This window comes from Anomaloglossus baeobatrachus, unplaced genomic scaffold, assembly GCF_048569485.1.
Source record: "Anomaloglossus baeobatrachus isolate aAnoBae1 unplaced genomic scaffold, aAnoBae1.hap1 Scaffold_657, whole genome shotgun sequence".
Lineage (NCBI taxonomy): Eukaryota > Metazoa > Chordata > Amphibia > Anura > Aromobatidae > Anomaloglossus > Anomaloglossus baeobatrachus.
Genome location: NW_027445027.1, coordinates 63,498 through 135,586, shown reverse-complemented (window position 1 = coordinate 135,586; position 72,089 = coordinate 63,498). Strand labels below are relative to the sequence as shown.

Genomic DNA, 72,089 nt, shown 5'->3' with positions numbered 1-72,089 from the left:
TTAAAGGGCCAGCGTCCATTAACAGGAAATGAGGTTGCACAGGTACAGGGTATATAGGGGGTCATTGTCCAAGGGGGCGGGGCCTGATCTTCGTGTTCCCTGAGCTAGGAGTCAGGTCTCTTGGTGTTTATGTGCCTGTACTCACCTATCTGTCTTTGTAGAGCCGTACCTGCCTCGCCATCCAGTCTGCCGTGTCCTGATCCCCGCACGCTGTCCGTCTGCCATCTGACAGTCCGTACCATCCCGGATCCCTGCGGTGACCCGTCATCTTGCTCCAGAGGTTCCGGACCCCGCCTGATATCACCTCGGCCTCCGAACCTGAGCTACGTCACCAAGACCACCTTCTGTGACTCCGTGGTCCCTGGGACTCCTCCGCTGCCTTCACTTGCACGGACTGTTCTACTGCCCATCAGTGCTTCAGCTGCCGGACTCCCTACCACCATCTCAGAGAGTTCGGTCCAGTGGATCCACCTCCTGGGTCTGCCCGACCGCCCGGCCGTGACAGTAAGATCAGGCCATGGATCCCGCTGCAGCACTAATGGCCCTGCAAGAGGAACTCCAACGCCAGCGTGAAGTCCAGACCCGCATGCTGCAATTCATGACCTCCGTGGACACCCGCCTGTACACATTACAAGCATCAATGACGCCTGCGGCACCCCGGTCCCCCGCCAGGCAAGCCATGGCCCCCGCACCAGTGGCAACCTCGTCAGATGCTTCCCGACTCCGTTTGGCGTCACCTCCTCGTTATGCTGGAGATCCCAAGACCTGCAGGGGCTTCATAAATCAATGTTCCCTTCATTTCACGCAGCTGCCACATCTGTTCGCCTCCGACCAAGCCAAGGTCGCCTTTATAATGTCCCACCTAGAGGGCGAGGCGCTGGCGTGGATGAACCCCTTGTGGGAGAAGGAGGACCCCATGACCAAGGATCTTCAACAGTTCCTGCAGGCATTCCGCAGCACCTTTGACGAGCCGGGACGCGCTTCTGCCTCTGCTTCATCACTCCTCCGCCTACGTCAAGGAACACTGACGGTGGGCCAATACGCCATCCGTTTTCGCACGGTGGCTTCAGAACTCGGGTGGAATAATGAGGCCCTAACAGCCGCCTTCTGGGAAGGACTCTCGAGTCGCATCAAGGATGAGTTGGCGGGTCGGGACGTGCCCTCCACCCTAGATGCACTGATCGCCCTAGCAACTCGTGTGGACATACGTTTTCAGGAGCGCTCCAAAGAGCTATCTCGTGAGAGACGCCCGTTACGGCATTCATCTCCTCCTCAGAAGCCCTCCGTACCTCAGTCATCAACAGCTGGGAGTTCCGTCCACGAGCCCATGCAGATTGACCGAGTGCGTCAGTCTGCACAACGTAGAGCAGAGCGGCTTGCCAAGGGTCTCTGCTTTTACTGCGGTGAGGGCACACACCTCCTCCGTTCCTGTCCGGAAAGGCCGGGAAACTCCAAAGCCTAGGGTTGGTAGGAGAGGCCACCCTAGGTGCTGGGACTCTCTCTGATCCGGTCACATGGACCGTGCAAGTGACAACGGGAGAGACGCGGTTCACGGCTGAGGCCTATCTTGATTCCGGGGCAGCAGGCAATTTCATCCAGCAAGCCACCGTGGACAAATACCAGGTGCCTGTTATCCCACTCAACAAGCCCCTGGTGATTGCCTCTGTGGATGGGAGACCCCTTTCTGACACCATCTCCTGGACCACCAGGCCGGTTGAACTGCGCATCGGTGCTCTTCACACCGAGAACATCGCCTTCTACGTCCTTCCGCACATGTCCCATCAGATCCTGCTGGGCCTTCCATGGTTACGGACTCACGAACCATCAGTCAGCTGGGGCACTGGCGAAATCACCCGCTGGGGTGCTTCGTGTCATGAGAGATGCCTAAAATCCACACAACCCATCCGACGACCTCCGGTTCCTGAGAACCTACCGGGGCTGCCCTCGGCTTATTGGTCCTTTGCTGATGTCTTTGATAAAAAAGAATCCGAGGTACTGCCGCCACATCGCCCCTACGATTGTGCCATCGACCTGCTCCCTGGAACAACGCCACCACGAGGACGGATATATCCTTTATCTCCAGCCGAAACAAGGGCTATGTCGACTTACATCTCAGAGAGCCTGGCTAGGGGATTCATTCGGAGATCCTCCTCTCCTGCTGGAGCAGGTTTCTTCTTTGTCAAGAAAAAAGAGGGCGATTTACGTCCCTGCATCGACTACCGGGGTCTGAATCAGATCACTGTTAAGAACAAGTACCCTCTGCCGCTCATCCCCGAATTGTTTGACCGGCTTAGAGGAGCTCGTCTGTTCACCAAGCTGGATCTTCGGGGTGCTTACAATCTGGTGCGCATCCGCTCTGGTGACGAATGGAAGACCGCGTTTAATACGCGCGATGGACATTATGAGTACTGCGTGATGCCCTTCGGCCTGTGTAACGCTCCTGCCGTCTTCCAAGAACTGGTGAACGACGTGTTCCGAGACCTCCTCTACACCTGTGTGGTAGTATATCTAGATGACATCCTTGTCTTCTCTCCGGACCTCCCAACCCACAGAGAGCACGTACAGCTGGTTCTACGACGACTAAGAGAGAACCGTCTGTACGCAAAGTATGAGAAATGTGTCTTTGAGCAGTCTTCTCTCCCCTTTCTGGGGTACATCATCTCTGAGACTGGACTGCAGATGGATCCCAAGAAGGTCTCCGCCATTCTCAACTGGCCTCCCCCTTCTGGACTGAAGGCAATCCAACGCTTCCTGGGATTCGCCAACTACTACCGCCAATTCGTCCCTCACTTCTCTGCTCTGACTGCTCCACTTTCCGCTTTGACTAAGAAAGAGGCAAATCCAAAGGACTGGTCGCCTGCGGCCGACGCCGCGTTTGGCTCTTTGAAGCGGGCTTTTGCTTCCTCGCCTGTACTTCACCGTCCGGAGTTGAACCGCCAGTTCACCTTGGAGGTGGATGCCTCCTCCTCAGGAGCCGGAGCAGTGCTCATGCAGAAGTCCTCCTCCGGGAAGATGGTGACTTGCGGATTCTTCTCCAAGGGCTTCTCAGCGCCTGAACGCAACTATACCATCGGGGACCGAGAGCTCTTGGCAGTCAAACTGGCACTGGAGGAATGGCGCTACCTCCTGGAAGGTGCAGTGTATCCCGTGATCATCTACACGGACCACAAGAACCTAGAATACCTGCGGTCCGCTCAGCGACTGAACCCACGGCAAGCCAGGTGGTCCTTATTCTTTGCCAGGTTCGACTTTCAGCTTCACTTCCGACCCGCGGACAAGAATGTACGCGCTGATGCCTTGTCCAGGTCTTTCATGCCCATGGAGCAGGAGGAAGAGACTACCCAACCCATCATCTGTCCTAGCAACATCATTCCGGTGGCCCCTGTCACCCTAGCCCAGATACCGCCCGGGAAGACCTATGTCTCCGATACCGACAGGCAAAAAGTGTTACACTGGGGTCATGCCTCAAAAACAGCCGGGCATGCTGGTCAGAAGAGAACATGGGGTGCGATTGTACGCCATTACTGGTGGCCATCCCTTCGCACGGACGTCGCTGCTTTTGTCTCTGCCTGCTCCTCCTGTGCCAGGAACAAGACGCCCAAACACTTGCCCCATGGCCGTCTTCTGCCTTTACCGATACCCTCAGTCCCGTGGCAACACATAGCAATGGACTTTATTACGGACTTGCCATTATCCTCCGGGCACACAGTCATATGGGTCGTGGTTGATCGATTCTCCAAAATGGCCCACTTCGTTCCTATGGCCGGACTGCCCTCTGCTCAGGAACTCGCGGAAGCCTATATACATCACATCTTCCGCTTGCATGGCTTTCCATCCCACATAGTGTCCGACAGAGGAACTCAGTTCACCTCCCGCTTCTGGAGGGCTCTATGCAAACATCTGGGAGTGACTCTGGACTTTTCTTCTTCTTACCATCCTCAGTCTAACGGCCAAGTGGAGAGGGTCAATCAAATCGTGACCTCATACCTACGTCACTATGTCAACGCCCATCACGACGACTGGTCCTCGCTTCTGCCTTGGGCTGAATTCTCCCATAACCACCACGTCAGTGAGTCATCCTCCGAATCTCCCTTCCATGTTGTTTACGGACTCCAGCCCGCCGTCCCATTGCCTATATCCCCTTCATCGGATGTCCCGGCTGCTGATACTGCAGTTCGTGACTTTGCTACCATTTGGGACTCTGTCAAAGCGTCCCTTGGGCGCGCTTCCCAGCGGATGAAGAAACACGCTGACAAGAGACGTCTGGATCCTCCGTGTTTCTCTCCTGGTGACCTGGTCTGGCTTGCTTCCCAGTACATCCGATTGAAGATACCTTCCTACAAGCTGGGTCCTCGCTACATCGGGCCGTTTAAGGTCCTCAGCAAGATCAATGAGGTATCCTACAAGCTACAGCTCCCGGCCACGATGAGGATACCCAACTCCTTCCACGTCTCTCTGCTCAAGCCGGTTGTCCTTGGTCCCTTCTCCGCTGCTGCCAGTCCGGCCCCTCCTCCTATTGCCGATGATGACATCTATGCGGTAAGGGATATCGTGGCCATGAAGACCGTACGAGGTCGACAGTTCTTCCTGGTGGACTGGGAAGGGTATGGTCCTGAGGATAGGTCTTGGGAGCCCAGGGAGAACGTGGGCACTCCTCTTATCCGTGCCTTCATGTCCCGGTTGCGGGGAGGGGGGCGTGGGGGGGGGGGTACTGTCACGCTCCCCGGGTCCTCACCCCCGTTCCCCGGCTCACCTGCCACGCTCTCCGCTCCCCAGTCACCGGACTCCGTCCGTCCCAGGGCTCCGGGCCCCCGATCCCGGCGCCCGACAGCTTCCCTGGACCTGGCCGGCTCCCCTGCGTCCTCCTCGCAGCCTCCTTCCCTGGCTTCTGGCACCCGGGCGGCGCGCATGCGCATTAGGGCGCGCGCGCGGTCACTGACCCTTTCTTAAAGGGCCAGCGTCCATTAACAGGAAATGAGGTTGCACAGGTACAGGGTATATAGGGGGTCATTGTCCAAGGGGGCGGGGCCTGATCTTCGTGTTCCCTGAGCTAGGAGTCAGGTCTCTTGGTGTTTATGTGCCTGTACTCACCTATCTGTCTTTGTAGAGCCGTACCTGCCTCGCCATCCAGTCTGCCGTGTCCTGATCCCCGCACGCTGTCCGTCTGCCATCTGACAGTCCGTACCATCCCGGATCCCTGCGGTGACCCGTCATCTTGCTCCAGAGGTTCCGGACCCCGCCTGATATCACCTCGGCCTCCGAACCTGAGCTACGTCACCAAGACCACCTTCTGTGACTCCGTGGTCCCTGGGACTCCTCCGCTGCCTTCACTTGCACGGACTGTTCTACTGCCCATCAGTGCTTCAGCTGCCGGACTCCCTACCACCATCTCAGAGAGTTCGGTCCAGTGGATCCACCTCCTGGGTCTGCCCGACCGCCCGGCCGTGACAGGTACACTGAGTGTTTGCTAGTATAATGGCTTACTTATAATTAGTTGGAGTGTGCAACACAGGCAGATGCGCTCTGCAAATGTCTTGGCACTAGTGGGACTATAGCAAGGTCCAATAGCCACGTATAGGATGCCACTAGGTACACTGAGTGTTTGCTAGTATAATGGCTTACTTATAATTAGTTGGAGTGTGCAACGCAGGCAGATGCGCTCTGCAAATGTCTTGGCACTAGTGGGACTATAGCAAAGTCCAATAGCCACGTATAGGATGCCACTAGGTACACTGAGTGTTTGCTAGTATAATGGCTTACTTATAATTAGTTGGAGTGTGCAACGCAGGCAGATGCGCTCTGCAAATGTCTTGGCACTAGTGGGACTATAGCAAGGTCCAATAGCCACGTATAGGATGCCACTAGGTACACTGAGTGTTTGCTAGTATAATGGCTTACTTATAATTAGTTGGAGTGTGCAACGCAGGCAGATGCGCTCTGCAAATGTCTTGGCACTAGTGGGACTATAGCAAAGTCCAATAGCCACGTATAGGATGCCACTAGGTACACTGAGTGTTTTCTAGTATAATGGTTAAGTTAAAATTAGTTGGAGTGTGCAACGCAGGCAGATGCGCTCTGCAAATGTCTTGGCACTAGTGGGACTATAGCAAAGTCCAATAGCCACGTATAGGATGCCACTAGGTACACTGAGTGTTTGCTAGTAAAATTGCTTAGTTTAAAAAAGTTGGAGTGTGCAATGCAGGCAGACGTGCTCTGCAAATGTCTTTGCACTAGTGGGACTATAGCAAAGTCCAATAGCCACGTATAGGATGCCACTAGGTACACTGAGTGTTTGCTAGTATAATGGCTTACTTATAATTAGTTGGAGTGTGCAACGCAGGCAGATGCGCTCTGCAAATGTCTTGGCACTAGTGGGACTATAGCAAGGTCCAATAGCCACGTATAGGATGCCACTAGGTACACTGAGTGTTTGCTAGTATAATGGCTTACTTATAATTAGTTGGAGTGTGCAACGCAGGCAGATGCGCTCTGCAAATGTCTTGGCACTAGTGGGACTATAGCAAAGTCCAATAGCCACAGATAGGATGCCACTAGGTACACTGAGTGTTTGCTAGTATAATGGACCTGACATTACCTCTCTACTAACCAGAATCCCACAATGTCTGTCTGCTATTTCATCCTTCTTCTCTGTGCGATTCCTAAAACTTAACATGGACAAAACAGAATTCATTGTCTTTCCTCCTCCTCACTCATCTCCTCCAACAAGCCTTTCCATCAAACTCGATGGTTGCTTACTCTCCCCAGTCTCACAAGCTCGTTGCCTTGGAGTGACCCTCGACTCTGCTCTATCCTTCAAGCCACACATCCAAGCCCTCTTCACCTCATGCCGATTACAACTCAAAAACATCTCCCGGATCCGTGCTTTCCTTAACCAAGAATCAGCAAAAACATTAGTGCATGCCCTCATCATCTCCCGCCTCGACTACTGCAACCTCCTGCTCTCTGGCCTCCCTTCCAACACTCTTGCACCCCTCCAATCTATCCTAAACTCTGCGGCCCGCTTAATCCACCTCTCCCCTCGCTACTCCCCAGCCTCGCCACTCTGCCAATCCCTTCACTGGCTTCCCATCACCCAACGACTCCAGTTCAAAACACTAACCATGACATACAAAGCCATGCACAACCTGTCTCCTCCCTACATCTGTGACCTAGTCTCCCGGTACCTACCTGCACGCAACCTCAGATCCTCACAAGATCTCCTTCTCTGCTCCTCCCTTATCTCCTCTTCCCACAATCGCGTACAAGATTTCTCCCGTGCATCCCCCATACTTTGGAATGCTCTACCTCAGCACATCAGACTCTCCCCTACCGTGGAAAGCTTCAAGAGGAACCTCAAGACCCACCTCTTCCAACAAGCCTATAACCTACAACAGCCCTCAGTCCAGTAGACCACTGCGCAACCAGCTCTGTCCTCACCTATTGTACCATCACCCATTCCCTGTAGACTGTAAGCCCTCGCGGGCAGGGTCCTCTCTCCTCCTGTACCAGTCTGTTATGTACTGTTAATGATTGTTGTACGTATACCCTTTCACTTGTAAAGCGCCATGGAATAAATGGCGCTATAATAATAAATAATAATAATAATAATAATAATGGCTTACTTATAATTAGTTGGAGTGTGCAACGCAGGCAGATGCGCTCTGCAAATGTCTTGGCACTAGTGGGACTATAGCAAGGTCCAATAGCCACGTATAGGATGCCACTAGGTACACTGAGTGTTTGCTAGTATAATGGCTTACTTATAATTAGTTGGAGTGTGCAACGCAGGCAGATGCGCTCTGCAAATGTCTTGGCACTAGTGGGACTATAGCAAGGTCCAATAGCCACGTATAGGATGCCACTAGGTACACTGAGTGTTTGCTAGTATAATGGCTTACTTATAATTAGTTGGAGTGTGCAACGCAGGCAGATGCGCTCTGCAAATGTCTTGGCACTAGTGGGACTATAGCAAAGTCCAATAGCCACAGATAGGATGCCACTAGGTACACTGAGTGTTTGCTAGTATAATGGACCTGACATTACCTCTCTACTAACCAGAATCCCACAATGTCTGTCTGCTATTTCATCCTTCTTCTCTGTGCGATTCCTAAAACTTAACATGGACAAAACAGAATTCATTGTCTTTCCTCCTCCTCACTCATCTCCTCCAACAAGCCTTTCCATCAAACTCGATGGTTGCTTACTCTCCCCAGTCTCACAAGCTCGTTGCCTTGGAGTGACCCTCGACTCTGCTCTATCCTTCAAGCCACACATCCAAGCCCTCTTCACCTCATGCCGATTACAACTCAAAAACATCTCCCGGATCCGTGCTTTCCTTAACCAAGAATCAGCAAAAACATTAGTGCATGCCCTCATCATCTCCCGCCTCGACTACTGCAACCTCCTGCTCTCTGGCCTCCCTTCCAACACTCTTGCACCCCTCCAATCTATCCTAAACTCTGCGGCCCGCTTAATCCACCTCTCCCCTCGCTACTCCCCAGCCTCGCCACTCTGCCAATCCCTTCACTGGCTTCCCATCACCCAACGACTCCAGTTCAAAACACTAACCATGACATACAAAGCCATGCACAACCTGTCTCCTCCCTACATCTGTGACCTAGTCTCCCGGTACCTACCTGCACGCAACCTCAGATCCTCACAAGATCTCCTTCTCTGCTCCTCCCTTATCTTCTCTTCCCACAATCGCGTACAAGATTTCTCCCGTGCATCCCCCATACTTTGGAATGCTCTACCTCAGCACATCAGACTCTCCCCTACCGTGGAAAGCTTCAAGAGGAACCTCAAGACCCACCTCTTCCAACAAGCCTATAACCTACAACAGCCCTCAGTCCAGTAGACCACTGCGCAACCAGCTCTGTCCTCACCTATTGTACCATCACCCATTCCCTGTAGACTGTAAGCCCTCGCGGGCAGGGTCCTCTCTCCTCCTGTACCAGTCTGTTATGTACTGTTAATGATTGTTGTACGTATACCCTTTCACTTGTAAAGCGCCATGGAATAAATGGCGCTATAATAATAAATAATAATAATAATTATAATAATGGCTTACTTATAATTAGTTGGAGTGTGCAACGCAGGCAGATGCGCTCTGCAAATGTCTTGGCACTAGTGGGACTATAGCAAGGTCCAATAGCCACGTATAGGATGCCACTAGGTACACTGAGTGTTTGCTAGTATAATGGTTAAGTTAAAATTAGTTGGAGTGTGCAACGCAGGCAGATGCGCTCTGCAAATGTCTTGGCACTAGTGGGACTATAGCAAAGTCCAATAGCCACGTATAGGATGCCACTAGGTACACTGAGTGTTTGCTAGTAAAATTGCTTAGTTTAAAAAAGTTGGAGTGTGCAATGCAGGCAGACGTGCTCTGCAAATGTCTTTGCACTAGTGGGACTATAGCAAAGTCCAATAGCCACGTATAGGATGCCACTAGGTACACTGAGTGTTTGCTAGTATAATGGCTTACTTATAATTAGTTGGAGTGTGCAACGCAGGCAGATGCGCTCTGCAAATGTCTTGGCACTAGTGGGACTATAGCAAGGTCCAATAGCCACGTATAGGATGCCACTAGGTACACTGAGTGTTTGCTAGTATAATGGCTTACTTATAATTAGTTGGAGTGTGCAACGCAGGCAGATGCGCTCTGCAAATGTCTTGGCACTAGTGGGACTATAGCAAAGTCCAATAGCCACAGATAGGATGCCACTAGGTACACTGAGTGTTTGCTAGTATAATGGACCTGACATTACCTCTCTACTAACCAGAATCCCACAATGTCTGTCTGCTATTTCATCCTTCTTCTCTGTGCGATTCCTAAAACTTAACATGGACAAAACAGAATTCATTGTCTTTCCTCCTCCTCACTCATCTCCTCCAACAAGCCTTTCCATCAAACTCGATGGTTGCTTACTCTCCCCAGTCTCACAAGCTCGTTGCCTTGGAGTGACCCTCGACTCTGCTCTATCCTTCAAGCCACACATCCAAGCCCTCTTCACCTCATGCCGATTACAACTCAAAAACATCTCCCGGATCCGTGCTTTCCTTAACCAAGAATCAGCAAAAACATTAGTGCATGCCCTCATCATCTCCCGCCTCGACTACTGCAACCTCCTGCTCTCTGGCCTCCCTTCCAACACTCTTGCACCCCTCCAATCTATCCTAAACTCTGCGGCCCGCTTAATCCACCTCTCCCCTCGCTACTCCCCAGCCTCGCCACTCTGCCAATCCCTTCACTGGCTTCCCATCACCCAACGACTCCAGTTCAAAACACTAACCATGACATACAAAGCCATGCACAACCTGTCTCCTCCCTACATCTGTGACCTAGTCTCCCGGTACCTACCTGCACGCAACCTCAGATCCTCACAAGATCTCCTTCTCTGCTCCTCCCTTATCTCCTCTTCCCACAATCGCGTACAAGATTTCTCCCGTGCATCCCCCATACTTTGGAATGCTCTACCTCAGCACATCAGACTCTCCCCTACCGTGGAAAGCTTCAAGAGGAACCTCAAGACCCACCTCTTCCAACAAGCCTATAACCTACAACAGCCCTCAGTCCAGTAGACCACTGCGCAACCAGCTCTGTCCTCACCTATTGTACCATCACCCATTCCCTGTAGACTGTAAGCCCTCGCGGGCAGGGTCCTCTCTCCTCCTGTACCAGTCTGTTATGTACTGTTAATGATTGTTGTACGTATACCCTTTCACTTGTAAAGCGCCATGGAATAAATGGCGCTATAATAATAAATAATAATAATAATTATAATAATGGCTTACTTATAATTAGTTGGAGTGTGCAACGCAGGCAGATGCGCTCTGCAAATGTCTTGGCACTAGTGGGACTATAGCAAGGTCCAATAGCCACGTATAGGATGCCACTAGGTACACTGAGTGTTTGCTAGTATAATGGCTTACTTATAATTAGTTGGAGTGTGCAACGCAGGCAGATGCGCTCTGCAAATGTCTTGGCACTAGTGGGACTATAGCAAGGTCCAATAGCCACGTATAGGATGCCACTAGGTACACTGAGTGTTTGCTAGTATAATGGCTTACTTATAATTAGTTGGAGTGTGCAACGCAGGCAGATGCGCTCTGCAAATGTCTTGGCACTAGTGGGACTATAGCAAAGTCCAATAGCCACAGATAGGATGCCACTAGGTACACTGAGTGTTTGCTAGTATAATGGCTTACTTATAATTAGTTGGAGTGTGCAACGCAGGCAGATGCGCTCTGCAAATGTCTTGGCACTAGTGGGACTATAGCAAAGTCCAATAGCCACGTATAGGATGCCACTAGGTACACTGAGTGTTTGCTAGTAAAATTGCTTAGTTTAAAAAAGTTGGAGTGTGCAATGCAGGCAGACGTGCTCTGCAAATGTCTTTGCACTAGTGGGACTATAGCAAAGTCCAATAGCCACAGATAGGATGCCACTAGGTACACTGAGTGTTTGCTAGTATAATGGCTTACTTATAATTAGTTGGAGTGTGCAACGCAGGCAGATGCGCTCTGCAAATGTCTTGGCACTAGTGGGACTATAGCAAAGTCCAATAGCCACGTATAGGATGCCACTAGGTACACTGAGTGTTTGCTAGTATAATGGCTAAGTTAAAATTAGTTGGAGTGTGCAACGCAGGCAGATGCGCTCTGCAAATGTCTTGGCACTAGTGGGACTATAGCAAAGTCCAATAGCCACGTATAGGATGCCACTAGGTACACTGAGTGTTTGCTAGTAAAATTGCTTAGTTTAAAAAAGTTGGAGTGTGCAATGCAGGCAGACGTGCTCTGCAAATGTCTTTGCACTAGTGGGACTATAGCAAAGTCCAATAGCCACAGATAGGATGCCACTAGGTACACTGAGTGTTTGCTAGTATAATGGCTTAGTTATAATGAGTTGGAGTGTGCAGAGGATAGGAGGGTACAGTGGCAGGATTGTGGTGCTCTGGGTAGAGGAATGGAAGCCTGCCTTTCTATTCCCTCCTAATGGTGAAATGCAGGGAGGAAATCCCTGACCTTGGCTACACAGATGCTGTTGCTGTTTGCAGGACCTGTCACCTATGGCTCTCTGACCCTGCCGGTTTGAGTCCTTAAAAGGACTGCTATAAAGTGCTCTCCCTATGCTGTCTAACGCTGTGTATGCAGCGCATACAGCTGTATCGGCTATAGGACTCAGGAGGACGGAGCTGCGACAGTGATGTCTGACACCAAAGACGCAGAAGGCAGATAATGGCGTCCGTGAAGAAAATGTCCGGTTTTATAATGCAGGGACATGTGACATGCAGATCCTATCACACATGCCGTTGCTTCTCTGGCTCAAAGTCAACTTAGCTGTGTGTGTGTCTGTGATTGGCTGACATGCTGGCCCGCCCCACAAGACGCGCGCACTTAGGGAAGGAAGACAAGAAAAAAAAAAAAAAATGGCGATCGCCATTATAGAAACAGCAGTGATCTGAAGGCGCTGTTCACGCACACTATACACTGAAATGTGATAATAGTTTGATTCACAGAGTGACTTACACTATTACAGCAGAAACCAAGCTATGATTTAGCTGTTTTTTGGCTGCTAGAACCGTTCTCGAACGTTTCTAGAACTATCGAGCTTTTGCAAAAAACTCGAGTTCTAGTTCGATCTAGAACATGCCACAAAATCACTCGAGCCTAGAACTGGAGAACCACGAACCACGAACCGCGCTCAACTCTATCCAGGAGCTTTGGTTCCCTGAGTTTCCAATAGCAAATGTCTAGAAAAAACTCTGTCCATTGGCACAACTCAGCAAGAAAACGAGAAGACCGAGAAGATATATTTCATTTATCTTAATGCCACCTTCTTAACAGCACTAAACCCTTCTATTATGTCCCTTAGCCTTTTGAGCTTATCCTCTGGTAAGCGGAAGACCATGCCTCTGGTATCGATCTCAGTGCCTAAAAACTGTATTATAGTAGCCAATCAGAATACAAAAGGATGCATAGGAAGCGTGACTTTATTTCAATATTTTAAAACAATCCAATAAAATGAAGAAAAGTCACTCATACAAGATCCACAGAAGTTGTATAATACATACATAAATCAAAACACTATAAGGCCTGTTTCACACGTCAGTGATTCTGGTACGTTTGTGCTTTTTTTTAAACATAACAGAATCACTGAGATACGCAGATCCATTATAATGAATGGGTCTGCTCACACATCAGTGATTTTTCACTGCACGTGTCTCCGTGCGGCGTACCCGCGTGTCCGTGATTGCTGCACGGAGACATGTCCATTTTTTTCTGGCATCACTGATAGGATGTCCATAAGGTGGCAGCAGAGCATAACAGAAAAAGGTGCCTATTGTGCACTGAAAAGACCCAATGTGATGCACCAGACATATAGAGCCCTAATGGATTCACAAATATAAGATATATCATGAATGACTACTGCATAATGAACGCTAGCATGAAAAAAGAAAGGAATCCATAAAAATAAATAATAAATGGTGCACATATGTTAGAGCCCCACCGAAGGACAAAAAAAGTCTGATGGAAATAGAGAGCATATAGGAACAATAAGAATGTGCAACAGAGAGGAAGGTGAGAATGCAGGATCAATCACTGCCTGTCAGATATTAATAATCAGGGAAATAACTCTGGAGCAGACGCACAAATTAGGGTCTTACCTGGTAAGGTAACAAATAATTAATAGTAGTTGCACTCACCTATTAAGGTTGTGCCAGTCACAACCCCTAAATGCACGTTACAAATGGCGACAGCCGCAGCCCCTAGTAGAAGAGCAATAACGTATAGGAGGAAAATCGGGTGCGTGCCGCGCTGTCACCAAAGGAAACTGATGTTAATTATTTCATCTCTTTATTCTTTTTTCCGGTCAATGTGTTTCAGAGATCACTGTCTCCTTCATCAGGGCAAAAAAAGAACAGTATGCAATCAAAGGAGGAAGAACCTCTATATATACACATATGGAGCTACGTCAGAGGACTGACTGCTGTATTTCAAATACTGCCGGGATGGTCAACTGTTACAATACCGGCCATAAAAGTTCTCAAGTGATATATTGAGAAACATTTATAAAATCACTGGGGTATAGTGTTTCAAATTTCATCAGCTTTTTGAGACAAAAATCAGAAAAAGAAGAAGAAGAAGGACAAAATGAAAAAAAGAAAAAAAAGAAGAAAAAAAAAACAAAAAGGGAGCATTGAGCTCCAGACCCTGTATTGAGTCTTAGAAGTGTAGTGACAAGTGCATCTGTCCACAACCCTGTAAGGGTGAACGGGATGACGGACAAGAAAAATTATGTTCGTGGCAAAAAATGGTGGTGTTGCTATATAAAATTGCATTAAGAATAAAGAAAGGAAAAATTTCTTTATAAAAGTAGTGAAGAAAAAAGTGGAAAAAAGGGGAGTGTAAGCCATTTTACTAATAAATAGTGATGAGCGAGCATGCTTGTTACTACTCGGTACTCGCACGAGTATCACTGTACTCGGTCTACTCGACGGGGACCGAGTAATCTCGCGATACTCGTGCTGTACTCGTGGTCTTCATCCCTGCATGTTGGCGCTCTTTTGAGAGCCAGCCCTCATGCAGGGATTGGCTGGCAGACCACTGCAATGCCACAGCCCTGTTAGTTGTGGAATTGCAGTGATTGGCCGGCCTGCACAGCGTGACCGAGCCTTTATACCGGCGGGCGCGCTGTGCTCTGCTCACAGCTATCCAGACAGTCAGTGCAGGGAGAGGGTCGCTGCTTCAGGGAAAGGTTTGCGGCCCTTTATAGCTATTTCCGTAGCAGGGCTGCAAACAGTGTGACCAAAAGTCCTTCTCAGGACTATTCTAGTTGTATACAGGCAGGCAGGGTATAGCCAGGTCGGAGTACAGTAGCAGAGTCCTTCTCAGGACTATTGTTGCTGTATACAGGCAGGGTATAGCCAGGTTGGAATACAGGCTAGTGACCAAAAGAGTCCTTGTCAGGACTATTGTAGCAGTATACAGGCAGGCAGGCAGGCAGGCAGGCAGGGTATATAGCCATTCCTAGTGGTGACCGTATACCAGCCTTCATCATATCTGGGGCTGGTGTACACAGTCTAAAACAGTCCTGATAGTGTCAGACTTCTCAGCAATTGTCGCTCCTAAAACCTGTTAGGTTCTTAGTGCGTCCGTGCTTGCATTTAAAAACCGCACGTGTGTGCCTGTCGGTGGCAGCGTACAGGTGCACTTGTGTGCGTTTTTACCAAACTATTATATAACACACAAGTGTAGTGTATAATACACGTCAGTCAGCAGTGGCTGATAGTGTCAGAGTTCTCGTCATTAATTTTTGCTCCTAAAACCTGTGTTAGGTTCTTAGTGCGTCCGTGCTTGCATTTAAAAACCGCACGTGTGTGCCTGTCGGTGGCAGCGTACAGGTGCACTTGTGTGCGTTTTTACCAAACTATTATATAACGCACAAGTGTAGTGTATAATACACGTCAGTCAGCAGTGGCTGATAGTGTCAGAGTTCTCGTCATTAATTTTTGCTCCTAAAACCTGTGTTAGGTTCTTAGTGCGTCCGTGCTTGCATTTAAAAACCGCACGTGTGTGCCTGTCGGTGGCAGCGTACAGGTGCACTTGTGTGCGTTTTTACCAAACTATTATATAACGCACAAGTGTAGTGTATAATACACGTCAGTCAGCAGTGGCTGATAGTGTCAGAGTTCTCGTCATTAATTTTTGCTCCTAAAACCTGTGTTAGGTTCTTAGTGCGTCCGTGCTTGCATTTAAAAACCGCACGTGTGTGCCTGTCGGTGGCAGCGTACAGGTGCACTTGTGTGCGTTTTTACCAAACTATTATATAACGCACAAGTGTAGTGTATAATACACGTCAGTCAGCAGTGGCTGATAGTGTCAGAGTTCTCGTCATTAATTTTTGCTCCTAAAACCTGTTAGGTTCTTAGTGCGTCCGTGCTTGCATTTAAAAACCGCACGTGTGTGCCTGTCGGTGGCAGCGTACAGGTGCACAATTTGCACAAACTTTGATATAACGCCCAAGTCTAGTGAATACACGTCAGCACAGCATTGCAAAATGCGCAAGGGCGTTGGCAAGGAACAAGGAAGTGGACGTGATGGTGGTGCAGGCAGAGGCCGAGGTCGTGGGCAAGCTCTAATTTTGCCACAACAAAGGGCCACATCTAGTCGCTCGCACATCCTGTCCCAAATTCTTGGGGACCGCAGCAGTACACCGCTCTTGAACCAAGACCAGTGTCAACAGGTTGTTAGTTGGATAGCGGATAATGCTTCCAGTCAGATTGGCACCACCACAAACACTCTGTCTTCCACACGGTCAAGTGTCAGTAGCCGTGATACTGCACCGCACATTTCAGAACCTGATCCTCCTTCCTACCACAAGGCTGAGTACACGTCCTCGGACATTAATGATCCCACACTTGGACACTCGGAAGAGCTGTTCACATTTCCATTCGCACATTCTGGCCTCTCGCCAGCTCATGTTGAAGTGGGTCATGAGGAGATCGTATGTACAGATGGCCAAATATTTGAGCAGCCACGTTCTCACGAAGTTGGCAACGTGTCTCAACAAGGGGTGGACGATGATGAGACACAATTGTCAGGAAGTCAGGAGGAGGAGCAGGGTGCGGAAGAGGAAGACGACGTGGTGGATGATCCAGTAACTGACCCAACCTGGCAGGAGGATATGCAGAGCGAGGACAGCAGTGCACAGGGGGAGGGAGGCGTAGCATCCCAACAGGCAGTAAGAAGCAGGGTGGTGGCTCCAGGCAGAAGTCAGGCAACCGTTCCCCGGAACAACAACACGACACAAGGTGCCTGTACAAATGTTAGGTCTTCCCGAGTCTGGCAGTTTTTTAAGTTGGATCCAGATGATTCTAAAAAGGCCATTTGCAACACCTGCCGTGCCAGCATCAGCAGGGGTACCAAAACTAGCAGCCTGACCACCACCAGCATGATCAGGCACATGTCAGCCAAGCACCCGACTTTGTGGGAAGTACAACAGAGTCGAGGAGCAGTGCTTGCTAATGTCACTGCTACGTCTTCGCTGGTTGTGCATGCGAGCCAATCCCCTGTCCATGCTGCCTGCGAACAAGCCTCCTCCGGTCCTGCACCTGCAGTTGCCTACTCAGAAATAACACCATCATCAAGCACGTCCTTGTCCCAGCGCAGCGTTCAGTTATCCATTCAGCAAACCTTTGAACGCAGGCGCAAATACACTGCCAACACCCCACATGGGCGCCCTGGACAAGCCACGTCGTCACAGGTACTACACCAACACACTCTACACTCCGGCTAGGCACACCGAAGCTAAACACAAATCCTAGTTGCCTTCCTCCAGGGGCTGATGTCCACACCAGGGGGTGGGCCAGGCGGTTGATCCCACCCACCGAGGAGTTCACAGTCCTGGAGGCGGGAAAAGGAGTCAGATTAGAGATCAGTTTTGGAGTTAGAGAAGTGAAGAGGAGAGGAGACTGACCGTGTCCGGGTGTGTGGCCCGGGCACTCAGCAAGGTTGGCAGACGGTGGTGACCTTCTGCAGGAGAGGCTGATTGGAGTGAACCGGTCGGACCGGGGATGGGCGGTGGCCCGCCGGTACCAGATCGGGGAGTGAAGAGAAGCCAGCACCATCCGGCAGGGCCTACGGACCCCGACCAGGCTAGGAGTCGCCGTAAAACCGGTCAAATCCGTTAGCGACAGGAACCTCCAGGGTTTCCCAGCAGTCAAGACCCGATTGAAGGCAACAGCTCACACCGTAGAGGGAAGCACAGTCACCGCCAAGGCTACAGTTCCCAGGGCCAGAGCCTGCGGGCAAAAGGGGCTCCCTCAGCATCCATCCAAGCTGGGGAGCGGGTTACCGGTGGGAAGCCCGCTAGATTTTGGGGGAATAAAAGGGGTCCAACACCACATCCCCACAGGTGCACACCCACCCATCAAAGAGAGCTATAAGCCAATACCACCTTCACATTGCCAGTGTACCAAGTACATGTTGAGCAACATGAAGGCGGCTGGGGTTATCCGTGACAGTTGTAGCCTTTGGGCAGCTCTGTTGATCCTGTTAAAAAAGAAGGACGGCACCACTCCCCGTATTGAGGAATCGCTAGCTGCATTGAGAACTGCAAATTATTTTTCTACCCTTGATCTCACTAGTCACTATTGGCAAGTGTCCGTTGCTGAGGCAGACCGGGAGAAGACCGCCTTCGCCACCCCTATGGGTCTCTGCGAGTTCAAAAGCATGCCCTTCGAGCTGTGCAATGCGCCAGGAACCTTCCAGAGGCTGATGGAATGCTGCTTGGGACAAGATTTTAGGGTGTATAAAAAGGGAGATTAGATCCCGTGATCCCAACGTATTGTTACACCTCTATAAATCACTTGTAAGGCTACATCTGGAATATGGGAACCAGTTTTGGGCTCCACATTTTAATAAGGACATTCAGAAGTTAGAGTCAGTTCAAAGGTGGGCAACTAGACTACTACAAGGAATGGAAGGCCTCCCATATGATGACAAGTTGAAAAAGTTATTAAGTGATTATTGGCTGCAATGGGGCTTTCTGGCTGGTGCCAGCCTCTCTTCTTAGCACACAGGAACCACAATCCCTACACCATGCTTCAATGGATTCTCTCATCCCAGCCCAGTAAAACTACATATTTTACACAGTCATAAGCAGCCAAAAGGGATCTATTCTATTCAATTGCAAATGATCTAGATAAGACTGAGAATAAGATACTGCACGGGACATAGCAGAGTTGGTCAAGTTGAGTGGAGATGAGTTTGCTATTTGGCACAGCTTTTTGCATCAATAAAGCAAGTAAAAGGTGTGAAAGATAAAAAAAAGGGTGAAAGTGTGAAAAGTGAATTGGCCAAATTGAGGTGCATATAAAGTTTTTGCTTTCTTTCAATTAACTAATGGGGCTCATTTGAATCAGGTGAATTGAGTTCTGCTTTTGGAAACTGGGTTAAGAAGGGGTGCACCGGTCCTGGAGGTACTGCAATACCAGGTCAATGCGTGCAGTGGACAGAGCAAGATTTTTTCCATCTCCTTGTTCTAAAAATCCATTTAATATATGGTCCCCAGAGAGGGGACGTATCAGATATTAAACTGATAAGAACAGATTTAATTTTTTTTTTTTTCTGTTTATCAGTAGGACTTCAAAATAACAAAGGTGATCGCCTCCCGTTGCCTGGGAACCGTCCAGGCACAAGAGGGCTATGTGTCACCAGAAGGCGCACACACTTCCTCAAGGCCGGCAGACGTGCAATCCCAGGCACCTTCCAGTACCGACCAAGGTAGCGTCCTCCGAAACTACACTTGATCTTAGCCAAAAGGCCGAGAAGCTATAACCCGAATTGGTTACGGCCTTGAGTGGCACCCTGGCCTATACCGGACACATCTTAGGGAGAGGGAGACAAACCCACGCCTACAGAAGACATTTTGTCACCCAAGCCAACCCTTGAAAAGGCTGTTTTGCAGAGCAAAAACAAGAAGAATGGTGCTTTTTGCAGCCGCCGCCCACTGCAATGAATCTGAATAACTCCTCCTTTTGGACACAAGCACCTCCCCTCCCCCTTGCAGTCTTTCCAATTCATGATACAAAAAGACGGACGGACAGGACAGGACAGGACAGGCTGCCTGACTTTCCGTCACTGCCACCCTTTGCCATCCTTGCCCGTAGAAAGCCCTTTCATCATCCCCAAACCCTAATCTTTTCCCTTCCCTTCCCAGATGCGTCTCACTCCCTTTCATTAGGAAGTGAGCGCAGCCTTTTCTCCGTTCTGCACATGCGCGACGTTAAACACAAATGCGCAGGCGTGCGTTCCATTACCCTCACTGCATTCCACTCCCATACAGGAAGTGGGCGCAGCTATTACTACGGTCGCACATAAAAGAACCCACGGCCACCACTGCACATAGCTGACTCCACCACAGGACACCCACTTCTACACCAACGCAGGTAAGACAGGATCGGCACCTCTATGCTCCCGTTACAATCAGGCTCAGTCACCATGTGATAACGCTCTCAACTCTTTAGTTGCAGGCTCCCCTTGCTTCACCTCCACTGGCTGTGCTGCCATTTCCTCTCCCACCTGGAAGGTATACTTTATTCCACTATTTTCCTGTTTCTCTCTTCCCCCTTTTCCCATAACCTACTTTTATCTGCATTTGTGGGGTATCTATATGCTATTTACATCATAGTTTTATTCATTAATATGGAAGGGAAGAGTGCCCATGAGAGTGTTGAACTGCGGAGAGCAAGAGATTAAGCTGCTCCGATTTGCCACCATTGATAAGCTGTTCTCAGTAGATACACATGCTATCCAAACAGCAGCATCCACCATTGCTTCAGCCCACCCATTCAGTGACAGCTCACCAAGTCAGCCAGAGGAGTGGTGTAAGGAATTACACGTAGGCACTGACTCCACACCTTCACATCACAAGAAGGGGGTCTACAGGCTAGTGCAAGAATACGAGCAAGTCTTCAGCAAACATCCGCTAGACTTTTGAAGAATAAAAGGGGTCAAACACTACATCCCCACAAGTGCACACCCACCCATCAAAGAGAGATATAAGCCAAAACTACCTGCACATTACCAGTGTACCAAGGACATGTTGAGCAACATGAAGGAGGCTGGGGTTATCCGTGACAGTTGTAGCCTCTGGGCAGCTCCGTTGGTCCTGTTAAAGAAGAAGGACAGCACCACTCCCCTGTATTGAGGAATAGCTAGCTGCATTGAGAACTGCAAATTATTTTTCTACCCTTGATCTCACTAGTCGCTATTGGCAAGTGTCCGTTGCTGAGGCAGACCGGGAGAAGACCGCCTTTGCCACCCCGATGGGTCTCTGCGAGTTCAAAAGCATGCCCTTCGAGCTGTGCAATTTGCCAGGAACCTTCCAGAGGCTGATGGAATGCTGCTTGGGACACCGAAACTTTGAAACGGTACTGCTATACCTTTATGATGTTATTGTTTATTCTAAAGCAAACAAGATTTTAGGGTGTATAAAAAGGGAGATTAGATCCGGTGATCCCAACGTATTGTTACCCCTCTATAAATCACTTGTAAGGCCACATCTGGAATATGGGGTAAAGTCCTGAGCAGGTTGATAACCATTGGTTTGAGCATGGTAGGGTGTAGTGCGCATCTTCCTGCATCGGTAAAAGCTGCAGAAGTCCTTGAAGATTTCCGCTTCAAAGGCTGTGCCTTGATCTGTGAGGACTCTCTCTGAGTAGCCATGAGGTCTGCATAAGTGTGCTTGGAAGACCTTCGCTGCAGTATGGGCCATTAGATCTTTGACTTGTACCACAACCATAAATCTCGAGTAGTTGTCTACCATCGTAAGTGCATACGTGAGCTCGCCTCGATATTCTGCAACAAAACTCCCTTTTTCGATTTCAGTTTCAGCAAACACTCCTCTTCCTGTAGAAAATATTTATCATTACCTAAGACAGTCATTCTAATGCATGACAATATTAAGGCAATTTAGTTAAAACTTGTTTTAACTCACCTTTAAGGGGATTGATGTATTTCATGGTCAATCCAGGTTTGTCAGTGATGGCACTGACATAATGTATGGCGTCTTTTTCGGGCGTTATCCTTTGCCTTTTCATTGTGAAAATCCAGTTGCCTATATCAAAGCAAATTCTACTACTTGTAAAGTATGCAGAAAATGAAATGTAGAACATATAACATCAACTGCTTAGGAACGCATCATAGGTTAGTACTTAAAAGGATATTGTCATGTTCTAGTCATAATGCAAGCTGGACATTTTTCATGTTACCCTGTAATCGCCGGCCTGTTCTAATGCTCACAAGCCAAGATATAGGCTCAGCTGCTAAGGCTTCCCTCTGCCTTCTGAATGAAACTTGAATATGTCTGGGTCACTGTGTATATAGCAGGTGCTCAGAAAAAATAAGAGTCAATTCAATAGAAATAGCTCTGGCACACTATAGTGATCAATAACGTAAGAAAAGAACTCTTGGAATGCTGAAAATTCTTTATTTGTGCAAAAGGATAATTCATCCAACGTTTCGACCTTGTTTTTAGGTCTTTATCAAGGATAAAGTTATCTAAGATCATAAAGGGTTACAAAACCATATAAACACGTAATTAGTACATAGTACAACATAACAGTACAATATATTGCTACTTGAGAGTACAATGGGTCAAATGACCATGATGCACATACAAAAAATTTTTCCAAAGCCATAGTGAAAACATTTGTACTGAGGAAAGAAAATTTCCACATGACCTATCTGGAGAAACATTCTGGATCAAACAACCAAAAATAGTCAAGCAGGTAAATACACACCTATATGGATAACAGGATGATATGTGTTCAATTGTATAGCGTCATTGCCATTAAGGTACAAATGGAAAACTTGCAATCCTATATAGTGAAGGAAATGAACACATATCATATCAAAGAACACAGGAACATGGGTGTGAGAAAAACCTCAATGTTTATACTTTGTTCTTTATAATGGTGTGAACATGTATATGTCTCAGTACCTTATGCACTTGAGAATTCTAGTGAGTAGATCATGAAAGCCTATTTCAGAACTGGAATCGGTAAATAATTGTAGGTGGAATCTAAATGAAAAGATGGTACAAGTGTTATCATGACACGTGGGCTATAACACAATGAGGGGCACTGCAGCCAGAAACTTGAGATGCTGCCCCCTGACTGCTGGCCCCTATGCATGTTTAAATAGAGGTCTCCCCCTAGAAAGACACTGACCTGCCGCCCCCGCCTCCTGTGGTGTGACTGGCCTAAGCCCCGCCTCCTGGATACATATCACCGTGCTGCCCAGCTTCCAGCCTCTCGGCTGCAGGACCCGGACCTGTTTGGGCAGCCGGACACAGGGACCCGCTCCTGGAGGCGGTAAGAGAGCTATCAGCAGGGAGGTAAGCGTTTCAGCTCACAGCACTGTTAGCTGTGAGCGGCTCCCTCTATGCTGAGGCACAAGCGATGTGTGACCGGTGAGCGCGGCGTTCTAAGGGAACTACCCGCCCGCTGGTCCGCTTGTGCTCGCCATTATTTAACAACCTCACCCCCCCCCTCCCCCCACCCCCCCCCCATCCTCCCACCCCCACCCTCCTCCCCTAAAATCAGCATGGAGGAAAGCGTTCTGCTCACGGCGCTGTTTGCTATGAGCGGCTCCCTCCCTGCTGAGGCTCAAGCTACGTGCGCCGGCGAGCGGCGTTCTGAGGGAACTACCCGCCCGCCGGTCAGCTTGAGCCGCCATTAAGTTTGAAAAAGAGCGCTTCGCGCTCTTTGTCATTGGCCCCGCCCACCCGCCGCCCAGCAACCGCCGACCAGACACCGTCGCCAGTGCCGAGGAGGAGCTGGGTAGGGCTGTGTGCGCTCTGCACGGCACCTAAAAGGTGTGCCTCAGAGCGCAGCTGAAAAGCTCCGTTCTGAGGCGCATGGTGCCGGTAGAGAACGTGCGCTCAGCCTGCAGCTCCTGCCATAGACAGAGCAGGAGCTGCCGGCAAAGCGCACGGAAGTGACATGTCACTTCTTAGAACACAGCGATTCGGGCAACAGCTGAATCGCTGCGTTCTACTATGCAACGTGCGTACGGCCTCTACACAGTCTCCATAGACTGTGCAGGGGACGCAGGACGCATGAATTAGGCACACAGCCTAATTGAAGTGCAGACTCAGTGCAGTCCCTGTCACAGCGCAGGTTGGAGGCACGGTAGGGGAGAATCTAGTATGCAGGCACTAACCTGCAAGAGTCAAATCACCCCATCCCACACGCACTGAACTTCCCCTCCCCTCCGTTTGTATGCCCCGGGAATGCCAAGGGGGCTAGCCTGGGAATGAACCAGGGACCATGTGGGTCTCCCAGTGAGCGGGCGGGTTAAGGGATTCTGTTAGGACTTCAATGTTCAAATTGAGGGGGGCTGGTAGTGAACAGGGGCAAGAAGCAACAGTCAGCAGGTGGCGTGTTTTCCCTCCTGCTGATACCACACCTACACCAAGCCCCCTCCCAGGCCAAAACACACTCCATTTGACATTATGACAATGGTGACTGTTAACAGCCCCGCCCCGTTGTCACACAGGGGATTTCAGCATGTTATGGCGGCGGTGGGTGCGGTGCCGACTATCGCGTTGTACGGTCATGTGCAGGGGTCACGGTAGCAAGCTTTGGCATGGGTAGCCACCATGTCCGGAGTCTGTCATCTTAACCCTTGGATAGGTGTGAGCGTCGTCGTAGCAGGCGTTACGTGGGTAGATCTAGATCCAGTCGTCTTGTCATTTCCTGAATCACCAGGTGAGTACCCTGATGGGGAATGCGGGGTGGGATAAGTCCCCCTAGGGAGGATAACGTGACGTCACAGGTAACAGGCGTCCCGCCCAGCTCTACATGTTGTCACTAAGTTATTTATAACAATGTTATTGGTGCTGAGGGAATCGCCCTCCCCCGTTTCTGTTAAAAGCTGTGATGGTATCTAGCATTCCTACCCCTTGTAGACAGCATTCCACAATCTACCTGCTCTAACTGTAAAGAAGCCTTCCCTATTTCGGAGGATTAAGTTTGGTGGCAGTTTATTTATATTGACCACACGGGTATTTATACAAATTATTATTATTTATTATGCGCCATATAATTCATGGCGCTTTGCATGCGAAAGGGGTTTTTACATAATAGGTACCAGTATAATAATCATAAACCGTACAAGGCACAGACTGGTACAGGGGGAGAGAGGACCCTGCCCTCGAGGGCTCACAGTCTACAGGGGATGGGTGAGGAGACAGTAGATGAGGGCAGAGCTGATTGTGCGGCGCTGTATCGGACTGAGGGTTACGGCAGCTTGTAGGCCTGTCGGAAGAGGTACAAATGAGATATCCTCTGAGACGTCTTTCAAAAATTAAACATATCTTAATTTTTCAACCTTAGTTTAATACAGGCGGCCTCCATTCCTTGTAATAATCTTGTTGCCACCGGTTAACTGACCCTTCAAGTGATTTATTGATTAGTGACAATATTATGGGATCACGGGATCTAACCCCCCTGTTTTACCCCTAATGTCATGCTGTAATTGAAAGAAGGGATCTATATTGGTCACAGTTAGTTTTATCGAAATGTGAGAAGTATATCTCTGTACATTTGCATGGTTTGATTGTTTTTCTAAAACTGCTTCTTTTTTGTAGTGAAGTAATTTTCATCCTTTTTTACTAGATTTTCCCTCTTTGGTTAATTACGTATGTTTTAATTGGTTTTCCTTACCGTAAGAACTGAAAATAAACAAGTGAGATGGGAAAACCGGCAATGTTAGCTATTCGCAGAATAATTATGCCCGCTAATATTTTCTGGACAATTACTTCCACATACATATTCTAAAAGGTATAAATTCACTTTTAGTTTTTGTGTGCGTTGCATGGATTGGGGACGCTGCCCCATCGGGGCTTACGGTCTGGATTCCCTATCTGTATGTTTATGGGGGTGTGGGAGGAGGCTAGAGTGCCCGGAGTAGACCCACGCAGTCACGGGGAGAACGTACAGGCTCCTTGCGGATGGTGTCCTTGGCGGGATTTGGGCCCAGGACCCCAGGGCTGCAGCTAGCCATTGAGCCACCGTGCCATGCCATAATAGTTTCAAGAGCAGGAACAGACAGATTTGTAGATGGAGTATTACGGCGTTGCAGGGCCAGCTGTTTGGGATCATTTGCGATACAAAGTGTTTATATAGTTATATATAAAAAAAAAAAAAAAAAAAATGCTCCTTATGCTGGGCCCGGGGGGACATGGTCCATTAACCTAACTTTGATTGCGCCTTTCCCCCTATTTCGGTTCCAGCTACACAAAAGGGGGGGTGGACTGGGAAATAGGAGAATGACCAGTGGTCCGACGATGCCGGTGGGTAAAAGCCTTAACCAACTACAGCCCTTTCCTCGAATAAGTAATCAGGCTGATTAGGTTTTTGTGGCTTGGAATGATTATGGGTCAACGCAGGGTTGAAGGCAAAACAGGCATCTGGGTTCCGGGTTAGTATCGGGCACCTTATTGCAATCCCAATCTCAGGTATTTTGGTAACTCAACCCACCAGCAGGATCAAGGTTGGAGTTCTCAGCTAGATGGTGGGGTGCTCGGTGAAGTTAGGCCTATGATCCGGGCCTCCATTTTGCATTGACCTGACGGTTCGATGGTACGTTATTCAGCGGGTGTTGCTCTGGTGGTTGATGTGCGTGACGATTTTACAAGCCACCCTCTAGTAATACACACCCTGCAGTATTCAGCGAATGTGCACCAATTTCGGTTGCAAGCAAACTGTTACGAGGTCGGTCTTCCCATTTTTAAATTGCGGAACGGTACTGAAGCGATGAGGGTCTTGTGGGGTGAAAGGTATTGAAGGGTTGGATGATTATGGTAAGCGAGTGGAGCACAGTAGGCCTATTCTTTTTTAGCCGAAGATTGTTTGTTTTGTTTTAAAAAAAAAAAAAAAAAAAAAAAAGAAAAAAGTGGGGGTTTGGATTGTTCGCCCCATTGCAAATCTATACATTGATATTTTGGATCTTTTTCCCTCACTCGGCGGGTGTCCCGACGTTGTCGTTTATGTCTCTTAGGCGAGCGGGTGTATGGGACCAGTTTTTACCCATGACGACGGCCCTTCATTTTAGCGTTACGTAGTTGGTCCTCCATTTTGTGGGCTGGTTTTTGGTTGGTAATGCGACGGTTACTCGTTATTTTGGTGTTTGCCAGCCGTGGTACCCGGCACGTACTCTCCCAGAGTTGGGGTGCTACAAGGCTTCAGGAGCCAGCATACATGAGCACAGTTTTCAGTGGATCAGGTAACGACAATGGAAATGCATTATGAGGGACGTCAGGTCGGAGTTGGTTTTTTGAAATCGGGTTTTATTCGACACGTAAGGAGATTCAGAACAGTGTACAGGGCTAATGTAAAATGACATGATTGTGATTTGTTTATCCAAAAAAAAAAAAAAAAAAATTTTTTGTGGGTTTTTGTCTTTTTGTCAGTACCACCTTGGAGAGACGAGGTGTTTGATGGTTACGAGAATTCCCTGTTCTGACAGTGTTTTTGCCTTTCAGATCCAAGTCGGCCCAGTGATTGGGTCCGAGGTTACTTCCATGTATGTTGTCTGCGAGGAGAGCGGATCTTCGCCTCTTCGCCTTGGTGGTCGGTTCTTGGTTCCTGTTACAGTGAAAGTAATTGGAAAGGTTGCCGGAGCTTGGCTCAGCTGTGGGTCTATCAGAGGCGATCAAGATTGCGTGAGCTCTCTTTTCTACAACCGACTTGGTGATACACATAGGCTTCAAGTAGCTGGTCCAAGGCCGTCTAGCTAGGCCTCTTACCCTTATCCGGTCAGAGAGGTACAAGTTTCCCTGTTTTAGTGTGGAGTGTTACAACGATCCGGTCGAAGGTTACCCTCTGGCCCAGGTGGCTTGGAGCTATGGAAGAATGTGATAAGGATCTCTCCTGGCGCATGGTCGATCAGGGCCTACCCAAGTTGTGCTGTTAATAAAGTGTTTTTTAAAAAAAAAAAAAAAAAAAGAGGTTGTTGGTCTGGCACCGCCAGCTGGAAGGCAATATTTGGCTGTCCTTAAGCTCGGATGGGTACACCCCAAAATGATGATGTTATGGATATGGTGGTTTCGGAAATGCCTGGGACGGCTCAGGTATTTCAGTTTTTGGGGGGGGTCGCAGCTTGCTGGCGCGGTGCTGCTCCTTGGCGGAAGGGGTAGAAAAAGTGGTGGTGAAATACCCGCGCCGGACGGCCGGAAGGCGGTACATTTACCTGAACCCCGTGATGTTGGCAAGTTAATGCCTGGTTTAAAGCTGCGACCAAATTTTATGCCAAAAGATGAGAGTGGTTTTTTCTCCATGCCTCTCTCCAAAATGGAAAATTCAAATAAAAGTATTTTAATTTATAAGAGAACGGTGTCGTGTCTTTCTAGGGGGGAAAAATGGTGGTAGTTGGGTCCTGGCAGTCTGAGGGGCACTGCAGCCAGAAACTTGAGATGCTGCCCCCTGACTGCTGGCCCCTATGCATGTTTAAATAGAGGTCTCCCCCTAGAAAGACACTGACCTGCCGCCCCCGCCTCCTGTGGTGTGACTGGCCTAAGCCCCGCCTCCTGGATACATATCACCGTGCTGCCCAGCTTCCAGCCTCTCGGCTGCAGGACCCGGACCTGTTTTCCCACCCTCCCTCCCTTTTTGTTTTCCAAGTTGATTGAGTTTTCTGTGTTTAAGTCGCAGCAGCGGAAGGGGTAGAAAAAGTGGTGGTGAAATACCCGCGCCGGACGGCCGGAAGGCGGTACATTTACCTGAACCCCGTGATGTTGGCAAGTTAATGCCTGGTTTAAAGCTGCGACCAAATTTTATGCCAAAAGATGAGAGTGGTTTTTTCTCCATGCCTCTCTCCAAAATGGAAAATTCAAATAAAAGTATTTTAATTTATAAGAGAACGGTGTCGTGTCTTTCTAGGGGGGAAAAATGGTGGTAGTTGGGTCCTGGCAGTCTGGACCGTGTGACAAAGAAGAAAGGAGAGAAAGAAGAGGAAGAAAATGCAACTACCTGTAACATTACGTGATAGTCACTGGTAAGTATCACTTGACAATTCAAGTGAAAAAGGATTCCTTTATTAAAGGGTTCTCAGTCGCCTCAGGATCATGAAATACTAGGGTAAATGATATGAGAATGGGTAAGAAGCACCACTAAAGGAAATATGAGATGCAGGACATATATCTATAAACCCCTGAACTACATGATAGAAATAAAAAGAAGAAAAAAGAAAAAAAAGAAGAAAGAAGAAGAACACATAGAATGCGGAAAGAGAATGGGTACAACTACCTGAGTTACTGCAGGGAGGCCCCTGGTTGGTATTGTGAGGGTTAGTGGAATTCCTTCACTGAAGGGTTCTCAGTTGCCTCAGGTTCGTGAAAAATGCTATAGACAAATAATGCCCGGAGAAAAGGGGTTCATATACAGCGAATAATGGTAATACAAGGTACATGTGTCACATGTAATAGTATATATATATATATTGTACTAAGCTCTACAACAGAAATAGAAAGTAGTCCCTCTGCCTTCTGTCTAGGTGCCCTGAGTTATGTCCTGTAAACTGTCACAGGGACCCAGACACACATGTGTAGTAGGGGAATATCCCTGCTGAGATGCCAGTGCTAGAGCACTCGTTTGCTGTGGAGTTGAACGCTATGTGAGCAGTTCTTACCTTCAATGAGCAGAAGTCTCTTTTTTCAGATTTCAATATCTCTGTGGGTATCTGGCAGAAATATAGAATACTCTTTACTGCTAAGACCCTGTACACCACTCCCACTAAAGGGGGCTTTACACGCTGCGACATCGCTAATGCGGAGTCGTTGGGGTCACGGAATTTGTGACGCACATCCGGCCGCATTAGCGATGTTGCTGCGTGTGACACCGATGAGCGATTTTGCATCGCTGCAAAAACGTGCAAAATCGCTCATCGGTGACATGGGTCTCCATTCTCGATTATCGTTACTGCAGCAGTAACGATGTAGTTCGTCGCTCCTGCGGCAGCACACATCGCTCCGTGTGACACCGCAGAAACGAGGAACCTCTCCTTACCTGCCTCCCAGCCGCTATGAGGAAGGAAGGAGGTGGGCGGGATGTTCCGGCCACTCATCTCCGCCCCTCCGCTGCTATTGGGCGGTCGCTCAGTGACGTCGCTGTGACGCCGCACGGACCGCCCCCTTAGAAAGGAGGCGGTTCGCCGGTCACAGCGACGTCGCCTGGCAGGTAAGTATGTGTGACGGGTCTGGTCGGTGTTGTGCAGCATGGGCAGCGATTTGCCCGTGTCGCGCAACAGATGGGGGCGGGTATCCACACTAGCGATATCGGGACCGATATCGCAGTGTGTAAAGTAGCCTTTAATAAACTGTGTAAAGGATTTTAAGTAAAAATCCACAATAAACCAGCGCTAGATGGGTTTTTATAATTTTATTAATAGACCACAAATAAAACATTTTTTGCTATCCTTGTTTCAAGACAGAGTATTTGATAATATACAATACACTGATTATTACTAAAACCAAGGACCACATAAAACAAGGACCACATAAAATAAAAAATGAAAGTAATGAGAATAAAATTCTTTTGTATAACCAATTAACTTCGAGGTGATACAATATTCACATTGATTTAGTTTTACCAGTCTAATGTAATGCCCCGGCCGGTGGCATATATTTTGTTTGGTTAATAATTTAGACTTATACAATGAAAGATGTACTATACCACCCCTGGCTAACTTACAAGTTTTAAGTTGTACAATATAAGTTTGCGACGTTATATTCATATATAGGAAGGCAAACAATATTGGCAATTTAGTGGCACCCACCATACGTAATCTTACAGCACCTAATAAGGGAGGATTATTTGGCCTGAAAGGTTTTTTTCCATGCAAAAGCTGTATAGTATGTAAGAATACAAAAAATATTTCACGGAAATCCTTCTTACAGGGGCAGTCAGAAGTCATGATTAGAGAATTTATTACATGTCAATCAAAGGGAGTAGTATATTGCATTCAATGTCCCTGTCAGAAAAAATACATTGGGAGAACTATTAGACCCCTATGGAAAAGGGTGGGTGAGCACATTAGAAGTGTTAAAAATAAATGTACTAAGCACCCCCTATCCAGACATTATGTGTTAAAACATGGAGGGTCCTTTAAAGGATCCCAAGTATGGGGCGTACAAAAAATAACTAAGGATTGGAGAGGTGGCGATTTCATTAAAAAAATGTCACGAGCAGAAAGCCAATGGATTTTTGAATTGAACACCTTGAAACCATATGGACTCAATAATGATATAGAACTGTTTGCTTTTAATTAATTTATATTTTTATAGGTAGAGGAGTAATAGGTACTGATAATAATACGGAGAGAAGGAAAAAAAAAAAAAAAAAAAAAAGCGATTGTCATGGAGATATATGTGTATATATGCATAATATATATTAAAATTGGTGCTTCACTTGCCCAAGGTTGATGTAGATATAAGGGGCTTTTCATATTATAGCAAATTTATATTACACCTTTATGATGTCCTTTTGTTAAATTTATTGTTGAAAAAAAGCATATGCATATATACACATTGTCTTCCCAGTATATGATGATACAAGCAAGGCTATATCTTTTTAGAAAAACCTTTAGAAAAACCTTTGCACATAATTATATTATATGGCTATTATGAACGGTCTTTCACAAATTGATATATGTAGTGGTCATTGAATGTTGGTTGAATTTAAACATTGTTTAATTTTATGCAAATTATAACCAATTAAATATATGCATAAATAGTGCTCTAGGCAACAGCTGAGTTATCCTTGAGGAAGGGGGCCGTTACACGCCCCCGAAACGCGCGTCGGATCAGTTTTCTTTTTTTTAGCCTACCTCACCTGTGCGTTGATAACCTGCCAAGTAATCTCTCCCTCGTGTGGAATCAACCGGCTTCCACTGGACACGGTACGGATTGCCTGCTGGAGAGGTTGAGAGGTTACCGCTGACATTTCCTTTGTCTGCAACCAGGATACATTGGTACCTCCAGCGGTTCTGCATTGCTCGTTTGGAAGCGGATCGGAGCCTTGTGTGGTGCTAACCTGCCAAGCAACTTCCTCCTGTGTGGAATCAGTCAGCTGACACTGGATACGGTCTGGACTGCCCGCTGGAGAGGCTGAGTAGTTACCGCTGATCTTATTGTTGTCCGCAGCCAACATCTTGGTGCTTTCAGTGGCTTCGTACTGCTTGATTTCGAAAGTACATTTGGGAGAATACGGGACCGGCTGGTTTGTGGCCTTGTGAAGTGTTATAAAGGCTCTGTAAAGAGGGATGTCGGTAACCATACATCTCCCCCAGAGCCAGCACTAGTCGCGGCCACTGGCCTCAAAACGTCCGCTCTGGAAGTCTAACAGGTCAATCCTGTACATAGCGGTTCCAGCCTAATCAACGGAGAAATCCGGGGTGTTTTTTGCGGTCAAGTTGTTGTGAGGTTTATTCCCCCAGGCCCTGGGGGCGAATATAACGTCGCAAACTTATATTGTACAACTTAAAACTTGTAAGTTAGCCAGGGGTGGTATAGTACATCTTTCATTGTATAAGTCTAAATTATTAACCAAACAAAATATATGCCACCGGCCGGGGCATTACATTAGACTGGTAAAACTAAATGAATGTGAATATTGTATCACCTCGAAGTTAATTGGTTATACAAAATAATTTTATTCTCATTACTTTCATTTTTTATTTTATGTGGTCCTTGTTTTATGTGGTCCTTGGTTTTAGTAATAATCAGTGTATTGTATATTATCAAATACTCTGTCTTGAAACAAGGATAGCAAAAAATTTTTTATTTGTGGTCTATTAATAAAATTATAAAAACCCATCTAGCGCTGGTTTATTGTGGATTTTTACTTAAAATCCTTTACACAGTTTATTAAAGGCTACTTTACACACTGCGATATCGGTCCCGATATCGCTAGTGTGGATACCCGCCCCCATCTGTTGCGCGACACGGGCAAATCGCTGCCCATGCTGCACAACACCGACCAGACCCGTCACACATACTTACCTGCCCGGCGACGTCGCTGTGACCGGCGAACCGCCTCCTTTCTAAGGGGGCGGTCCGTGCGGCGTCACAGCGACGTCACTGAGCGACCGCCCAATAGCAGCGGAGGGGCGGAGATGAGTGGCCGGAACATCCCGCCCACCTCCTTCCTTCCTCATAGCGGCTGGGAGGCAGGTAAGGAGAGGTTCCTCGTTTCTGCGGTGTCACACGGAGCGATGTGTGCTGCCGCAGGAGCGACGAACTACATCGTTACTGCTGCAGTAACGATAATCGAGAATGGAGACCCATGTCACCGATGAGCGATTTTGCACGTTTTTGCAGCGATGCAAAATCGCTCATCGGTGTCACACGCAGCAACATCGCTAATGCGGCCGGATGTGCGTCACAAATTCCGTGACCCCAACGACTCCGCATTAGCGATGTCGCAGCGTGTAAAGCCCCCTTTAGTGGGAGTGGTGTACAGGGTCTTAGCAGTAAAGAGTATTCCATATTTCTGCCAGATACCCACAGAGATATTGAAATCTGAAAAAAGAGACTTCTGCTCATTGAAGGTAAGAACTGCTCACATAGCGTTCAACTCCACAGCAAACGAGTGCTCTAGCACTGGCATCTCAGCAGGGATATTCCCCTACTACACATGTGTGTCTGGGTCCCTGTGACAGTTTACAGGACATAACTCAGGGCACCTAGACAGAAGGCAGAGGGACTACTTTCTATTTCTGGTGTAGAGCTTAGTACAATATATATATATATACTATTACATGTGACACATGTACCTTGTATTACCATTATTCGCTGTATATGAACCCCTTTTCTCCGGGCATTATTTGTCTATAGCATTTTTCACGAACCTGAGGCAACTGAGAACCCTTCAGTGAAGGAATTCCACTAACCCTCACAATACCAACCAGGGGCCTCCCTGCAGTAACTCAGGTAGTTGTACCCATTCTCTTTCCGCATTCTATGTGTTCTTCTTCTTTCTTCTTTTTTTTCTTTTTTCTTCTTTTTATTTCTATCATGTAGTTCAGGGGTTTATAGATATATGTCCTGCATCTCATATTTCCTTTAGTGGTGCTTCTTACCCATTCTCATATCATTTACCCTAGTATTTCATGATCCTGAGGCGACTGAGAACCCTTTAATAAAGGAATCCTTTTTCACTTGAATTGTCAAGTGATACTTACCAGTGACTATCACGTAATGTTACAGGTAGTTGCATTTTCTTCCTCTTCTTTCTCTCCTTTCTTCTTTGTCACACGGTCCATTGTGTTATAGCCCACGTGTCATGATTAGAGTTGAGCGCGGTTCGTGGTTCGTGGTTCTCCAGTTCTAGGCTCGAGTGATTTTGGGGCATGTTCTAGATCGAACTAGAACTCGAGCTTTTTGCAAAAGCTCGATAGTTCTAGAAACGTTCGAGAACGGTTCTAGCAGCCAAAAAACAGCTAAATCTTAGCTTGGTTTCTGCTGTAATAGTGTAAGTCACTCTGTGAATCAAACTATTATCACATTTCAGTGTATAGTGTGCGTGAACAGCGCCTTCAGATCACTGCTGTTTCTATAATGGCGATCGCCATTTTTTTTTTTTTTTTCTTGTCTTCCTTCCCTAAGCGCGCGCGTCTTGTGGGGCTGGCCAGCATGTCAGCCAATCACAGACACACACACACCTAAGTGGACTTTGAGGCAGAGAAGCAACGGCATGTGTGATAGGATCTGCATGTCACATGTCCCTGCATTATAAAACCGGACATTTTCTTCACGATCGCCATTATCTGCCTTCTGCGTCTTTGGTGTCAGACATCACTGTCGCAGATCCGTCCTTTGTCCTATCGCCGATACAGCTGTATGCGCTGCATACACAGCGTTAGACAGCTTAGGGAGAGCACATTTTAGCAGTCCTTTTAAGGGCTCGTACCGGCAGGGTCAGAGAGTCATAGGTGACAGGTCCTGCAAACAGCAACAGCGTCTGTGTAGCCCAGGTCAGGGATTTCCTCCCTGCATTTCACCATTAGGAGGGAATAGAAAGGCAGGCTTCCATTCCTCTACCCAGAGCACCACAATCCTGCCACTGTACCCTCTTGTCCTCTGCACACTCCAACTCATTCTAAGTAAGCCATTATACTAGCAAACACTCAGTGTACCTAGTGGCATCCTATCTGTGGCTATTGGACTTTGCTATAGTCCCACTAGTGCAAAGACATTTGCAGAGCACATCTGCCTGCATTGCACACTCCAAGTTTTTTAAACTAAGCAATTTTACTAGCAAACACTCAGTGTACCTAGTGGCATCCTATACGTGGCTATTGGACTTTGCTATAGTCCCACTAGTGCAAAGACATTAGCAGAGCACATCTGCCTGCATTGCACACTCCAAGTTTTTTAAACTCAGCCATTATACTAGCAAACACTCAGTGTACCTAGTGGCATCCTATACGTGGCTATTGGACTTTGCTATAGTCCCACTAGGGCCAAGACATTTGCAGAGCGCATCTGCCTGCGTTGCACACTCCAACAAATTATAACGAAGCCATTATACTAGCAAACACTCAGTGTACCTAGTGGCATCCTATACGTGGCTATTGGACTTTGCTATAGTCCCACTAGTGCCAAGACATTTGCAGCACGTCTGCCTGCGTTGCACACTCCAACGAATTATAACTAAGCCATTATACTACCACACACTCAGTGTACCTAGTGGCATCCTATACGTGGCTATTGGACTTTGCTATAGTCCCACTAGTGCAAAGACATTAGCAGAGCACATCTGCCTGCATTGCACACTCCAAGTTTTTTAAACTCAGCCATTATACTAGCAAACACTCAGTGTACCTAGTGGCATCCTATACGTGGCTATTGGACTTTGCTATAGTCCCACTAGTGCCAAGACATTTGCAGAGCGCATCTGCCTGCGTTGCACACTCCAACTAATTATAACGAAGCCATTATACTAGCAAACACTCAGTGTACCTAGTGGCATCCTATACGTGGCTATTGGACTTTGCTATAGTCCCACTAGTGCCAAGACATTTGCAGAGCGCATCTGCCTGCGTTGCACACTCCAACAAATTATAACGAAGCCATTATACTAGCACACACTCAGTGTACCTAGTGGCATCCTATACGTGGCTATTGGACTTTGCTATAGTCCCACTAGTGCCAAGACATTTGCAGAGCACATCTGCCTGCATTGCACACTCCAAGTTTTTTAAACTCAGCCATTATACTAGCAAACAGTCAGTGTACCTAGTGGCATCCTAAACGTGGCTATTGTACTTTTGTCAATTCACAGTATTGGAACGTTATTTGCAGCACGTCTGCCTGCATTGCACACTCTAACTTTTTTAAACTCAGCCATTATACTAGCAAACACTCACTGTACCTAGTGGCATCCTAAACGTGGCTATTGTACTTTTGTCAATTCACAGTATTAGAACGTTATTTGCAGCACGTCTGCCTGCATTGCACACTCTAACTTTTTTAAACTCAGCCATTATACTAGCAAACACTCACTGTACCTAGTGGCATCCTAAACGTGGCTATTGTACTTTTGTCAATTCACAGTATTGGAACGTTATTTGCAGCACGTCTGCCTGCATTGCACACTCTAACTTTTTTAAACTCAGCCATTATACTAGCAAACACTCACTGTACCTAGTTGTATCCTAAACGTGGCTATTGTACTTTTGTCAATTCACAGTATTGGAACGTTATTTGCAGCACGTCTGCCTGCATTGCACACTCTAACTTTTTTAAACTCAGCCATTATACTAGCAAACACTCACTGTACCTAGTTGTATCCTAAACGTGGCTATTGTACTTTTGTCAATTCACAGTATTGGAACGTTATTTGCAGCACGTCTGCCTGCATTGCACACTCTAACTTTTTTAAACTCAGCCATTATACTACCAAACAGTCAGTGTACCTAGTGGCATCCTAAACGTGGCTATTATACTTTTGTCAATTCACAGTATTGGAACGTTATTTGCAGCACGTCTGCCTGCATTGCACACTCTAACTTTTTTAAACTCAGCCATTATACTACCAAACAGTCAGTGTACCTAGTGGCATCCTAAACGTGGCTATTGTACTTTTGTCAATTCACAGTATTGGAACGTTATTTGCAGCACGTCTGCCTGCATTGCACACTCTAACTTTTTTAAACTCAGCCATTATACTAGCAAACAGTCAGTGTACCTAGTGGCATCCTAAACGTGGCTATTGTACTTTTGTCAATTCACAGTATTGGAACGTTATTTGCAGCACGTCTGCCTGCATTGCACACTCTAACTTTTTTAAACTCAGCCATTATACTAGCAAACACTCACTGTATCTAGTGGCATCCTAAACGTGGCTATTGTACTTTTGTCAATTCACAGTATTGGAACGTTATTTGCAGCACGTCTGCCTGCATTGCACACTCTAACTTTTTTAAACTCAGCCATTATACTAGCAAACACTCACTGTACCTAGTTGTATCCTAAACGTGGCTATTGTACTTTTGTCAATTCACAGTATTGGAACGTTATTTGCAGCACGTCTGCCTGCATTGCACACTCTAACTTTTTTAAACTCAGCCATTATACTACCAAACAGTCAGTGTACCTAGTGGCATCCTAAACGTGGCTATTGTACTTTTGTCAATTCACAGTATTGGAACGTTATTTGCAGCACGTCTGCCTGCATTGCACACTCTAACTTTTTTAAACTCAGCCATTATACTAGCAAACAGTCAGTGTACCTAGTGGCATCCTAAACGTGGCTATTGTACTTTTGTCAATTCACAGTATTGGAACGTTATTTGCAGCACGTCTGCCTGCATTGCACACTCTAACTTTTTTAAACTCAGCCATTATACTAGCAAACAGTCAGTGTACCTAGTGGCATCCTATACGTGGCTATTGTACTTTTGTCAATTCACAGTATTGGAACGTTATTTGCAGCACGTCTGCCTGCATTGCACACTCTAACTTTTTTAAACTCAGCCATTATACTAGCAAACAGTCAGTGTACCTAGTGGCATCCTAAACGTGGCTATTGTACTTTTGTCAATTCACAGTATTGGAACGTTATTTGCAGCACGTCTGCCTGCATTGCACACTCTAACTTTTTTAAACTCAGCCATTATACTACCAAACAGTCAGTGTACCTAGTGGCATCCTATACGTGGCTATTGGACTTTGCTATAGTCCCACTAGTGCCAAGACATTTGCAGAGCGCATCTGCCTGCGTTGCACACTCCAACTAATTATAACGAAGCCATTATACTAGCAAACACTCACTGTACCTAGTTGTATCCTAAACGTGGCTATTGTACTTTTGTCAATTCACAGTATTGGAACGTTATTTGCAGCACGTCTGCCTGCATTGCACACTCTATCTTTTTTAAACTCATCCATTATACTAGCAAACACACAGTGTACCTAGTGGCATCCTATACGTGGCTATTGGACTTTGCTATAGTCCCACTAGTGCCAAGACATTTGCAGAGCGCATCTGCCTGCGTTGCACACTCCAACAAATTATAACGAAGCCATTATACTAGCACACACTCAGTGTACCTAGTGGCATCCTATACGTGGCTTTTGGACTTTGCTATAGTCCCACTAGTGCAAAGACATTTGCATAGCACGTCTGCCTGCATTGCACACTACAACTTTTTTAAACTAAGCAATTTTACTAGCAAACACTCACTGTACCTAGTTGTATCCTAAACGTGGCTATTGTACTTTTGTCAATTCACACTACTGCAAATCTATGTGCAGCACCTCTGCATGACAACCTCGTGCTCTGTTTTTAATAAGCTATAATGATAGCACAAAATACTGCCATTTTGTGGCATCATAGAACTGGCTGTTGTATTCCATTAGTGCCCCACTGGTGACAAGCTATTTCTAGCACCTCTACATCACACCCTCATGCACATTTTGCTACGCTAATGTTATAGCAAACTCATGGAATTCATTGCTGCATTTCATAATTCGGAGGGATAGAAAGTCAGGCTTCCTTTAGCTTTTCCTTCTTTTCATAGACAGCATCTCCAAGACAAATTTCCCCTCCACGTCTAAGTGTGGAGAGGCAGCTAGTGCGCATGCGTGTGCCGATGTACCCCAGCTGCAGCATAATTACAGTGTTTCGCCTAGTGAGTATGCTCAGCCTGACTGTGCCATTCCTGACGCTAAGTTTTCATTTCGGGATACAGCGCATGCTCCCACACTAAGTGTGAAAAGCCTCTTTGCACAGGTGCTTGCATTCCGTGCCGGGTCTAAGTCCTGTTTTGGGCATAGACACCATGCTAAAGCTGATAGTCTTTTTTCAGAGACTGTATTTCATGCTACTGAGCATGCTCAGGCACTTCCTGCATCAGAGACTAGGTCCGGTAATGAACTCTTTGGCCCTGGCCCTGATGTGGGGGTCCCATATAGACCACAGGGCATCAGGTGTCCTCCCAAATGGCTTGCAGAGGCCCACACCTATGACTTGTCACCGCATTATTGATGCTCAGACGATGACTGGTGAGGTGTTTGGGTCATGGCAGCCATGAGGTCATCATTGAAGTTGCGTTTCCAAATAGGACGCTAGTTATGCCACTCATGACGTGTCACTCTACTTTTGTCTCCAGGAGGTGCATTGTGGTTCACCCTGGTTTGGGGCGGACCCAGGTTATAAAAGGGGCTGGAGCCAACCAGGAGGTGCGCAGTCTTCTATTATGCTCCGAAAGAGCACACCTCCATGTGTTGAACCCATTGCGGCTTTAGGCCAGAGGTAGGCAGGGATCGGGTGGTGGATGCAGGCCACCACCACAGTTGGTAACGCAGAACGGTTAAGACCAGCTCCTGTCCTAACAGTCCTGCTTGTGCAGCCCAGTGGCATTAACAGGCCTGCTGCTGCTGATGCGCCTGCTGTCCACAGGTGTGGCCCCTACGCACACGGTCAGCGTACTCAATGGCCCCTGTGTTGTTAACAGGGAGTTCCTGGGCTGGGTGGGCATGTGGACCCTGTGACGCTAACAGGGCTCACAGTCTCCAGATCGAATGGCGTCTAACTCGGTTCAGGCTACTATTAGTTTCATAGCCACACAGCTCTGTATCCTCCACCAAACCTTCAAGTTGCCAACCTCTCCTTTTCCAACTGGGAGCACGGTGGACACTGACTGGTGATGGGGATATATACCTTTCTCTTTCTTTTCTTATTAATTTTCGTTATATAGCGGTCACAGATTATATACCACTTTATCCAAATCTGCCAGTCCCACTGTAACAGATGTTGTTTCTTCAGCAAATGTTACAGTTGCTTAACCACCAAATCCACGGACCAAAACTTTTTTCCCCTTTCCAACACACCTGTTCCCCTTTCCAACAGCATCTGTCCTTTTTCAACTCATTTTGGGATATGACCAAAAGTGCAACTGTGCAGGGACACCGTACTCAACGCCATCTCAGCACAGCAGCCATCCCTCGGTCCCTCCGATGTGGACAAGTAAAAGACCATTTCCTCCTATCCATGACAAAGCGTTGAGATTCACTCTGTGCAGCACTGGTGTTTAGTGGACAAGTAGATCTAAGATTGCGTACCACATTCTGCAGATACTCCTGTATACGTGCGTCTATTTCTATGGCAGGAATTAGTTCGCCAAATTTTGTCTTGTACCGGGGATCTAACAGTGTGGCAACCCAGTATTCAGGATTAGTTCAAATTCATACAATCCGAGGGTCATGTAGGTAGTGCAGCAAGAAGGCGCTCATGTGTCTTGTGCATCCAGGAGGACCAAGTCCTTGGTGTGTTGGTGGCAGAGAGGTGAGAATCGTGCATCCTTCCTCTGCCCTCTACCCACAACCTCGCACAACCGAAATGTGAGCAAGCTCTCACTCATCTGCTGAGTCTTCCATGCCCATCGCCAGTTCGTCCTCCATTTCTTCATGGGCTCCTGCACTTTCATCAACACTTTTTGCTGATACTATGCGCCCTTGTTAATCCCTCTCCCTCACCATGAATGCCGCATAGGTGCCGCTGACCATCTGGACCTCGTAGATCTTGTTATCCCTTCCGCATATGACTCCTCCTGTACTTCCTCCCCTTCCTCTTGTCCCAACACCTGACTCAGAATAATAATTACAGTGTGCTCCATCATGTAGATGACCAGAATTGTCACGCTGAGAATGACATTGCCAGTGCTAAACATCTTCGTCGACATTTCAAAACTGTGTAGCAGGGTGCATAGGTCCTTGATCTGACACCACTCCAGCAGCGTGATCTGCACCACCTCTGGATCAAGTTATCCCAGGCTATATGTCTTACCGTATTTCAGCAGGGCTCTGCGGTGCTGCCACACACGCTGCAACATGTGCAGATTCCAATTCCTGCGTGTCGAAACATCGCATTTACGGCGTTTAACTGCCAGACCCTAAGACTTCCGGAGTGATGAAAGTTGTTGAGCTGCTGTGTGCGCACGATGGAAGTGAGCACATAGCGAGCGTGCCCACTGCACAAGGCCATGTAGGCCGTGATGGTGTTTTAAAAATTGCTGGCAAATTCGGTTCAACACGTGAGCCCTAAAAGGCACGTGTGTCACATTGCCCTGAGGATGGCCCGCAGCCAGGTTTGCATCATTGCCGCACACGGCTGTTAAGTCACCAACGTAGTCCGCTCCGTCAATTTGTACTCCGGTTGCCAGGTGACAACGTGTTCCTTTCATGAATAGTGCTGATGATGTGAGAGTAGTCGATGCCAGCGGCGCAGGTGGACGCAGGTTATGCTCACCCACTGGGCTGCATTACCTTGACAGATGCAGAATCTCTGGCTGAATGTAGCTGGTGGGTATCTCACAGATGAAATACCATCATTCAGCTACAACCAATGGGAAGACACCACACCCTTTTTTATGCCCATCCTGTCTGCAGACCACTGCCAGACATAGCTATGAACCTCTGGTTAATTTTACCCCCAGTTCAGTTTTATGATTTTGTGTGCTTGTTACCTGACTACTTTTCCTGCTTGCTGTTTATGTACCTTGTTGGCCGATACGCATTTCAACTCTGCTTGTTTTCTGATTCTTTCCTGGCCGTCCCATTCTGTTCCTGTTCCTCAATTAATGTTTTGACCCTGCCTGACTACTATTCTCTGTAATAGCGGTGTGACTCACATTTCCCATACATTTCAAAGTAAAGCTTTGACCGCCTGATGGCATTGAGCTCTGCTGCCAGCATAGTAAGGAGGTGTGTGGTAGTCCTTGTGCGCAGTTGCAAGGAAGGGTGGCCTGACCACACAGGGTTTGCGCCAAGGTAGAGGACCCACACGAGGTTGAAGAGGCAGAAGCAGTGTATTAACTTCTACATACAGAACAAGGATTGAAACAACTCGTGGGGACGGCAAGACTTGTACAGCAGACCCTTCTCCATCTCTCACCATAGTTTGCCAGTGCCCAGTCAGTGACATGTAATGACCCTGTCTATGCTTACTGGTCCAAGTATCTGTGTTGAAATGCACCCTGTCGCACACAGATTTTCTCAAGGAAGTGGTGATGTTGTGTGCGACATGCTGGTGTAGCGCGGGCATGCTTTTCTTGGAGAAGCAGTGGTGATTGGGCATGTGGTACTGGGGCACAGCGACAGACATAAGGTCTGTAAAATCCTGTGTGTCCACTACGCGTAAAGGCAGCATTTCGGTAGCCAACAGCTTACAGAGGGATAGAGTCAACCACTTAGCTTTGTCATGGGTCGCAGTAAGTGGCCTTTTATTTGACCACATCTGAGGGAAAGAGATCTGGCTGCTGTCTGTAGACGGTGTTGAGTAGGGTGTCCCTGGAAAAATGCAGGTTTGTGAGAAAAGTGCAGGCGGAGACATGATGTTGCCTTCATCTTGCCTTCAGATCTGTTCATCTTGTATCATTTTTAAAAAACACATCAAGCAAGGGTTACTCCAAGCGGAGTCTACCTTTTTTCCCAACATTGGGCACACAGACACCCCATCAGTGGCAGCACTTGTGCCCTAGTTGCAAACAGGATGTTTTGATTTGCATCAAGCACATTCCAAATCCACAAGCATTTACTCTCCCCAGGATGACACAGGGGTAGTAAATTCCTTCTGGATCCATGACTTGTTCATTTTGATGAACGTCAGTGTGTCCACATTGTCACTGGACAGACGCGTGCGCTTATCTGTCAGCACACACCCAGCAGCACTGAAGAAGACACGTTCAGAGACAACGCTGGCAGCTGCACACGACAAAATCTCCAAGGCGTAACTGGAGAGCTCTGTCAATTTTTCTAGATTTGAAGCCCAAAAGGAGCAAGGCTCCATTTGCAAAGTCATTGCATCGATGTTCATTTCGAGATACTCCTGTATCATCCTCTCCATCCGTTGACTATGTGTCAGACTTGTTGTCTCTGGTGGCCTTGCAAAGGAGGGTCTAAAAAAATTATGAAAATATTCCATAAAATTGCTGTTACCAGCACCAGATACGGTCCTACTGGTACGGGTAGACTGTTGAAGATGACGATGCCGTCCCATGTTTGTCAAGTTACAACTGGGAGAATCACTCCCTTCACCTGCACGGTTGTTTGGTGTAAAAGCCGAGCTAAGATCGAGTAACAGCTTATGCTGATACTCCAGCATACGTGCGTCCCTTTCTATGGGTGGAATTATGTCACAAAATTTGGACTTGTCCCGGGGATCTAATAGTGTGGCAAGCCAGTAGTCATCATCACTTCTAATTTTGACAATCCGAGGGTCATGTTGGAGGTAGTGCAACAAGAAGGCACTCATGTGTCTTGCGCAGCCATGCGGACCAAGTCCACGCTGTGTTTGTGGCATAGAGGTGCTAACCGTTCTTTCTTCCTCTGACATCTCCCCCCAACCTCTTTCAACTGAATTTTGACCAAGGTCTCCCTCATCCGCTGAGTCTTCCATGTCCATGGACAGTTCGTCCTCCATATCTTCATGTCCTCCTGCACCTTCCTCAACATCTCGCCTGCTACCATGCGCCCTTGTTGATCCCTGTCCCCCATGGTCCCATGCCTGCCGCGTTGGTGATGATGAACGTCTGGACCTTGGTGATGTTGTTGTGTCTTGCGCATATGAATCCTCCTGTAGTTCCTCCCCTTCCTGTTGTCCCACCCCCTGACTCCGAATAGTGTTTAGCGTGTGCTCCAGCATGTAAATGACTGTAATCGTCATGCTGATAATGGCATTGTCAGCGCTAAACATATTCGTCGCCATGTCGAAACTGTGCAGAACGGTGCATAGGTCCTTGATCTGAGATCACTCCATCAGGGTGATCTGCCCCACTTCTGCATCTCGTTGGCCCATCATGACGTATTGCACCAGGGCTCGCCGGTGCTGCCACAGTCGCTGTAACATGTGGAGAGTTGAATTCCAGCGTGTCGCCACATCGCATTTCAGGCGATGAACCGGCAGGCCGAAAGACTTCTGGAGCGATGCAAGTCGCTCAGCTGCGGCGGTTGAACGGCGGAAGTGAGCACTGCAGACAGTTTACGTGCCCTGGTCAGAAGGCCATCTAGGCCGGGATAGTGTGTTAAAAATTGCTGGACAACAAGGTTCAACACGTGAGCCATACAAGGCACGTGTGTCACCTTGCCCAGGCGAAGGGCCGCACCCAGGTTTGCAGCATTGTCGCACACGGCCTTACCAGGCTGCAGGTTGAGTGGAGACAACCATTTATTAAACTCGGACCGCAGAGCTGACCACAACTCCTCAGCTGTGTGACTCTTATTCCCAAGACATGTCAAGCTAAAGACCGCCTGATGCCGTTGCGCTCTGCTGCCAGCATAGTAATGAGGGGTGCGTGATTCCTTCTGCGCAGTGAGAACGCTGGTGGCCTGACCAGGCAGGCTTGGGGCGGAGGTGGAGGACCCAGATGAGGTGGAGGATGCAGAAGCAGTGGCGGAACTTGGACAGACAGAGGATTGACACACAAGTCGTGGGGACGGCAAGACTTGTGCAGCAGACCCTTCACCATCTATCAACATAGTTACCGAGTGCCCAGTCAGCGACATGTAACGTCCCTGTCCATGCTTACTGGTCCAAGTATCGGTGGTGAAATGCACCCGTTCACACACAGAGTTTCTCAAGGAAGCGGTGATGTTGTGTGCGACATGCTGGTGTAGCGCGGGCACACCTTTCTTAGAGAAGTAGTGGCGACTAGGCATCTGGTACTGGGGCACAGCGACAGACATAAGGTCTCTAAAATCCTGTGTGTCCACTAGGCGGAAAGGCAGCATTTCGGTAGCCAACAGCTTACAGAGGGATAGAGTCAACCTCTTAGCTTTGTCATGGGTCGGAGGAAGTGGCCTTTTATTTGACCACATCTGAGGGACAGAGATCTGGCTGCTGTGTGTAGACGGTGTTGAGTAGGGTGTCCCTGGAAAAATGCAGGTTTGTGAGGAAAGTGCAGGCGGAGACATGATGTTGCCTTCATCCAACGTAGGTGCTATCGATGTCTGAGAGAGCTGTACACACTCACTTGTTTCCCCTTCCAAACCAACTGACGACCTACCAAGCAAACTGCCTGTTGCGGTTACAGTGGTGGAAGTTTTGCGTGGAAAAACAGGTGTGACAGCTGTCCCCACAGTCCTAGAAGATGAAGAGCGCGCGGATGCACTGGAAGGGGCGGGCGGTGGATGGTTCGCTCCGCTAGGCCGCATTGCAGCACAGTGAGCTTCCCACCGGGACCTATGATATTTATTCATGTGACGATTCATGGAAGAAGTTGTCAAACTGCTGAGGTTTTGACCTCTACTAAGAGAATCATGACAAATTTTACATATCACATGATTTGGGCGATCTTTTTCTATGTCAAAAAAGGAACAGGCTAGGCAAGGCTTAGAGGCCATGCGACCTGTTGATGCACCCCGAATAATGCTCATAGGCAGAGTGGTGGCTGAGGATGCAGTTGTAGACGTGCTACCAGTGCTCCGACTCTGTCCAGGAAGGCGCAAGGTAATTTCGTCGTCGGTTGCATCCTCCTCCACCGCCTCTGTTGACCTCCTCGAGTGCCTGACTGGGGGTTGACAGTAGGTGGGATCTAGAACTTCATCATCAATTGTTGTGTTTGCACTACCCTCCCCCTCAGACCGAGCCTCTTCTTGCCCTGACCGAATATTTAAGTTGTCATCCCAATCGGGTATCTGCGTCTCATCTTCATCAGTATGTTCCTCATTGCCTATAACCACAGTTGTTGGAAAGGCAGCATTTTGGTAGCCAACAGTTTGCATTTTATGAAAGTCAACCTCCAAGCCATGTCATGCCCTTCTAAAAGCATGTATAACACAGCGAGGGGACTCCAACCACAGTCTCCCTCGTTGCCACTCACTGGGCCACACACACCCCACTTGACTGGCATCGGTTGAGCTCCCTTTTGAAAAAGAAAAAGATGCTTTGCATGAAGCACTCTCAAAAATACGCGTGCCTTTCCCGTCCCCTGGCTGACCCAGGGGAAGAAAAGTCCTCTGAGAGCCATGACTTGTTCATCTTGGTTCTTTTAGAGACACAGCGAGGGGACTCCAACCACAGTCTCCCTCGTTGCCACTCACTGGGCCACACACACCCCACTTGACTGGCATCGGTTGAGCTCCCTTTTGAAAAAGAAAAAGATGCTTTGCATGAAGCACTCTCAAAAATACGCGTGCCTTTCCCGTCCCCTGGCTGACCCAGGGGAAGAAAAGTCCTCTGAGAGCCATGACTTGTTCATCTTGGTTCTTTTAGAGACACAGCGAGGGGACTCCAACCACAGTCTCCCTCGTTGCCACTCACTGGGCCACACACACCCCACTTGACTGGCATCGGTTGAGCTCCCTTTTGAAAAAGAAAAAGATGCTTTGCATGAAGCACTCTCAAAAATACGCGTGCCTTTCCCGTCCCCTGGCTGACCCAGGGGAAGAAAAGTCCTCTGAGAGCCATGACTTGTTCATCTTGGTTCTTTTAGAGACACAGCGAGGGGACTCCAACCACAGTCTCCCTCGTTGCCACTCACTGGGCCACACACACCCCACTTGACTGGCATCGGTTGAGCTCCCTTTTGAAAAAGAAAAAGATGCTTTGCATGAAGCACTCTCAAAAATACGCGTGCCTTTCCCGTCCCCTGGCTGACCCAGGGGAAGAAAAGTCCTCTGAGAGCCATGACTTGTTCATCTTGGTTCTTTTAGAGACACAGCGAGGGGACTCCAACCACAGTCTCCCTCGTTTCCACTCACTGGGCCACACACACCCCACTTGACTGGCATCGGTTGAGCTCCCTTTTGAAAAAGAAAAAGATGCTTTGCATGAAGCACTCTCAAAAATACGCGTGCCTTTCCCGTCCCCTGGCTGACCCAGGGGAAGAAAAGTCCTCTGAGAGCCATGACTTGTTCATCTTGGTTCTTTTAGAGACACAGCGAGGGGACTCCAACCACAGTCTCCCTCGTTTCCACTCACTGGGCCACACACACCCCACTTGACTGGCATCGGTTGAGCTCCCTTTTGAAAAAGAAAAAGATGCTTTGCATGAAGCACTCTCAAAAATACGCGTGCCTTTCCCGTCCCCTGGCTGACCCAGGGGAAGAAAAGTCCTCTGAGAGCCATGACTTGTTCATCTTGGCTCTTTTAGAGACACAGCGAGGGGACTCCAACCACAGTCTCCCTCGTTGCCACTCACTGGGCCACACACACCCCACTTGACTGGCATCGGTTGAGCTCCCTTTTGAAAAAGAAAAAGATGCTTTGCATGAAGCACTCTCAAAAATACGCGTGCCTTTCCCGTCCCCTGGCTGACCCAGGGGAAGAAAAGTCCTCTGAGAGCCATGACTTGTTCATCTTGGTTCTTTTAGAGACACAGCGAGGGGACTCCAACCACAGTCTCCCTCGTTGCCACTCACTGGGCCACACACACCCCACTTGACTGGCATCGGTTGAGCTCCCTTTTGAAAAAGAAAAAGATGCTTTGCATGAAGCACTCTCAAAAATACGCGTGCCTTTCCCGTCCCCTGGCTGACCCAGGGGAAGAAAAGTCCTCTGAGAGCCATGACTTGTTCATCTTGGTTCTTTTAGAGACACAGCGAGGGGACTCCAACCACAGTCTCCCTCGTTGCCACTCACTGGGCCACACACACCCCACTTGACTGGCATCGGTTGAGCTGCCTTTTGAAAAAGAAAAAGATGCTTTGCATGAAGCACTCTCAAAAATACGCGTGCCTTTCCCGTCCCCTGGCTGACCCAGGGGAAGAAAAGTCCTCTGAGAGCCATGACTTGTTCATCTTGGTTCTTTTAGAGACACAGCGAGGGGACTCCAACCACAGTCTCCCTCGTTGCCACTCACTGGGCCACACACACCCCACTTGACTGGCATCGGTTGAGCTCCCTTTTGAAAAAGAAAAAGATGCTTTGCATGAAGCACTCTCAAAAATACGCGTGCCTTTCCCGTCCCCTGGCTGACCCAGGGGAAGAAAAGTCCTCTGAGAGCCATGACTTGTTCATCTTGGTTCTTTTAGAGACACAGCGAGGGGACTCCAACCACAGTCTCCCTCGTTGCCACTCACTGGGCCACACACACCCCACTTGACTGGCATCGGTTGAGCTCCCTTTTGAAAAAGAAAAAGATGCTTTGCATGAAGCACTCTCAAAAATACGCGTGCCTTTCCAGTCCCCTGGCTGACCCAGGGGAAGAAAAGTCCTCTGAGAGCCATGACTTGTTCATCTTGGTTCTTTTAGAGACACAGCGAGGGGACTCCAACCACAGTCTCCCTCGTTGCCACTCACTGGGCCACACACACCCCACTTGACTGGCATCGGTTGAGCTCCCTTTTGAAAAAGAAAAAGATGCTTTGCATGAAGCACTCTCAAAAATACGCGTGCCTTTCCCGTCCCCTGGCTGACCCAGGGGAAGAAAAGTCCTCTGAGAGCCATGACTTGTTCATCTTGGTTCTTTTAGAGACACAGCGAGGGGACTTCAACCACAGTCTCCCTCGTTGCCACTCACTGGGCCACACACACCCCACTTGACTGGCATCGGTTGAGCTCCCTTTTGAAAAAGAAAAAGATGCTTTGCATGAAGCACTCTCAAAAATACGCGTGCCTTTCCCGTCCCCTGGCTGACCCAGGGGAAGAAAAGTCCTCTGAGAGCCATGACTTGTTCATCTTGGTTCTTTTAGAGACACAGCGAGGGGACTCCAACCACAGTCTCCCTCGTTTCCACTCACTGGGCCACACACACCCCACTTGACTGGCATCGGTTGAGCTCCCTTTTGAAAAAGAAAAAGATGCTTTGCATGAAGCACTCTCAAAAATACGCGTGCCTTTCCCGTCCCCTGGCTGACCCAGGGGAAGAAAAGTCCTCTGAGAGCCATGACTTGTTCATCTTGGTTCTTTTAGAGACACAGCGAGGAGACTCCAACCACAGTCTCCCTCGTTGCCACTCACTGGGCCACACACACCCCACTTGACTGGCATCGGTTGAGCTCCCTTTTGAAAAAGAAAAAGATGCTTTGCATGAAGCACTCTCAAAAATACGCGTGCCTTTCCCGTCCCCTGGCTGACCCAGGGGAAGAAAAGTCCTCTGAGAGCCATGACTTGTTCATCTTGGTTCTTTTAGAGACACAGCGAGGGGACTCCAACCACAGTCTCCCTCGTTTCCACTCACTGGGCCACACACACCCCACTTGACTGGCATCGGTTGAGCTCCCTTTTGAAAAAGAAAAAGATGCTTTGCATGAAGCACTCTCAAAAATACGCGTGCCTTTCCCGTCCCCTGGCTGACCCAGGGGAAGAAAAGTCCTCTGAGAGCCATGACTTGTTCATCTTGGTTCTTTTAGAGACACAGCGAGGGGACTCCAACCACAGTCTCCCTCGTTTCCACTCACTGGGCCACACACACCCCACTTGACTGGCATCGGTTGAGCTCCCTTTTGAAAAAGAAAAAGATGCTTTGCATGAAGCACTCTCAAAAATACGCGTGCCTTTCCCGTCCCCTGGCTGACCCAGGGGAAGAAAAGTCCTCTGAGAGCCATGACTTGTTCATCTTGGTTCTTTTAGAGACACAGCGAGATCAAAGTGGAGAAGGAGAAGGGGTTAAACCCGCGCAATCCGCCAGATAAATTCAGAGGAGATGTTGATAATTCAGAACATTCTTTTATTCCATGGGTCTACGCGTTTCAAGGTCTGTGACCTCTTCTTCAGGACCAGTAAATCAACACTCAAGTGTTGATTTACTGGTCCTGAAGAAGAGGTCACAGACCTTGAAACGCGTAGACCCATGGAATAAAAGAATGTTCTGAATTATCAACATCTCCTCTGAATTTATCTGGCGGATTGCGCGGGTTTAACCCCTTCTCCTTCTCCACTTTGATCTGCAAACACGTGGGGCCGCTGCAGCCGCCATTATCTGATGCTATCTATGGTGGTTGTGACCTCTCACAACCTGAATCGGTGAGTGTATTTTGATATATGCTAAACCGTATGTGTAATCTGGTAAAACCCTATCAGCGCTTCTCTTTTCTAGTTTCCATAGAGACACAGCGAGGGGACTCCAACCACAGTCTCCCTCGTTTCCACTCACTGGGCCACACACACCCCACTTGACTGGCATCGGTTGAGCTCCCTTTTGAAAAAGAAAAAGATGCTTTGCATGAAGCACTCTCAAAAATACGCGTGCCTTTCCCGTCCCCTGGCTGACCCAGGGGAAGAAAAGTCCTCTGAGAGCCATGTCCACATTGTCAGTGGACAGACACGTGTGCTTATCTGCCAGCAGACCCACAGCAGCACTGAAGACAGGTTCCGAGAGAACGCTGGCTGCAGGACACGACAAGATCCCCAAGACGTACGTGGCGAGCTCAGGCAATTTATCAAGATTGGAAGCCAAGAATGAGCAGGGCTCAAGTTGCACATTAATGGAATCGATGTTTCCTTGCATATACTCATATATCTGTGTGTCCTCCTCTTTTTCCTTGTCCAGCTGTTTTGTTTTCGCATGAGTATATGTCCTTGTCACTTTCCAATGTGTTTGAGTTGTTTGTCACCTTTAGGACACCTTTGAGGGTGTTTTCTAGGTGTTTTTCTGTGTTTGTGATTGCCTGCCATTGTTTCCTATTGGCTCGAGTTCGGTTCGTCGAACGTTCGACGAACCGAACTCGAACGGGAGGTCCGTTCGGCGAACCAACCTCGAGCCGAACCGCGACCGGTTCGCTCATCTCTAGTCATGATAACACTTGTACCATCTTTTCATTTAGATTCCACCTACAATTATTTACCGATTCCAGTTCTGAAATAGGCTTTCATGATCTACTCACTAGAATTCTCAAGTGCATAAGGTACTGAGACATATACATGTTCACACCATTATAAAGAACAAAGTATAAACATTGAGGTTTTTCTCACACCCATGTTCCTGTGTTCTTTGATATGATATGTGTTCATTTCCTTCACTATATAGGATTGCAAGTTTTCCATTTGTACCTTAATGGCAATGACGCTATACAATTGAACACATATCATCCTGTTATCCATATAGGTGTGTATTTACCTGCTTGACTATTTTTGGTTGTTTGATCCAGAATGTTTCTCCAGATAGGTCATGTGGAAATTTTCTTTCCTCAGTACAAATGTTTTCACTATGGCTTTGGAAAAATTTTTTGTATGTGCATCATGGTCATTTGACCCATTGTACTCTCAAGTAGCAATATATTGTACTGTTATGTTGTACTATGTACTAATTACGTGTTTATATGGTTTTGTAACCCTTTATGATCTTAGATAACTTTATCCTTGATAAAGACCTAAAAACAAGGTCGAAACGTTGGATGAATTATCCTTTTGCACAAATAAAGAATTTTCAGCATTCCAAGAGTTCTTTTCTTACGTTATTGATCACTATAGTGTGCCAGAGCTATTTCTATTGAATTGACTCTTATTTTTTCTGAGCACCTGCTATATACACAGTGACCCAGACATATTCAAGTTTCATTCAGAAGGCAGAGGGAAGCCTTAGCAGCTGAGCCTATATCTTGGCTTGTGAGCATTAGAACAGGCCGGCGATTACAGGGTAACATGAAAAATGTCCAGCTTGCATTATGACTAGAACATGACAATATCCTTTTAAGTACTAACCTATGATGCGTTCCTAAGCAGTTGATGTTATATGTTCTACATTTCATTTTCTGCATACTTTACAAGTAGTAGAATTTGCTTTGATATAGGCAACTGGATTTTCACAATGAAAAGGCAAAGGATAACGCCCGAAAAAGACGCCATACATTATGTCAGTGCCATCACTGACAAACCTGGATTGACCATGAAATACATCAATCCCCTTAAAGGTGAGTTAAAACAAGTTTTAACTAAATTGCCTTAATATTGTCATGCATTAGAATGACTGTCTTAGGTAATGATAAATATTTTCTACAGGAAGAGGAGTGTTTGCTGAAACTGAAATCGAAAAAGGGAGTTTTGTTGCAGAATATCGAGGCGAGCTCACGTATGCACTTACGATGGTAGACAACTACTCGAGATTTATGGTTGTGGTACAAGTCAAAGATCTAATGGCCCATACTGCAGCGAAGGTCTTCCAAGCACACTTATGCAGACCTCATGGCTACTCAGAGAGAGTCCTCACAGATCAAGGCACAGCCTTTGAAGCGGAAATCTTCAAGGACTTCTGCAGCTTTTACCGATGCAGGAAGATGCGCACTACACCCTACCATGCTCAAACCAATGGTTATCAACCTGCTCAGGACTTTACCCCATATTCCAGATGTGGCCTTACAAGTGATTTATAGAGGGGTAACAATACGTTGGGATCACCGGATCTAATCTCCCTTTTTATACACCCTAAAATCTTGTTTGCTTTAGAATAAACAATAACATCATAAAGGTATAGCAGTACCGTTTCAAAGTTTCGGTGTCCCAAGCAGCATTCCATCAGCCTCTGGAAGGTTCCTGGCAAATTGCACAGCTCGAAGGGCATGCTTTTGAACTCGCAGAGACCCATCGGGGTGGCAAAGGCGGTCTTCTCCCGGTCTGCCTCAGCAACGGACACTTGCCAATAGCGACTAGTGAGATCAAGGGTAGAAAAATAATTTGCAGTTCTCAATGCAGCTAGCTATTCCTCAATACAGGGGAGTGGTGCTGTCCTTCTTCTTTAACAGGACCAACGGAGCTGCCCAGAGGCTACAACTGTCACGGATAACCCCAGCCTCCTTCATGTTGCTCAACATGTCCTTGGTACACTGGTAATGTGCAGGTAGTTTTGGCTTATATCTCTCTTTGATGGGTGGGTGTGCACTTGTGGGGATGTAGTGTTTGACCCCTTTTATTCTTCAAAAGTCTAGCGGATGTTTGCTGAAGACTTGCTCGTATTCTTGCACTAGCCTGTAGACCCCCTTCTTGTGATGTGAAGGTGTGGAGTCAGTGCCTACGTGTAATTCCTTACACCACTCCTCTGGCTGACTTGGTGAGCTGTCACTGAATGGGTGGGCTGAAGCAATGGTGGATGCTGCTGTTTGGATAGCATGTGTATCTACTGAGAACAGCTTATCAATGGTGGCAAATCGGAGCAGCTTAATCTCTTGCTCTCCGCAGTTCAACACTCTCATGGGCACTCTTCCCTTCCATATTAATGAATAAAACTATGATGTAAATAGCATATAGATACCCCACAAATGCAGATAAAAGTAGGTTATGGGAAAAGGGGGAAGAGAGAAACAGGAAAATAGTGGAATAAAGTATACCTTCCAGGTGGGAGAGGAAATGGCAGCACAGCCAGTGGAGGTGAAGCAAGGGGAGCCTGCAACTAAAGAGTTGAGAGCGTTATCACATGGTGACTGAGCCTGATTGTAACGGGAGCATAGAGGTGCCGATCCTGTCTTACCTGCGTTGGTGTAGAAGTGGGTGTCCTGTGGTGGAGTCAGCTATGTGCAGTGGTGGCCGTGGGTTCTTTTATGTGCGACCGTAGTAATAGCTGCGCCCACTTCCTGTATGGGAGTGGAATGCAGTGAGGGTAATGGAACGCACGCCTGCGCATTTGTGTTTAACGTCGCGCATGTGCAGAACGGAGAAAAGGCTGCGCTCACTTCCTAATGAAAGGGAGTGAGACGCATCTGGGAAGGGAAGGGAAAAGATTAGGGTTTGGGGATGATGAAAGGGCTTTCTACGGGCAAGGATGGCAAAGGGTGGCAGTGACGGAAAGTCAGGCAGCCTGTCCTGTCCTGTCCTGTCCGTCCGTCTTTTTGTATCATGAATTGGAAAGACTGCAAGGGGGAGGGGAGGTGCTTGTGTCCAAAAGGAGGAGTTATTCAGATTCATTGCAGTGGGCGGCGGCTGCAAAAAGCACCATTCTTCTTGTTTTTGCTCTGCAAAACAGCCTTTTCAAGGGTTGGCTTGGGTGACAAAATGTCTTCTGTAGGCGTGGGTTTGTCTCCCTCTCCCTAAGATGTGTCCGGTATAGGCCAGGGTGCCACTCAAGGCCGTAACCAATTCGGGTTATAGCTTCTCGGCCTTTTGGCTAAGATCAAGTGTAGTTTCGGAGGACGCTACCTTGGTCGGTACTGGAAGGTGCCTGGGATTGCACGTCTGCCGGCCTTGAGGAAGTGTGTGCGCCTTCTGGTGACACATAGCCCTCTTGTGCCTGGACGGTTCCCAGGCAACGGGAGGCGATCACCTTTGTTATTTTGAAGTCCTACTGATAAACAGAAAAAAAAAAAAATTAAATCTGTTCTTATCAGTTTAATATCTGATACGTCCCCTCTCTGGGGACCATATATTAAATGGATTTTTAGAACAAGGAGATGGAAAAAATCTTGCTCTGTCCACTCCACGCATTGACCTGGTATTGCAGTACCTCCAGGACCGGTGCACCCCTTCTTAACCCAGTTTCCAAAAGCAGAACTCAATTCACCTGATTCAAATGAGCCCCATTAGTGAATTGAAAGAAAGCAAAAACTTTATATGCACCTCAATTTGGCCAATTCACTTTTCACACTTTCACCCTTTTTTTTATCTTTCACACCTTTTACTTGCTTTATTGATGCAAAAAGCTGTGCCAAATAGCAAACTCATCTCCACTCAACTTGACCAACTCTGCTATGTCCCGTGCAGTATCTTATTCTCAGTCTTATCTAGATCATTTGCAATTGAATAGAATAGATCCCTTTTGGCTGCTTATGACTGTGTAAAATATGTAGTTTTACTGGGCTGGGATGAGAGAATCCATTGAAGCATGGTGTAGGGATTGTGGTTCCTGTGTGCTAAGAAGAGAGGCTGGCACCAGCCAGAAAGCCCCATTGCAGCCAATAATCACTTAATAACTTTTTCAACTTGTCATCATATGGGAGGCCTTCCATTCCTTGTAGTAGTCTAGTTGCCCACCTTTGAACTGACTCTAACTTCTGAATGTCCTTATTAAAATGTGGAGCCCAAAACTGGTTCCCATATTCCAGATGTAGCCTTACAAGTGATTTATAGAGGTGTAACAATACGTTGGGATCACGGGATCTAATCTCCCTTTTTATACACCCTAAAATCTTGTCCCAAGCAGCATTCCATCAGCCTCTGGAAGGTTCCTGGCGCATTGCACAGCTCGAAGGGCATGCTTTTGAACTCGCAGAGACCCATAGGGGTGGCGAAGGCGGTCTTCTCCCGGTCTGCCTCAGCAACGGACACTTGCCAATAGTGACTAGTGAGATCAAGGGTAGAAAAATAATTTGCAGTTCTCAATGCAGCTAGCGATTCCTCAATACGGGGAGTGGTGCCGTCCTTCTTTTTTAACAGGATCAACAGAGCTGCCCAAAGGCTACAACTGTCACGGATAACCCCAGCCGCCTTCATGTTGCTCAACATGTCCTTGGTACACTGGCAATGTGAAGGTGGTATTGGCTTATAGCTCTCTTTGATGGGTGGGTGTGCACCTGTGGGGATGTGGTGGTGGACCCCTTTTATTCCCCCAAAATCTAGCGGGCTTCCCACCGGTAACCCGCTCCCCAGCTTGGATGGATGCTGAGGGAGCCCCTTTTGCCCGCAGGCTCTGGCCCTGGGAACTGTAGCCTTGGCGGTGACTGTGCTTCCCTCTACGGTGTGAGCTGTTGCCTTCAATCGGGTCTTGACTGCTGGGAAACCCTGGAGGTTCCTGTCGCTTACGGATTTGACCGGTTTTACGGCGACTCCTAGCCTGGTCGGGGTCCGTAGGCCCTGCCGGATGGTGCTGGCTTCTCTTCACTCCCCGATCTGGTACCGGCGGGCCACCGCCCATCCCCGGTCCGTACGGTTCACTCCAATCAGCCTCTCCTGCAGAAGGTCACCACCGTCTGCCAACCTTGCTGAGTGCCCGGGCCACACACACGGACACGGTCAGTCTCCTCTCCTCTTCACTTCTCTAACTCCAAAACTGATCTCTAATCTGACTCCTTTTCCCGCCTCCAGGACTGTGAACTCCTCGGTGGGTGGGATCAACCGCCTGGCCCACCCCCTGGTGTGGACATCAGCCCCTGGAGGAAGGCAACTAGGATTTGTGTTTAGCTTCGGTGTGCCTAGCCGGAGTGTAGAGCGTGTTGGTGTAGTACCTGTGACGACCTGGCTTGTCCAGGGCGCCACATTCCCCTATAGTAAAATGCAGACCGTCCGCGGGCTGCCCGTCCATCACCGGTTTTATTTTCACAACTGAAAAAGAATAAAACGGTAAAACATGTAAAAGCATCATAAACATTTTACAACGGTACAGCTTCCGCTCTTCTCCCACCCAAACAACCTGGCCCTGATGCTGCCCCTAAGAAGCGGGCAGCACCCCTTGACCCCAGTCCAGCACCAAGTTGCCCGAGCGGGTTCTGTCTCTTTCAGGGGGCCCACGTCCAAGGGGACCCCTGAACCCCCGGAGGATCGCCACCGGTTACGGTAGTGGCGGGCCTAGGCCATCCCTTTCCTCCAGGCCCATCCTCCCAAATCAGCCTCTCCGGAGGCGGTAACGGTGTCAAGCCAACAAACATTTTTATTTACATTGCACTAAGTTTGTGGTTGCCCTGCAAGTTCTCGGGCTTGTCCGTAAGCAATTCCTTACGCAATGGTTGCACAGTCCCTACGGGGACAACAGTTGCCGGCAACGGCCGGTTTAATCACGGTTCAATCAGGTAAACTTCTTTGGTTGATCATCTTTACTTATCATTTAAAACTTTCAAACTGGTACACTCAACACATAAAGCCCCCCCCTTTTAAAGAGTAGTTTCCCTGTACCTAAGTGGGGGTCTACCTAGGTTGGGGCGAGTGGACCTTCGGGATCCGGTGTCAGTGGTGACAGGCAGTGGGGCAGAGGGAACAGTCAGTTCCTCCTCCCTGCTATCATGTGGGGCAGGCGGAGGCGTAGGGGAGCTGGGTACAGGTACATCCCTGGGCACTGGCTCGCGGTTAACCGTTTCCATCATTTCTTCATCCACGGGTTGTGGGAACAGTATCACTGGAAGGATCACCGCACCGTTCTGTGTAGGCCAGTCTGCTGGAAAATCACCCATCATGGTGTGGATTACCTCTTTTTCCTTCTCCACTGGACTGGGAACTGGAGCCTCATCCGCTACTCTCAATGCTGGTGGGCACTTCTTCAGGTGGTCTCGGGAAACCGTGGCCAAAGTCCCCCCCTGGTCACGGCTGATCTGGTAGGCCTTCCCATTCTCCCATCCTGTGGGCTGGACTACATACGGGGTTTTTTCCCATTGATCATCCAGCTTGTGGGCCCTTCTTTTCCGCTTCAGCACTACATCCCCAGGTTGGAAGGAACCGGCAGGCGCCTTCTTGTTGAAGCACTGCTCCTGTTGTCCCCGACTCCGGCACAAGTTCTTTTCAACATACTCCTGGACCTGTCGGTACTGTGTCCTCCGCCGAGTGTCCCATTCAGCTGTCGACAGGAGTGCTTCTGAAGCTTCCAAGCCCATTTCCAGATCCACTGGTAGCCGGCCGGGACGAGCTCTCATCAGGTATGCTGGAGTGCATTTCGTAGAGCTGGAAGGGATGTTGTTGTACATATCGACCAGGTCAGGTAGATTCTCCAGCCACAGGTTCCGCTCTTCCAGTGGTAACGTCTTGAGGAGGCCCAGGACCAAGTGGTTCATCTTTTCACAAATGCCATTGGTTTGGGCGTGGTAAGGCGTGGTCCGGATTTTCTTGCAGCCGTACAACTGGCAGAATTCCTGGAATACCTCTGCTTCAAAGGCCGGACCCTGGTCGGTAAGCACCCTCTCCGGGTACCAATGCGGTCAACAGAAATAAGCCTGGAAAGCCTTAGCAGCGGTGCGGCCGGTTAAGTCCTTAACTGGGACAACCACCAGGAACCTCGAGTAGTGGTCTACGATGGTCAGAGCGTAGGTGTACCCACTTCGGCTGGGGGTGAGCTTTACATGGTCAAGGGCAACCAGCTCCAGCGGTTGGTGTGTAATGATCGGGTGTAGGGGTGCCTTCTGGCTGGCCTCGTCCTTCCTTCTCAATGCGCAAGGGCCACATTCTCGGCACCAGGCCTCCACAGATTCCCGCATTCCACTCCAATAGAACCGCTCTCTTAACAACATCTCTAGCTTCTTCCACCCGAAGTGCACTGCACCATCATGGTATGCTTGCAGGACGGTGGGCACGTTAGCCTGGGGAATCACCAGCTGGCGGATCTTCTCGTGAGTCTTTGGATTAATCAGCTCGCGATACAACTTCCCCTGGTGTAGGTATAGCCGGGTCCATTCTTGCCACAGACGTTGGGCTTCGGCAGGGGCAGCAGGGTCTATCCCAGCAGAACCCTGTTCCACTAGAGTCTTGACCAGGCGGACAGCAGGTGCCTGGTCCTGAGCTTCCTGCCAGTCCTGTCGGGGCAGCGGATCCAGGTTCACCCGTTGTTGGTAGACGTGCACCTTCTCAGTGAATGGCCGGTGAAATGCAGGCAACTCGATCTCTTCGAGGTCATCATCCTCTGGCCCCTCTTCCGACAGGTGGGGCATCCGGGAGAGTGCATTGGCATTGACGTTGGTACGGCCGGCCCGGTACTTGATGGTGAAATCGTAGTTGGCTAACCTGGTCACCCACCGCTGCTCCAACGCGCCCAGCTTGGCCGTATCTAGATGGGTCAGCAGGTTATTGTCTGTGTACGCGGTGAACTTGGCTGCTGCCAGGTAATGGCGGAACCGCTCGGTGATAGCCCACACCAGTGCCAAGAGCTCAAGCTTGAAGGAGATGTAGTTCTCAGGGTTCCTCTCAGTCGGTCGGAGTTTTCGGCTAGCATAAGCTATTACCTTTTCCCTTCTGTCTTGGACCTGGGATAGAACAGCCCCCAAGCCCACATTGCTGGCGTCGGTGTAGAGGATGAATGGGCGGCTGTAGTCAGGGTACGCTAGGATTTCCTCTCCGGTCAGGGCTGTTCTCAGCTGGCGGAAGGATTCCTCATGCTTTTCTTCCCACACCAATGGGGCTACTAGGGATCTACCACCCTTGGTCTGTCCTACGAGGAGGTCTTGCATGGGGGCAGCCATCTTTGTGTACCCCTTAATGAAGCGACGGTAATATCCCACCAGGCCCAGAAACTGCCTCACTTCCCTCACTGTGGTCGGTCTCGGCCAGTCTTGGATGGCGGTGATCTTCTCGGGGTTGGGGGCGACACCTTCCGCACCAACCACATGTCCTAGGTACTGCACTCTGGGTTTCAGCAGATGACACTTTGAGGGCTTCAACTTCATCCCATACTTGGCAAGGGACGCGAACACCTCGGCTAGGTGCTCCAGGTGGGCTTCATACGTCTGTGAGTACACAATCACATCATCCAAGTACAGCAAAACGGTCCCATAGGCAGTCTTCTCTCGGTCTTCCGGTGCCACGGCCACCTGCCAGTACCCGCTGGTGAGGTCAAGGGTGGAGAAGTAGTTAGCGGTTCTCAGCGAGGCCAGGGACTCTTTGATGCGGGGCAGAGGGTAAGCATCCTTATGCGTTATCTGGTTAATCTTCCGGTAATCCACACACATCCGCATGGTGCCATCCTTCTTCTTAACCAGCACCAACGGAGCGGCCCAGGGACTACAGCTGTCCCTAATAACCCCTGCCTCCTTCATGTTCCTCAACATGTCTTTGGCGCATTGGTAGTGGGCAGGGGGAATAGGCCTGTATCTCTCTTTAATAGGGGAGTGTGTACCGGTAGGGATGTGGTGTTGAACCCCTTTAATCTGCCCAAAATCTAGAGGGTGCTTGCTAAAAACCCGCTCATACTCCTGTACCACCCGGTATACCCCTTCCTTGTGGTGTATGGGGGTATCATCAGTGCCGACATGTAGCTCTCGATACCACTCGCCTAACTCCCCCAGGGATGAGTGGGAACCGGCAGCAGGCGGTGTGACCGGGGGAACGGCTTCATGGATCGTGTGGGGATCTAGAGTGAGCAATTTGGCAAGGGTAGCGTACCGGGTGGTGCATGAATGCACACATTGTCAGGTTTCCGGGTTTTCCAGTCCTCTTTTGAAAGAGCTTGCCCTCGGTTAACATGGAGTTTTATGTTCTGTTGCCCTACTTCCTGTCCAGCTGCTTAAAAGGCCGCCTCTAAGCCTAGTCCAGTGCCTGAGTATACTGCTTGCTGTGTGCTCCTGCTTTGCTGCTGCTGCTACTTGATTACCTTTGGATCCTCCTGAAAATCTACCGACCGACTCTGGACCACACCCGGTTTCTTCAAACTGTGCCCGGACTCCGTCTGCCGTCTTTGGTCAGCACGTCTGCCCGGTTTCTTCCGGTTCATAACCATTCTGGACTTTCATCCCGTACGGACACTTCTGGACTTTACCGCTTGCCCCTTGTGTCCCGGCTGCGGCGCATTTAGGCCTTCCGGGGTTGATTGCCGGACAGTCCCTGTATAGGGGTTCGCTCTGGTGGTCTCCCTGGGGGAGTCTGGTGCGTGGCCCCGGGAATCCCCTTCGCTCCGTTTCAGAAAGGTATTTTCATGTGTTTGTTATACTGTGTATTTCCGTTGTGTATCTACCATGGTTACATATCATAAACATCTTGTACCACAAACTCGTCTCTGGCTGTCATTGCCCTAACGCTATCGAAATCCTCAAAACATACAATAGTATTACATTATACTCAGGCCACAAGAGGATTTCACTGGGGCAATGACTGAGACACGAGGAGTAGATCAGCTCTTTTCTATGATTAACTCCTTGCAGCAGGAGATGGAGGTGGTGCAGACTAAACTTAGAGATATGGAGGCACAGCTGGGCCATGATCACCAGGTACTGGGTCCGGCTATACAGGACTTGCAAGTCAGAGTGGAGGCTCAGGAAGCCGGCCCCACTACGTCCGTATCAGCTGCCGGTATGCCTAGGTTACCCCCATTCCGTTTCAATGGTGACCGTAGTCAGTTTCGTGGATTTGTGAACCAATGTATACTGTTTTTTGATGTACATGCTGATTATTACCGTTCTGACCGGTCCAAAGTGTTATGTATAATTATGTTATTAACCTCACAAGCACTGGCTTGGGCTAATCCTATGATAGAGAACCGGGACATCCGTTTAAATCACCTAGATGATTTTCTGACCGCAATGGCGCAGATGTTTGATGATCCGAATCGCCGTGCTACCGCTGAATCGGCTCTCCTTTCCTTACGTCAGGGAAAGCGTTCTGTAGTTGAATATGCCACTGAGTTCAAGAGGTTAGTGGTAGACACCGACTGGGGAAACAATGCATTATTGTCTGTTTTCAGAAAGGGGTTGTCCGGTACCATCAAGGACGAGTTAGCTCGTTCTGAATCTCCAGGGGATTTTGAACTGTTTCTCCAGCACTGTGTGCGTATTGATACCCGCTTGACGGAACGTAGACAGGAAAAATGGGCAGCTGTAAACCGTGTAAACAACTTTGCATTTCCTTCCAGAGAACCCGCTCTCAGGACGCCACGGGAGGCCGAGGACGTTCCTATGCAAGTGGACTCTCTGCAAAAGCGAGAGACCAATGAACGTCGCGAACACCGGCTCCGTGAGCGTCTGTGTTTCTATTGCGGTCAATCAGACCATTTCTTGATCGACTGCCCGAAACGTCCGAATCGCCCAAATAAGGTATTGGCAGCCATGGCAGAGTGTGACAACACGGACGCAGAGTCCGATATCTCTGAGGCAAGTGGACACTTGGATGCGGTATTTCCCTTGACTGTAATGTCAACCTCACCGAAGGACTCGGAAGGGAAATATACCCATTGCTCGCTCCCCATTCAGATCCGGTGGGAGGGACAGCTAATACCTACCTCTGCAATGATAGATTCTGGGGCAGGGGGAAATTTCATGGACTCCTCTTTTGCCAGGAAACACGGTATCCGGACTCAGCAAAGAGCCTCACCGGTTACCATGGAGACGGTAGACGGATCTCCGTTAATCTCTGGACCAGTTGATCGGGAAACCGTACCGCTAGAGTGCGTCATGAAGCCAGGTCAGCAGGAGACCCTTGTTTTCATGCTAATTTCTTCTCCTCATTTTCCGATTATTTTAGGTATTCCGTGGCTACGGTCTACAAATCCGGTCATCGATTGGGAAACTAAGGAAATATCCTTCCCACCGCAGAGTATTCCGACCATTAGTCCAACTGTTCCGGTTCCAGTAACGCCGAATGCGGAGGGCACTGTACAGGTACCTGTTCTACCCCCGGTGTATAACGACTTTGCGGACATATGCGACAAAAGAAAAGCCGATCGGCTTCCCCCGCATAGACCGTATGATTGCCCCATAGACTTACTCCCAGGGGCGGAGATCCCGTTTGGTCATGTCTACCCGTTGGCGGCACCTGAGCTAGAAGCACTAAAAAACTACATTGATGAAAGTCTGGCGAAGGGATTTATTCGTCCGTCTACCTCACCAGCAGGGGCACCCATCTTTTTTGTGAAAAAGAAAGAGGGGACTCTAAGACCCTGTATTGACTACCGGGAACTGAATAAAATAACCATCCGGAACCGGTATCCGTTACCATTGATTCCTGAGCTATTGGAGAGGGTCCAACAGGCAAAAATATTCACCAAATTGGACCTCCGTGGGGCATACAATCTACTCCGCATACGTCCCGGAGACGAGTGGAAGACCGCGTTCCGATGTCGGTATGGACATTTTGAGTACCTAGTGATGCCTTTTGGACTTTGTAACGCTCCCGCGGCTTTCCAACATCTAGTTAACGATATTTTTAGGGATATCATGGACCAATTCATGGTGATTTATCTGGACGATATCCTAATCTTTTCTGATTCCCTACAGGAACACCAGGAGCACGTCAAGACCGTACTTACCCGGCTGAGGGAAAACCACCTGTACATCAAACTGGAGAAATGCGAATTCCATTGCTCACAGATACAATTCTTAGGTTATGTCATCTCTCCTCAGGGACTGAACATGGAGTCTGGCAAAATACAAGCGATTCTAGACTGGCCGGAACCGGGAAACATCAAAGAGGTACAACGCTTTGTCGGTTTTGCCAACTTTTACCGACGTTTTATCCGTAATTTTTCAGAAATCGTTCGTCCCATCACTCTGTTAACCAAGAAAGGACAGAAGTTTGTGTGGTCCGCCCAGGCCCAGGAAGCCTTCCATCGTCTCAAGGTCTGTTTTACCTCAGCGCCTATATTGGTACATCCGAATCCCGCACTTCCCTTTATCGTGGAAGTCGACGCTTCCGACTACGCATTAGGGGCCATCCTTTCTCAAAGGACTGGGGACAAGAGTCTCTTACATCCGTGTGCTTTCTTTTCCCGCCGGTTGTCCCCTGCAGAAAGGAACTATGACATTGCGGACAAAGAATTGTTAGCGATTATTTCCGCCTTCAAGGAATGGAGACACCACTTACAGGGAGCCGCGCAGCAAGTGATAGTACTCACAGATCATCGTAATCTGGAGTTTCTTAAGTCTGCCAGGTGCCTGTCTCCACGGCAAGCCCGTTGGAGCCTATTCCTTAACCAGTTCAATTTTGTCGTTACATACCGTCCAGGTTCACGTAATGGGAAAGCCGATGCCTTGTCCCGAATCCACGCCGTGGACTCCGTGCCTGGAACCCCGTCTCAGACCGTGTTATCGGATGCCAATTTCGTTGGAGTAATCCAGGACCAGGACTTGTGGAAGGACATCAAGCTGGCCTATGATGGTGACGTATTTCTTGCTGCCCCCCCGAATGATGTAACTCTTGTTCTTCGGAATGGTGTGTGGTTGAGAGAGCGACGCATTTATGTCCCGGAGGCCGTAAGACTTCGGGTTCTCAAGTTGGTCCATGACTCCGTGTTGGCTGGTCATAGGGGGGTACAGAAGACGCAGGAATTTCTGAACCGTTTCTTCTGGTGGCCTACCTGTTTAAAGGACGTAAAGGACTATGTCCACTCATGTGTGGTTTGTGCCCGGTGCAAGGTCCCTCGTGTGGCTCCTACAGGACTCCTCCAACCGTTACCCGTGCCATCTCGCCCTTGGGGGTCTATCTCAATGGATTTTATTGTGGAGTTGCCCGTCTCAGACGGTCACAATACCATTTTAGTGGTGGTGGATCGGTTGACTAAAGCTGCTCACTTTATTCCGTGTGCCGGTCTTCCCTCAGCCGCAGAGACAGTGGATTTGGTTATCCAGAACGTATTCCGATTGCATGGGGTACCAGACGAGATCATCTCTGACCGGGGCGTGCAGTTCACGTCTAGGTTCTGGAAGGGGTTTTGTACGGCACTCCAGATTGATGTCTGTTTGTCTTCTGCATACCATCCTCAGACAAATGGGCAAACCGAACGGACCAATCAAACCCTGGAACAATACCTTCGATGTTATGTCAGCCATCTGCAGGACGATTGGTTGAAGATGCTTCCGTTGGCGGAGTTCTCGTATAACAACACTCAGAGCAGCTCCACTAAGGTAACGCCCTTTTTTGCTAACTTGGGTTACCATCCGACTATTTTGCCTAGGTCACCGGTTGCGGTCTCAGTGCCTGCGGTGGAGGACAGATTGACAGAGCTTCGACAAAATCTGGAGGTTCTAAAGGACAGTGTGGCTACGGCCCAGGAGCGTTACAAGAGGTCGGCAGACACTCACCGGAAACCGGCACCCATGTATAAGGTAGGGGACTCTGTATGGTTGTCCACCAAGAACCTGAGATTGGGTGTCCCTTCGCAGAAGCTGGGACAAAAATTCATCGGTCCATTTAAGATCACCGGGATCGTGAGCCCTGTGGCCTGTCGGCTGCGGTTACCGCACCATCTCAAGGTACACCCGGTCTTTCATGTTTCTCTCCTCAAATCCGTCTCTCCCAATACGTTTCATGGTCGTGTCGTGCCTCCTCCTCCGCCTGTGATGGTCGACGGCGAGGAGCAGTTCGTGGTTGAGGACATTATTGACTCCCGGCTCCATCGTCGTCGGCTTCAGTATCTGGTACGTTGGCAGGGGTACGCCCCCGAGGACGATTCCTGGGAACCGGTGGGTAACATTCGAGCTCCCCGGAAGATCGCTCAGTTTCATCGACGGTACCCGGACAAGCCAGGCCCTGACCCGTCCTGAGGCCGTTTCTGGGGGGGGGAGTAATGTCAGGTTTCCGGGTTTTCCAGTTCTCTTTTTTGCATGAGCTTGCCCTCGGTTAACATGGAGTTTTATGTTCTGTTGCCCTACTTCCTGTCCAGCTGCTTAAAAGGCCGCCTCTAAGCCTAGTCCAGTGCCTGAGTATACGGCTTGCTGTGTGCTCCTGCTTTGCTGCTGCTGCTACTTCTTGATTACCTTTGGATCCTCCTGAAAGTCTACCGACCGACTCTGGACCATACCCGGTTTCTTCAAGCTGTGCCCGGACTCCGTCTGCCGTCTTTGGTCAGCACGTCTGCCCGGTTTCTTCCGGCTCATAACCATTCTGGACTTTCATCCCGTACGGACACTTCTGGACTTTACCACTTGCCCCTTGTGTCCCGGCTGCGGCGCATTTAGGCCTTCCGGGGTTGATTGCCGGACAGTCCCTGTATAGGGGTTCGCTCTGGTGGTCTCCCTGGGGGAGTCCGGTGCGTGGCCCCGGGAATCCCCTTCGCTCCGTTTCAGAAAGGTATTTTCATGTGTTTTGTGTATTTCCGCTGTGTATCTACCGTGGTTACATATTATAAACATCTTGTACCACAAACTCGTCTCTGGTTGTCATTGCCCTAACGCTATCGAAATCCTCAAAACATACAATAGTATTACACACATATTGGTTTCATAATCTTATTGTATTACTTTATATTCTTATTTCACTTGTGCATATCTCCACCATAATCCTGGCTAAGAAATATAGCTTTTTTTGGGGTACACAGGTAGTAAGGTCTTCTTTCTATTTCTTTAGGGGTGATATAGCCTGGTGGAACTCTAGACCTCTAACATTATATATGCACCCTTTTTCTTTATGGTTCTTGGACACCTTATAACATTCTTCCATACATATATATCTTTCTCATAAATTATAAATAATTAGGCATTTTTATATATCTTATTTACATTTTCATAAATAACTTTTTACAAAGCATGGGGGACATTCTCACATACATATAATTTTCATGTACGCATTCTGAAAATTTACGCATAAACCGTACACACTCCTTTTTGTAACAATTTCTATAACTCATTCGCTGAACTCTCATCCCGGATATTCATTCTTACACCGAATTTCCTGTTATAACACAACATTCATGATTTTTATTCAATTTATTTTTATTTTTTAGGTTTATTAGTAGTGATGAGCGAGTACTAAAAAACTCGGGTGCTCGAAGCTCGGGCCGAGCCTCCCAAGATACTCGTGTACTCGGCCCGAGCACCGAGCCCAATGTTATCCTATGGGAGACCCGAGTATTTTTGTGAAATGACCACCGGCAGCATGTAGAAACCCTAAAAATGGCACAAAAGTCTCCGAAGAGTGCTCAAATGACATGGCAACAGCATGGGGAAGACCCCTTAAAGCATTTATCACTCAAAAGTCACAGCTGTGAATAATTTTGTCCGCGTTTTACGCCATTTTTACGGACTCACCAGAAAACCTTCCAAAATGACACCAAAATGATTTTTCATAGCGGAAATGTTAAGGGCACATACCCAATAGTGAGATAGAGCTAATGTATGTTACTTTTTGAGATCAATACATGAAAGATTTTACGTAAAACATTGTGTGGCACTCCGATGTCCCTGAGAAGAGACGTACATAAAGGCCTCTGAGTCTAATGTGCCCATTTTGAGGAACTGAGTCTTTGTAGTATTTTCCTTTGCCAGGGCAGTCCAAAATTGTGAGGTTCACCAATGCCCCTGCATACAGACGTGCATGATGGCCTGTAAACCTGAAGTGCCCATTGTAAGGAAGTGGGTCTATTGTAGTATAGCCCTTAGGCAGGGCAGCCAAAAATTGGGAGGCTCCACGTTGTCCCTGGATAGAGACGTGCATGAGGGCCTGTAAACCTGAAGTGCCCATTGGAAGGAAGTGGGTCTTTTGTAGTATAGCCCTTAGGCAGGGCAGCCAAAAATTGGGAGGCTCCACGTTGTCCCTGGATAGAGACGTGCATGAGGGCCTGTAAACCTGAAGTGCCCATTGGAAGGAAGTGGGTCTTTTGTAGTATAGCCCTTTGGCAGGGCAGCCAAAAACTGGGAGGCTCCACGTTGTCCCTGGATAGAGACGTGCATGAGGGCCTCAAAACATTAAGTGTCCATTGTCAGGAAGTGGGTGTATTATAGTATAGCCCTTTGGCAGGGCAGCCAAAAATTGGGAGGCTCCACGTTGTCCCTGGATAGAGACGTGCATGAGGGCCTCAAAACATTAAGTGTCCATTGTCAGGAAGTGGGTGTATTATAGTATAGCCCTTAGGCAGGGCAATAAAAAAGGAATCTGAACACATTCGCGCAAAAATGAAATGACCACAATTTTCTCCAAAACTATAACAGATGCAAACTGTGGTGGAGATGAGATTTGATAAAGTAAGTGGAAATCCAGTAAAAGTTTAATTTGGCTACTTTGCACTCTCGAGATAATCGTCACCATGTGTCTGTGGTTAGGTGGACTTTGGGTGAAACAGCGTTGTTCAGGGCACGTGTGATGTTTTGTGACACGTGGTTATGCAACGCGGGGACGGCACACCGGGAGAAATAGTGGCGGCTGGGGACCGAGTAACGTGGGACAGCTGCCGCCATCAGGTCGCGGAATGCTTCTGTCTCCACCAGCCTAAAAGGCAACATTTCCAGCGCAAGCAGTCGCGAAATGTTAGCATTTAGAACTGTGGCATGTGGGGTGTTGGCAGTGTATTTGCGCCTGCGTTCAAAGGTTTGCTGAATGGATAACTGAACGCTGCGCTGGGACAAGGACGTGCTTGATGATGGTGTTATTTCTGAGTAGGCAACTGCAGGTGCAGGACCGGAGGAGGCTTGTTCGCAGGCAGCATGGACAGGGGATTGGCTCGCATGCACAACCAGCGAAGACGTAGCAGTGACATTAGCAAGCACTGCTCCTCGACTCTGTTGTACTTCCCACAAAGTCGGGTGCTTGGCTGACATGTGCCTGATCATGCTGGTGGTGGTCAGGCTGCTAGTTTTGGTACCCCTGCTGATGCTGGCACGGCAGGTGTTGCAAATGGCCTTTTTAGAATCATCTGGATCCAACTTAAAAAACTGCCAGACTCGGGAAGACCTAACATTTGTACAGGCACCTTGTGTCGTGTTGTTGTTCCGGGGAACGGTTGCCTGACTTCTGCCTGGAGCCACCACCCTGCTTCTTACTGCCTGTTGGGATGCTACGCCTCCCTCCCCCTGTGCACTGCTGTCCTCGCTCTGCATATCCTCCTGCCAGGTTGGGTCAGTTACTGGATCATCCACCACGTCGTCTTCCTCTTCCGCACCCTGCTCCTCCTCCTGACTTCCTGACAATTGTGTCTCATCATCGTCCACCCCTTGTTGAGACACGTTGCCAACTTCGTGAGAACGTGGCTGCTCAAATATTTGGCCATCTGTACATACGATCTCCTCATGACCCACTTCAACATGAGCTGGCGAGAGGCCAGAATGTGCGAATGGAAACGTGAACAGCTCTTCCGAGTGTCCAAGTGTGGGATCATTAATGTCCGAGGACGTGTACTCAGCCTTGTGGTAGGAAGGAGGATCAGGTTCTGAAATGTGCGGTGCAGTATCACGGCTACTGACACTTGACCGTGTGGAAGACAGAGTGTTTGTGGTGGTGCCAATCTGACTGGAAGCATTATCCGCTATCCAACTAACAACCTGTTGACACTGGTCTTGGTTCAAGAGCGGTGTACTGCTGCGGTCCCCAAGAATTTGGGACAGGACGTGCGAGCGACTAGATGTGGCCCTTTGTTGTGGCAAAATTAGAGCTTGCCCACGACCTCGGCCTCTGCCTGCACCACCATCACGTCCACTTCCTTGTTCCTTGCCAACGCCCTTGCGCATTTTGCAATGCTGTGCTGACGTGTATTCACTAGACTTGGGCGTTATATCAAAGTTTGTGCAAATTGTGCACCTGTACGCTGCCACCGACAGGCACACACGTGCGGTTTTTAAATGCAAGCACAGACGCACTAAGAACCTAACAGGTTTTAGGAGCAAAAATTAATGATGAGAACTCTGACACTATCAGCCACTGCTGACTGACGTGTATTATACACTACACTTGTGCGTTATATAATAGTTTGGTAAAAACGCACACAAGTGCACCTGTACGCTGCCACCGACAGGCACACACGTGCGGTTTTTAAATGCAAGCACGGACGCACTAAGAACCTAACAGGTTTTAGGAGCAAAAATTAATGACGAGAACTCTGACACTATCAGCCACTGCTGACTGACGTGTATTATACACTACACTTGTGCGTTATATAATAGTTTGGTAAAAACGCACACAAGTGCACCTGTACGCTGCCACCGACAGGCACACACGTGCGGTTTTTAAATGCAAGCACGGACGCACTAAGAACCTAACACAGGTTTTAGGAGCAAAAATTAATGACGAGAACTCTGACACTATCAGCCACTGCTGACTGACGTGTATTATACACTACACTTGTGCGTTATATAATAGTTTGGTAAAAACGCACACAAGTGCACCTGTACGCTGCCACCGACAGGCACACACGTGCGGTTTTTAAATGCAAGCACGGACGCACTAAGAACCTAACACAGGTTTTAGGAGCAAAAATTAATGACGAGAACTCTGACACTATCAGCCACTGCTGACTGACGTGTATTATACACTACACTTGTGCGTTATATAATAGTTTGGTAAAAACGCACACAAGTGCACCTGTACGCTGCCACCGACAGGCACACACGTGCGGTTTTTAAATGCAAGCACGGACGCACTAAGAACCTAACACAGGTTTTAGGAGCAAAAATTAATGACGAGAACTCTGACACTATCAGCCACTGCTGACTGACGTGTATTATACACTACACTTGTGCGTTATATAATAGTTTGGTAAAAACGCACACAAGTGCACCTGTACGCTGCCACCGACAGGCACACACGTGCGGTTTTTAAATGCAAGCACGGACGCACTAAGAACCTAACAGGTTTTAGGAGCGACAATTGCTGAGAAGTCTGACACTATCAGGACTGTTTTAGACTGTGTACACCAGCCCCAGATATGATGAAGGCTGGTATACGGTCACCACTAGGAATGGCTATATACCCTGCCTGCCTGCCTGCCTGTATACTGCTACAATAGTCCTGACAAGGACTCTTTTGGTCACTAGCCTGTATTCCAACCTGGCTATACCCTGCCTGTATACAGCAACAATAGTCCTGAGAAGGACTCTGCTACTGTACTCCGACCTGGCTATACCCTGCCTGCCTGTATACAACTAGAATAGTCCTGAGAAGGACTTTTGGTCACACTGTTTGCAGCCCTGCTACGGAAATAGCTATAAAGGGCCGCAAACCTTTCCCTGAAGCAGCGACCCTCTCCCTGCACTGACTGTCTGGATAGCTGTGAGCAGAGCACAGCGCGCCCGCCGGTATAAAGGCTCGGTCACGCTGTGCAGGCCGGCCAATCACTGCAATTCCACAACTAACAGGGCTGTGGCATTGCAGTGGTCTGCCAGCCAATCCCTGCATGAGGGCTGGCTCTCAAAAGAGCGCCAACATGCAGGGATGAAGACCACGAGTACAGCACGAGTATCGCGAGATTACTCGGTCCCCGTCGAGTAGACCGAGTACAGTGATACTCGTGCGAGTACCGAGTAGTAACAAGCATGCTCGCTCATCACTATTTATTAGTAAAATGGCTTACACTCCCCTTTTTTCCACTTTTTTCTTCACTACTTTTATAAAGAAATTTTTCCTTTCTTTATTCTTAATGCAATTTTATATAGCAACACCACCATTTTTTGCCACGAACATAATTTTTCTTGTCCGTCATCCCGTTCACCCTTACAGGGTTGTGGACAGATGCACTTGTCACTACACTTCTAAGACTCAATACAGGGTCTGGAGCTCAATGCTCCCTTTTTGTTTTTTTTTTCTTCTTTTTTTTCTTTTTTTCATTTTGTCCTTCTTCTTCTTCTTTTTCTGATTTTTGTCTCAAAAAGCTGATGAAATTTGAAACACTATACCCCAGTGATTTTATAAATGTTTCTCAATATATCACTTGAGAACTTTTATGGCCGGTATTGTAACAGTTGACCATCCCGGCAGTATTTGAAATACAGCAGTCAGTCCTCTGACGTAGCTCCATATGTGTATATATAGAGGTTCTTCCTCCTTTGATTGCATACTGTTCTTTTTTTGCCCTGATGAAGGAGACAGTGATCTCTGAAACACATTGACCGGAAAAAAGAATAAAGAGATGAAATAATTAACATCAGTTTCCTTTGGTGACAGCGCGGCACGCACCCGATTTTCCTCCTATACGTTATTGCTCTTCTACTAGGGGCTGCGGCTGTCGCCATTTGTAACGTGCATTTAGGGGTTGTGACTGGCACAACCTTAATAGGTGAGTGCAACTACTATTAATTATTTGTTACCTTACCAGGTAAGACCCTAATTTGTGCGTCTGCTCCAGAGTTATTTCCCTGATTATTAATATCTGACAGGCAGTGATTGATCCTGCATTCTCACCTTCCTCTCTGTTGCACATTCTTATTGTTCCTATATGCTCTCTATTTCCATCAGACTTTTTTTGTCCTTCGGTGGGGCTCTAACATATGTGCACCATTTATTATTTATTTTTATGGATTCCTTTCTTTTTTCATGCTAGCGTTCATTATGCAGTAGTCATTCATGATATATCTTATATTTGTGAATCCATTAGGGCTCTATATGTCTGGTGCATCACATTGGGTCTTTTCAGTGCACAATAGGCACCTTTTTCTGTTATGCTCTGCTGCCACCTTATGGACATCCTATCAGTGATGCCAGAAAAAAATGGACATGTCTCCGTGCAGCAATCACGGACACGCGGGTACGCTGCACGGAGACACGTGCAGTGAAAAATCACTGATGTGTGAGCAGACCCATTCATTATAATGGATCTGCGTATCTCAGTGATTCTGTTATGTTTAAAAAAAAGCACAAACGTACCAGAATCACTGACGTGTGAAACAGGCCTTA

At 48.2% G+C, this 72,089-nt stretch overlaps 2 pseudogenes; one reads left to right on the top strand and one right to left on the bottom strand.

The window, feature by feature from the left end:
* Positions 1–18,964: 18,964 nt before the first annotated feature.
* LOC142286400 (U2 spliceosomal RNA) lies at positions 18,965–19,171 on the bottom strand (annotated as a pseudogene).
* A 35,028-nt stretch (positions 19,172–54,199) lies between these two features.
* LOC142286396 (U2 spliceosomal RNA) lies at positions 54,200–54,406 on the top strand (annotated as a pseudogene).
* Positions 54,407–72,089: the final 17,683 nt, after the last annotated feature.